This window comes from Ptychodera flava, chromosome 4 (assembly GCF_041260155.1).
Source record: "Ptychodera flava strain L36383 chromosome 4, AS_Pfla_20210202, whole genome shotgun sequence".
NCBI lineage: Eukaryota > Metazoa > Hemichordata > Enteropneusta > Ptychoderidae > Ptychodera > Ptychodera flava.
Window position 1 is genome coordinate 49,452,183 of NC_091931.1, and position 59,743 is coordinate 49,511,925.

The window sequence follows — 59,743 nt, forward strand, 5'->3', positions numbered from 1 at the left end:
TGTTACTCTCTGGCCTGATCTTGTGTGCAAGTATTTTTCACTGTCATGAGCGATCTCTGTAAATATACCTAAAAAATGTTAGCTGTTGTGTATATTTCGCCAGATAATACAGGAAATAATAGTTTTGAATGCACTTTTGAGATTTTAGAGCACGATTTGGCTAGATTTGCCAGTGAATTTCCTAATTCTCAGTTATATGTTGTAGGCTATTTTAATGCCCGTACAGCCAACGAACCCGACACTCCAAATGATTGTGTAATAAAATATGTGTGTCCTGAAAAAGCAATTTTGATTGATGGTGATGTAAATATTCCTGTTCGTATTAAAAGAGATAATACTTGTAATTCTGCTGGAAAGAGATTTCTCGAGTTCTGTAAAACCACAGACTTACGTATTGTTAATGGTAGGTTGTTTAAAGAACTGGGTAGTGGTGATATCACATTTATAACTGATAGAGGTCAAGTGTCATTGATTATCTCCTTGCACAGCCATGTCATTTTTGTAATATTGTTAAATTTTATGTAGATACCAGAATAGAATCAGACCATCAACCTCTTGTTTCGATTTTGATGTGAATATGCCTCAGCAAAATCAGTCAGGTTTGAGCAATGTAACTTTGAACACCATTGATGACTCCACAAATACAGATGTTACCACGCCCATTGTGAAGTATGTATGGCAAAATGACAAACATGCAAATTACCTTGAGTATTGGAATTCTATTCAAATTAGAAGACAGATGTGTGATTTTCATGCTCTTGTTGATGAATTGAATATAGAACAAGCTGCTGATAGTCTTTTGAAAATGTTTCAGACAGCGGCGGTTGGAATGAAACGTACAAATGAGTGTAGTTTTAGATAAAGTGGAAATCGTGTTTTGAAAACTCTTGGTTTGATACCGAATGTAGAAAATCTAAACGTATTTTAAGTACACGGGTAAACAGATTTAGAAATAATAGATCCTTGTGTAATTTAGAAGAACTTATAAAGTGTAAACGTGAGTACAGAAAGTTGGTCGCCCACAAAAAGAAAGATTATAATAGTTCTAATTTAGATAAATTAGTTTGTGCAGCCAGACAAGTAAATTCCAAGTATTTTTGGTCATTGGTAAAGGGGAGGTCTACCCCGCCATCTTGTAATATAAATACTGATGACTGGTATCAGTACTTTGCAACATAATTGAATACACCAAGTGTACCTAATGATAATTATCATCAATTGTATGATGAAATTACAGATTTTGTTGACAACTTTGAGCTAGAGCTAAGAAATGAATCTGCTGATCTTGAGTCTTTAAATGCTGTAATTTCTTTAGATGAAGTTGACACATGTATTAACAAGCTCAAGGCTGGCAAAGCTCCTGGCATTGATGGCATTTTCTTCAGAATTTTATAAGAATTGTCCACATATAGCACGAGTAATGATGTGTAAACTTTTTAATTCTGTCTTTGATTCTGGAGTTTTCCCCTCATGTTGGTCACAAGGTGTTATTGCTCCCATTTTTAAAAAAGGAGACCGAGATCTTGCAAGTATTTATAGAGGAATTACTCTGCTGCCAATAATGGGTAAGATTTTCTGTAATATTTTAGACAATAGATTGCACCATTGGATAGATAATAACTATCCTATAGTGGACGAGCGAGCAGGTTTTCGCAAAGCTTACTGTACTTCAGATAACCTGTATATTCTTCATACAATCATTTCTAAATACTTGGCACACAAAAAAGGTCGACTGTATGTAGCATTCATTGATTTTGAAAAAACATTCGATCAGATTGATCACTACTGTATGTTTTTTAAATTACTCAAATCAGGTGTACATGGTAAGATGTATAAGGTACTTTTCTCAATGTATCAACATGTCAAATCCTGTGTGAGAAAACCAAATGCAATTACAGACTTTTTCAATTGCAGCCTTGGTGTTCAACAAGGCTCAGTATTGTCACCTTTATTGTTCAATATTTTTGTCAATGATATTGGAGAAACATTACAGAACACAGAGTATTTTCTGGGGTTGACATCGGCCTCTCAAAATCATCTATTTATTATTTGCTGATGATTTAACCCTTGTTAGTAGCTCTAAAATTGGTTTACAGCGTTCACTAAATCAGCTGTATGAATATTGTAATACATGGACATTATCTGTCAATACTGACAAAACTGTAATCATTGTTTTTAGAAGGGGTGGAAGTCTCAAAAAGTATGAAAAATGGTTTTATAATGGGCAACTAGTGACAGTAACCTCCTTTCAAAGTTACCTGAATATTGTTCTTTCATGGACTGGACAGTGATTTCTAGCCCCGAAAAGTCTAAGTGAACTGGCCAATAAGGCTCTTGTTAGTTTGAAAAGCTGTCTATATAAATTTGGTAATATTCCAGCATCAATGGCTTTAAAACATTTTGACTGTAAAATCATGCCAATCCTCCTGTATGGTTGTGAAATTTAGGGATTTCATCCTGCACCAGATGTTGAAAAAACCCATAACAGTATGCTGCGTTATATCCTCAGGTTATATCACAATACAGCAATTATTGCCATGAGAGGAGAATTGGGCAGAGTGTCTTTAAGAGTACCACGTTATCTTAGAATTGTTAAATATTGGCTCAGAATTGTAAAATGGATAAAAACAGACTTACCCACAAAATTAATGTTATGAATTTCAGTTAAGCAATATTGATGTTAACAGGTACGATTTTTGGGCAAAGAGTGTAAGACACTTATTACAGAGTTATGGTTTTGGGGAAGTCTGGAACCAACAAGGGGTAAGCAATGAATCTGCTTTTTTAAATATCTTCAAACAGAGATGTATTGATATTGACATGCAATCATGGCTAGAGGATATGAGTAAAGCAAAGAAACTGAGTACTTATTCAACCTTTAAAAACAACTTATTTTTGGGCAATATTTGAACTGTATTGATAAACCTGTATTTAAAATAGCATTATCAAAATTTAGAATTTCCGGACACACTTTAAAATTTGAGACTGGCAGATGGAATGATATTCCTAGAATTGATCGAATATGTGAAGTGTGTAATTTGAATCTTGTCGAGGATGAGTTCCATTTTCTACTTGTCTGCCCAAAGTATAGAGATCTAAGATGTAAATATATTTCCACATATTATTACAAGTCACTGCTTGTATATAAATTTGCGATACTTCTTTCCACTTGTAATACTGCTACTTTGAGAAATTTAAGCAGATATATTTTTTATGCCACACAATTCAGGGAAAATATCTTGCTTTATAACCAGGGAAACAATCTGTAACGTTTCCAATGTTTGTACTGTTGTATATAATGTTATTTACTAGCGATCCTTAAAAATAATGCTAATGTTTTTACTTCATGGCCGGAGGCCAATGGTACTGAAATAAAGAACTATCACTCTAATCCATACTGCAGTGAGGGATTAACAGTTAGAAAAATATCGTGCATGAAATGCGTCTTTGTAAACAGTAAAAGAGGGATGCTCATCCCACGAGTACTGAATTCTAAATAAGTACAAGTTGTGATCTGTAAACATTGCAGAAAAAGACCAATTAAATTTTGATATCTTTCATGCGAATTAAACATCTACAGAATGACTGAAATTTAAGCATCCATTGTTACTAAAGCTGACCCTGCCTAGCAGTATATTGGGGTGCAATATGTATGTTTTAACATTGATGTTCATTACACTTAAATTAATCATGACATCTCTAGTACAATATCACAGCAATAGGTAGTGTTACTTTAAGTCATCAGATTTCGTGCGACTCTCATGCCATTTTTTGCTCATGTGTTCACACAAGTGAGCATATGTCGCAGCGATGTCTTTCTGTCTGTCTGTCTGTGTGTCTGTTGGTCTGATATCTCAAAAACGGCTTATCAGATCAGAATCAATCCTGGTACGTAGATTCAATTTGCAAATGGCACGAACTGATTAATTTTTGGTGGGTGTGGCTTGCATACGTTTTGTTCATTTGCATAATTAATGATTTTAGAAAAAAACGGATATACATTAAAAACGACTGCACACAATTTTATGAGATTTGCTATAAATGTTGATCACACCAAGATATATCAGCAGTGGGAACCATTGAGGGGTGACGTGAAAAATAGTCGCTAATTTGCATATTTAATGAATTTTCCTAATTAGGGATATATACCTGATTTGACTAGATCAAATTGACCAAACTTTGTATGTATATTTGAGATACTATGATTTAACATTATTGAAAGTCATTATGCATTTTACCTTCACCCAATTCCTAATTTCCATATTTAATGAACTTTGCTAATTAGGGATATATATCTGAATTGACTGGACCAAAGTTGATCAAACTTGCTACATGTATTAAAGCTACTATGATACAATATTCTTGAAAGTCATTACGCATTTTCACTTCAGCCAATCCCGAATTTGCATATTTAATGAACTTTTCAAATTAGGGATATATATCTGAATTAAATTGATTGTAGTTGTTGTAACTTGCTTTATACATTAAAGATACTATGATACAACTTTATTGAAAGTTATTAAGCATTTCTTCTCCAACCAATTCCTAATTTGCATTTTCAATGATCATTTTTAATTACCAATATATACTGGTATTGACTTGATCAAAGTTGGCAAAACATGCTATGTACATTGATGATTATACCAGGTTAAAACAATATCGAAAGTCATTTCACATTTTCATGTCAGCTAATTTATAATTTGCACATCTAATGAGCTTTCACAGTTCAGCATATATGGCTTGAAGAACTTGGCCAAGGGTAATTACAATTGCCATATAAAGTGGTGATACAATGACAGCACTCAAAGAAGTTTATTATCTTTATTTCAGCTAATTGCATATTTGTAAACTTCATGACCTTTTAGAATTAATCGCTGGTGAATATTGTTCATTATGTTGATCATAGTACTTTCAATCAAGTTGTAAACATGTGGCAAAGGTTCAAATTTACACACAACTACAATATATAATGAAACGCGTGAGCATTTTCAGTTCATATCTGGTTAGCTCATGTGTGCAGACACGTGAGCTTATGTCTCAGAGACGTCTGTCTGTCTGTTGGTCTAATATCTCAAAAACGACTGATCAGATAAGAATCAAATGTGGTGCAAATGACAAGAACTGATTAGTTTTTGGTGGGTGTGGCTTGCATACACTTTGCTCATTTACATAATTAATGATTTTAGAAAAAACATGTATACATTGAGAACGACTGCACACAATTTCAGGAGATTGGCTACAAATGTTGATCACATAAACATTTATCAGCTTTGAAAGGTATTAAAGTATGACATTAAATATAATTCCTAATTTGTATATTTTATGAACTTTCCCTAATTAGGGATATTTATCTGAATTGACTCTACCAAAATTGCCGAAACTTGCTATGTACATTGAAGATACTATGATATAACAACACTGGAAGTTATTAAAAATTTATATTTCATGTAATTCCTAATTTGCATATTTCATGAACTTTTCTAATTAGGGATACATATCTCGATTGACTCAACCAAAGTTCACGAAACTTGCTACGTAAATTGAAGATACTATGATACAACAATATTCAAAGTCATTAAGCATTTTTTACATCGGCCTATTCCGAATTTGCATATGTAATGAATTTCTCTAATTAGGGATATTTATCTGAATTTACTGGACCAAAGTTGATGAAACTTACGAAAAGTATGTACATTGAAGATAATATGATATAACATGATAGAAAGACGCTAAACACTTTTACGTCAGCAAATTTGTTTGCATATTTAATGAAATTTCCTAATTAAGGAAATATACCTTGATTGACTCGATTAAAGTTGACGAAACTTGCTATGTACATTGAAGACACTATGATTACATTATTCAAAGTCATTTAGCAATTTTTTCAGCCAATTCCTAATTTTGCATATTTATTGAACTTTCCTGATTAGGGGTATATACCGGGATTTACTTGATCAAGTTGGTGAAACATGCTATGTAAATTGGTGATACCAGGTACAACAATATTGAAAGTCATTTTGCATTTCCATGTCAGGTACTTTATAAATTTGGATATCTGATGATGATATGGTGAACATTGTTCATGGTGTTGATCATGAACACTTTCAATGAAGTTGCAAACATGTGGCATCAGTTTAAATGTACACAAAACTGCAATATATAATGAAACACGTGAGCATTTTCAGTTCATATGTGGTTAAAACATAAAATTTGAAAACATGGTAAAACATCGATTTTTTTTCTTCAAAATTTACAGACAACAGAGTTGTGAAATTTTCAAATAAGTGCTTCGTTCACTCACATTTTACAAGAATTTAATGATGTATCTATGATAGCTATAGAATCCTCCGTAGGTCATAAGCACTATACATATCTACGTAAAATACGAAATTCTTAACAGGCGATAAGTAAAAATAAACAAACTTCAACATGATAAAAATTTAAGAAGTGAATGTTTATTTGAGAGAAAAGGTTGAAGAGTGACTACACATATTTCATACAAATTCTAAATAAGTTATCGATTAGCATTATTGACTCACTTAAATCGTGCCAAGGGACTGATAATTGGTAGCCATGTGTCAACTCAGTCATTTCTCTGTTATGGTAAAATTGTTTCCATTGCAATAACTAAATTCATTTGGTTTTTCACGTGTTTGAAACCGTCAGCATTATGACATTTTAACGTTATTCTCGGGCTCGGGTTGTCACTGCCCTAAGATTGTCACTATACAATAAAAACATTTCTTGACTTTGAGAATAGTCGCTTAGCATTTGTGTTTATCACAATATACTAGTATGTTTCGGTTAATTACTTTTTCCGGCTTTAGGAAAGTTCAAAGCCATCGCGAACATTATATCAAATATATGCACCTATCGATTGCTAGACCGTTGCATTCATCATTATATGGCAGTACTGTAGTACAATCCGATTCCGAACTTGATGCTAAACGTTAGTCGATGTCATTTCCACTAGAAAAACTATTTCACTTGAGAATTAGTTTTTGCGCAAGTCTTCTCCTATATGGGTACAGCAACACCAAGACTGCGACAAAAATATTCTATAAAATATTGAACGTATCTAAGGTAAGGTCAACCACTCGGGCGTTGGCCCAGAAAGTCACCATTCTCACTATTTCACACATAAGTTAGGCAGTTCAAACATGATCCTATAAACACCTTTTTTGTCTATACAACTTTACATCGATGATAATATGCAAAGAGACTTGACAGATGTTAACAAATGTGGTTTTAAATTAAACACATGCTCATGAATTAGCTACAAACTTGTAACTCTGTGGTGAGGCGGTCGGTGATTTTTTGCTCACGTGTTCACGCACGTGAGCATATGTCGCAGCGATGCCCGTCTGTCTGTGTGTCTGTCTGTCTGTGTGTCTGTCTGTCCGTCCGTCTGTCTGTCTGCTCGATATCTCAAAAACGGCTCATCAGATCAGAATCGAATCTGGTACATAGATTCAGTTGCAAATGTTAAGAACTGATAAGTTTTTAGCTCCCATTTGAAATACACATATGGCAATTGGGAGGTTATATGGTTGAAAAAAGTCTGTATGTGAGATGTCTGTCTGTCTGTCTGTCTGTCTGTCTGTCTGTCTGTCTGTCTGTCTGTCTGTCCATCGCAAAAACTCCCGTACCGCTGCATTTTGATGCTGATTTTAATTTTGGTGTAGTGATGCCTTAGATGGTCTAGATATGCCTTGTTAAAATGAATTTTTTAGTCTCATGGATATGCAAATGAGGTAGAAAAAAGGCGAAAATGGTCAAAATCAATAACTCAGGAACTACTCATCTGATCGTAGTCATATTTGGTCTTTAGGTACCTTAAGCCCCACTCATTTAAACATATATATTTGATGTCAATATTGATGCTTTCTATTTTTAATGAATTTTTTTTGGCCATTTCAGTAAAAATTCTCTTTCTCTTGAACCAATGGTCCGATCGTTTTAAAATTTGGTGTGCAGGTGCCTTGTGATAACCCAAAATAGAATTCATCAAAATTATGGCAAAATTTGTATATTTGTATTTTTGGGCAATTTTTGCAATTTTTGGTTTAAAAATCTTCTTTGAAACTGTGTATGCCATTAATTTCTAATTGGGTGTGCAGGTTTTGCAGTGACCTGAAGGTGACTCGGTGAACTGAAGGCGAAATTTGCAAAGTTTTGGTACTTTTTGCCATGCTTTCAAATTTGGTACACAGGTGAAATGTAGTAGGTCATTCTAAGTCAAGTACTGCCTGTGTGAATAAGCAGATTATGATTGTACTGTTCCAGGCTTAGGTAGTATTTATTGATAAGAATGATGCAATGTTAGACGGTAATTGATGTTTTAACTGAATTTGACTTACATCGTATGTAACTCATGTACTGTAAAAACCCTATCAATTTGACCAGAAAAAATAATTAATATGATTTTAAATAATCGAATTAAATTAGGAAACCAACAAAACTAAAATAATTTTAGTGTAGAATTATTAGAAAGTTCAACCTTTTTGACAGTTCATAGTGAATTGCTTACCATCATGGATGATTAAAACATATAGAGGCAACTTTCCTGAATCCCAACTTTGACATATTCAATATCATCATGTATTGTTCTTTGTATTTTATCTAAAACAAAATTGCTCAAAAAGTTTTACATGATACGTTGGTCAATTGCATAAGGATAGAGAAAGTTCCAATTTCCATTTGTGGTCAACTTGATAAGGATAAAACAACATTACATTTTGAGTACAAGAACAGGGTAGTCAATTAAAGAGTGGTCAAAGTGATAGGGTTTTTATGGTAAAGCTGGGCTATAAGATTCCTTTTGTGCTATTTATAGCAATTATGCAATCCGTGTAAACTGTGCAATAAAATTGTTAAATGATTCTTTATAATGGTTTTGATGACCTTGAACTTCTTAAGTTGCAAACATTTGTCTCTTCAGTGTACTTTATCCGAGTACCTACAGTCTCAACTTATTCAACAGGACTTACTTTGTAGTTTTTGAAAAATAGCAATGGTGATTTGAGAGTGCTTGGTTACTAGGGTGAAAATACTGATAAAGATAACCAGCTGAAGATTCTTTATAACCTGACAGACATGTTGTTTTACTTATGATGTAATCTTGATAAGCAAGGCATATTTACTTTAATTAGAATGTAATTAACTCTCGTTTATATTATTATAAGCAGTAGTATCAAGTTGAACAAGCTTATATTTATAGGTTGGTCCGCTGTTGCAGGTGAAAAGCTGTAAAAATAAATGTATGTTTGTATGCATATATGCTTGTATGTATGTATGTATGCATATCTGTCTGTCTGTCAGTCTGTATGTATAGATACAAGTATATATGTATATACCATTATGTATGCATGTATGTAGTATGTATGCATGTATGCATGTATGCATGTATGCATGTATGTATGCATGCATGTATGTATGTATGCATGTATGCATGTATGTATGTATGTATGTATGTCCATCCACAGCAAAATCTTGAAAACAGCTGCATGGGTCGAGCTGATTTTTGGTCTAGTCGTGCTGTATATAATGTAGATATTAAATGAACATGTCAGCATCGTTAAAATTTGAATGAGGGACAAAAAATGTGAAAATCGTCAAAAATCAAGAACTCAGGAACTGCCCATCTGACCATTGTCATACTTGGTTACTAAGTACCTTAGGCCACACAGGTTTAATCGAATTGATGTGATGCAGATATTGGCTATTTCCTATTTTTAAACAGGAACTTTCCCTACAAAACGGTAAAACCCGGATTATCATAAAGTGAGCAAATGTAAAAAAGCCATGCTACTGATAGGGTGTGCCTTGTTTGGTCCTAGAATCCCATAATTTTGCCATGTTTAAGGCATTCATTGTCGTTGAATCGTGCATATGATGTCTGTGAATATACAGAGACTAAACTTGAGTCTAAAATAAACTGAAAAAATGTTCCGTTTTGTTTTTTTGTCCGAGAACACAGATGTTTCAAAATGTGTTCCCTGTATGACCATCTGACCCCTCTTTGCATATGTCACAAAAATGCCCATCATGATTATTTAAATTTATCATACAGTCAAAGCAATGCTGTGGGAATTCAAAAACTCCCGCCCAGTGTATGCAAATGGCTGCATCATCAGTAATCCCCCTATTGTGTGCCCATGGTCCTTTAACTTCCTGTTTAATGATATTTTTCTCTATTTTTCCATTATTTCTAAAACTAATAGTCCTACTGCTTTAAAATGTATTTAACTGTTCGTATGGATGACCAAAATAGGATCCATGGAAATCATGGTGAAATCACGTACTTGTAGTTAGGGGAATTTTTTTGTAATTTTTGGTCAAAAACTCTTCTTTGAAAGTGTCAATCCCATCACTTTCAAAGTAGGTCCAAAAGTCATTTTGAGTTGGAGCATTTCATATTGCTAGGGTATAAGATCAATTTGCACTTGCAATGGAACTTCTGAGTAATCATCCTGTATGCTGCAATGTCATGTGTAGTAGTTGTTAGTATTTCTGTAAAATGGGAGCACAGTGTGGTTTTGTTGGGTGTGGCTTGCTCACTTTTTGCCCATTTGCATAATTATGATGTTAGAAAAAACATATATATTGACAACGACAGCACACAATTTGATGAGATTTGCTAAAAATGTTGATCACACCAAGATATACAGCTGTGAAAGATATTAGAGAACATAAAAGGTACTGAATAATTTGCATATTTAATGAACTTTCCTAATTAGGGATATGTATCTGATTTGACTCGATCAAATTGACAAAACTTGGTATGTATATTGAAGATACTGTGGTTTAACATTATTGAGAGTCATTAAAGCATGTTTACTTCATCAAACTCTTAATTTGCATATTTTTGAACTTTTGAGGTTAGGGAAATTTATTTGAATTGACTTGACCAAAAATGATGAAACTTGCTATTTACATCAAAGAAACTATGATATAACATTGTTGAAAGTCATTAAACATTTTTACTTCAGCCAATTCCTTATTTGCATATTTAATAAACTTTCCTAATTAGATATATATATCTGAATTCACTTGACCAAAGTTGATGAAACTCACTATGTAAATTGAAGATACTATGATATAACATTATTGAAAATCATTAAGCAGTTTTACTTCAGCCAATTCCTTATTTACATATTTAATGAACTTCACTAATTAGGGATATATATCTGAATTGACGCGACCGAAGTTGATGAATATTGCTACATATATTGAAGATACTATAAAACAACATTATTGAAAGTCATTAAACTTTTTTACTTCAGCCAATTCCTAATTTGCATATTTAATGAACTTTCCTAATTAGGGATATTTATCTTTATTGACTAGACCAAATTTGATGAAATTTGCTATGTACATTAAAGATACTATGTACAACATTGAAAGTCACTAAGCATTTTTACTTTAGCCAATTCCTTATTTACAATTTTAATGAATTTTCCTATAATTAAGGGTATTTATGTCTTGACTAGACCAAAGCTGATGAATTGCTTTGTACATTAAAGATACTATGATACGATATTATCAAAAGTCATTAACATTTTTACTTCAGCAAATTCATAATTTGCATATTTAATGAGAACATTTCAGACAATTGCTTATTTGCATATTTTAATGAACTTTCCTGATTGGGATATATACTTGGATTTAGAATTAATCTGTTGTGAATATTATTCATTATGTTGATCATAACACTTTCAATGAAGTTGCAAACATGTGGCAAAGGTTCAAATTTACACATAACTGCAATATATAATGAAACACGTGAGCATTTTCAGTTCATATCTGGAGTGTTTCTGCGACCTCGCTCCCCAGTAGCGCTACAATGCCGTGCGTACGTTCGGCAAAGGTCTCAAAATAAAAAATCGCCGACCGCCTCACCGTAGAGCAACAAGTGTGAAGCTAGTTCGTTAATATGGATATTTTTCTACAGTTTCTGTAGGTTTAAGATCAGTATAATGAAGCCTTATAGGTAGTTTGGCGTCAATGTTTCGGTAATGAAGATCTTCCTCAAGGTGTAGCCCTTTTTTACCTTTGATATCGTTGAATTCAACCGATTTAAGCGCCATATGCGACAACCCACGATTACTCGACACTAGCATATAGGTTCAGTCAATGGCCCGCATATAATAATTGCACAAATTTCCTACCGATAGGACTTTTTAGTTCATGGTAGCACACTCACCGGAACGGAACTTCTTTGAATGTCCACCACGATTCTTAGTAACAGTAGGCAGACCGTAACGGCCCCCAAATTATGTTCCAAGTGCCCATATACGTAGAACAGGTATACTGAACTTGCATCTATATTCCACATCAGATAGTTAAATGACCTCGATTCACGCTGATCTCAGCAATGACAGAAGAACACGGCGACGTGGCAGCAAGCGAGCTTTTAAACTGTTAGAAATGAATAATTAATTAGCACACCTGGTTCATGTAATACTGAAGGTGCAAAGCTTGTTCACCTGTATACTGAAAGATCCGTCGCTCAAGGAGCGTAGAAAGCGCCCTTGAGCGACATATCTTTCAGTCTTCACCTGGTCATGATATAAATCTACGTAACGTAACACAAGTTAATTTAATCTGTTGATAAAGCGATGGACGAGAATCTTAAACACGCCATCATTGGAGTTTGAATGACTTTGTGAAACTTTTTGACAGTGTTGTACATTATACTTACTGAAGTCACAGCCCAGTTTCTCAATATGTCAAGGTTTTATATGTATTTAGTTTGACATCATTGTAGACCCTGCGCAATTTTATTCGCTGAAACTACGCCCGACTTAAGCAGACCCCTCTCGCCGCGACAGTTTGCCAACTTTAAACTGTGACACGTTCAATTTTCAGGAAAAAGTCCGTCTAACGTGTTTTCTGGGTGTGATCTTTAACCTCTGCGTAAATTATTAAGACGGGTAAATTGTGTCGCAAAACTGTCGTCTCTTGTCTCATGGCTCAAGTTTTTCTTCTCAGTAATGTACTTGCGTACATCATTTCCGTATTCTAGTGACGTCGAATCGACCTGAAATATTATATCTGGGCGGAGGCAGCTCTTTTCAAAATACACTGCGGGTTCAAACTATTGAATCGATAACAGGAGCGCCACCGGTTTCGTAATGGCACAGAAGAACGGAACCTCAGGTAAACGTAGCAATATCGTGGATACATTACATACTCAGAGAGCACGGACCCGAGATGGTTGGCCGTAAATTGCGTAACTTCACACAGTTCAAATAATTAGTTTGCCGACTTCAAATTTGTTGTGTTCAACATATAAAACTGCCATCAACGATCCGCATTATCCACCAAAAACTGCATTACCGTTATATTTGTAAATGAATTGACGGTATACTCAGATCGTGCAGTTTGACCTTTCATGGCCGTAGACAGTGTTACGTAATAGAGTTCCATAAGATTAACCGTTGCTTTGAGGACCCAAAATTTAGTGCTCGCCCACTAGACAGTCTAGGCACAGGCGCTCCTTAGCTGGGTAGTCTGCAAAGGAGATCGATTTTCGGATCGATCTATTGATCCCGTAGTCGATATGCCCGCCACTGCAACCTAAATACTCACAGTGGCGGGCATATCGACTACGGGACTAATAGATCGATCCGAAAATCGATCTCCTTAGCAGACTACCCAGCTAAGAAGCGCCTGTGAGTCTATGGCAAGGTGCGAATATCCAGCCGCTGTAACAACGCGCGTGTGGATTGAGAAATTCAGCTGTGACTGTCTGTCGTCCATGAAAATATAATCGTTATAGTTAAATGCGAGTAAATAAGGAAATGGAAAAAATGGCAACCAACAGTGTCAAACTTCCTTGCTAATTTTATCGGTTGTGAGCGCTCCAAGTTTAGCGTTATAGTCTAGCTTAAACTAAGCAAACAGGGTGCATCGGTTATATGTCTAATAAAACTGGAATACATGAACCTGATGAACTACATTTCTTTTTCACGAAATTCGTCAATTTCGGGTAATTTACCCAAGAAAGGTTACTATTTATGATTTGAGTGCAAATAAAGCTGATACGTTAATTTTTCGAATGTTGAGTACACAAGGCCTTGCGTCGGCGGGAAGGGGATGGAAATGGGGACCACAATGGGTAGCACGCATTAAAGGCAGGGGGAGCCTATAAATACCCCTATCTCCCTGGGGTTCATAATCCAACATGAGTGGCACATGGTAACAACGTCAACGAATGCTCCCGAAAATCTGGATCTTTCAACAACCATGGTGTAAATTAAAGCACTGTTCCAACATATTACGTTTTGTGAATACTTGTGGCATCACCCTGTTGGCGAAATTCTCTCATTTTTTCCATTTTAAGTTGATTTTTATGCCCAAACTGCTTCGATGCTGTGTTCGAAGCGTCCAACAAACAATAGATGAAAGCATTCAAACAGCTGCCAATCACGAGGGGACGCGCAAAGGTGCAAACGATCAAACATTTGTTGTGTACATCGGATCGATTACGATGTCAACAATGAATAAACGATTCTTACTACTGAACGAAAAAACTTGACCAACGGTTACTGAACACGCGCCTCAATGAATTCAGACACAAACGGACTACTTCATGGTTTCAAGCAGATTGCCTCTCCCTTTTTGTTCGTTGATCTGTGTACCTGTAGGCCTATGAATGGGTGATGTGTATGTTGACCTGCAGTACGATGTTTTACGATAGATCGCTCTTGGAAGTATGTTGTGGCCTAGCCCTGCGTACGATGACGTGTGTTCCCGGCGTTATACGGCCTCCCACCACAGCTCTGCTGATTGCCATGGACAAAACCGGCAACATGCGGATCCAATTTGGACGGAGCACGAAAAACTACTTTCTAACTGTTTTCGGCCGAAATCAACTCGATTCCGATCTACATGTATGCAGCCTACCCAAACCACTCAACCGCTCACAGACTGCGAAAAAAAATGCTCTCGTGACGTCCAAAACCGTTGTTTGCTCGCGATGCACGGTCAATGGCTCATGCAGTGGACGGGCATTGGATACGTTCATGCCACGATTACATGTATACAGGTGCCCATGAGCTTCATTATTTCCTGTCGGGTCGGGGCGATGAAACTAAATCGTGATTGATTCATCTCTGTCGGATTTGACCAAAAAGAGACACTTGACATAGATTATAGCATCAAATGTTAACCGTTCAGACTGAAACATGATAAAAGGTCTGAAGATCGCCGTGATCGGTGATGTCGTTCTTCTCTATACGTTTTCTGAGCTAATTTTTTACTAAATTGTTCGAGTATTAGCTGACGTTTTTTGAAAACTTAATCAACTTTTCTTTCCAACCAGGGCACAACATTACCTTTTTTACTTTCATGGTAACCTAGGATGAATTAAATCGACTCTGATGTTCTTCCTCGATTGTCTGTGACTGATTTTGCTATCCCGATATCAATATTGCGTTCGCACTCGGGTGTCTTGAAACTTACGTCATTCACTGAAATAGTTTTCGGACAAACTCAAGAAATTCGACAACTACTAACGAATAGTCGGCAAAATTTACAGAGACAAGCAATAATAATTATGGTCATTTTACCGTCTTTTTTACCATTTTTGCCGTCTTTAGATAAGCGGACTCGTTTGACGGAAACAGTATATAACGATCTGAGTTCCCATAATTTTACCCTACCGTGTGAGTGTAGTATTAGAATGAGTGAGATCATAATGCGCCAGTCAATGTAACCCCCCCCCCCCCCACCTCGGGCGATACGGGAAAAATGTGGGGGATTAGACCGTGTGTGCCATGAAACTGTGCCCGAGGGGGTGGGGCAATTGCCTCGTTTTGATCCCCCTATTCCTTTGACGGACAGGCCCAGATGTTCGTAAATAACTACGCATGCGCACGTATGCAGGGCCTGAAAATTACCCGAAGTCCCGGACCAGTGATTTTTTATCCCGAACCAGTACTAATTACCCCTAAAAAGTCCGCAGACCAATACAAAAAAGGAGCCAATTTATTTTGCAAGGGAATGTCCAGTGCTTTTCCCAGATTGTGTTCTAGTGTCTTTTGACGAAAAATTAGAAACTACGTCCCCCCAAAATACCGAAGTTACTGAAACCAAGGAGGTAGCAGAGACGCACTAAAGCCAGTTACACTAAAACCATCCAAAACCAAGAGGTCCATTCCATGAGAGACTACGTCTTTTAGCTACAAAATTACAATAATTATCGCGTCTTTAAGTCAATCAAACATTTAAAATTTAGTCTATTTCTTTCATCACACATAAACTCTAAAGGAAAATCAGTTACTCTATTACAGTTTGCGATTCATGATATGAGCCAGGCGATGAGCGTCCACTAGCCTCTGCACTGCAAAAATCAAATGACGGGCCACGTACTCATTTTACATGTAAAATTTAATGTGGTAAAAACCAGACCATAGCCTCAGCTAAAAATATCAGCAACCCCAAAATTGTGTGAAAATATTATATCTCTGTCTATCAAAGTAGTATTTTGCAATAAAATTGTCTGGAAGGAGTCTCATTACAACTTTCCGATCGTCCGTGGCAAGCAAGCTTCTGAATTTAGAAGGTCACCATGCTGAATTCCTTATATAGTCAAGACCCCCTAACTCGATTGTAGTTGACCTTAACAAGAACCGCCTAGCTTGTCAAAACAGCGTTATGGCAATTTAATATTGCTATCAAAGGAAAAAGAAGTCCGTCTCAGATATTTGGTGTTTTAAACCTATTTTTTACAATTTAAATGGGAAAGAATCAACCGCTGGGCAATTATAAAAATGAAGTGAACTTTACAGCAATAGTAAAAAAACATGTTAAGTATGTGGTGCAAGAACTTGAGAAAATTACCAAGTAAATGTTTATGCAGTGTGTCTATATTAAAAAGATTGGCAGTTTATGCTGTATGTAAATCCCAAGCAAATCTGATAGAAATGCATATATAACATGAGTATGAGAAATGAATCATTCTTGTATTGTTATGCAAATTTTTGAGGACAGTGGATTTTACCTTTGGACCAGTGAAAAAAAACAGGTCACTGGTCCTGGGCCAGTGGGAAAAAACAGAAATTTTCAGGCCCTGGTAATGGTATGTTGTTGTAGTCGGCTGAAAATATGGTTTGACCCTAAAAAAATTGCTACAAAAGGTTTCTCAACGGTTTTTGATAGAGTCAAATATGCTTAATAACATAGTAAAAGTCTACCAAAATCTGACCACCGGAAACGCGTCATTTTCAAGATGGCGTCCAAGATGGCCGCCATATACTTAAAATGGCCATAACTACTTAAATATTAAACCTAGACTAGTGATGTCTGTGTCTACCACCATGTTTTAGTGGTTTAGGAATCCAACTATCATATCTAGATTATAGGCAAGTGGTCATAAGTCCCATAATTTGCATATTTGTACATGTATTAAAAATAATCACTGTCACATTCTTCGTCCAGAACATGTTGCTCATGTGGATTTTCACAATTTCCGAGGTTAGGTAGTAAAGGGAAAGCAACTCCATACATCGTTCATATTTTGGGTGTTTGCGTTTTGTATTATATAAGTGTATGTCATGCTTGGCTGTTTGAAGTAAAGTGTTGCTTAGCCATGGTGAGACGTACCCGTAATCTACGTGTCTTGATGTTACTCCACACTGGAGCGGAGAGACTAGTGTGACACTGCGATCCTTTGGCACTGTGTTTCGAAAACCGAGTTTTTTTAATCAGTCGCTTAAAATTCATTCTTGATTGGTGAGCCGTGTTGAATGGTTGATTGTTTTTATTTGGTAGTATGTTGTTCCACTTACGTTTATTGTTCAAGTAGGGAAGCTAGAATGTCTACTGGTTGGTCTTGATGTGTTTGTGTAGGTTCGTGTGAACCTGAGTTCGAGCTGTTGTCGCTTTTTGAAGTCTGGCACTTATAAGTGTATTGCCTATATTTCTGTTCCTTCTATATGCGATTATTGGTTGATTTTGGAACAGTTTTTTAGTGTTTCATCTTTTACTAGTTCACTCCAGTTTTCTGTCAGGGATTGCTTGATTTTTGTCATTTCGATGTACGGGTTATTTGTTGTTATGAAGACTACTGTATTGTTGGTGGCGTTCTTTCTTTCTTTTTGTTGTTCAAGCTGTCTTTTTCTGCTTTTATGATCTGTTTCGCTGATAATGCGTTCTATTTCATCTTTTCATATTGTCGGTCTTGTAATTTTTCACTAAATTGAATGTGTGACTTTCTCTGTAAAATCGGTTTCGTTGTTGCATGTTCTGATGTATCATAATGTTTCACCTTTGATCAGATCTTTGAATGTTGCTGCCGGATGGCATGAGTTTCTTTGTAAGAACTGGAATGTATCTGTTGGTTTTATGTGTGTCTTGGTGTTGAGAATGTTCTTTTTGTTGTATCGACGACCTTTGTAGATAGTCAGGTCTAAATATGTGATTTCTTGAGAGGAGCTTTCAAATGAAAATTTGAAAGTAGGATGCATTTTGTTGATGTTTGATATGAATTCATTGAGTTCGTGTTGTGTTCCAATGAAAATCAGAAATCATCATCCCTGAACCTCAGGTCGGCATTTGTTGTTTGTGTTTCTGTATTATTCTCATTTCTGTCTCGTGAAATGTAATATCTGCTATTTTCGGAGACGAGAGAGACCCCATAGAGCACCCCCATATTTGCCGGTAGAATTCATCGTTTAATTCAAATGTGTTGTTTTTTAAGATTATTTTTAGCAGAGCTATCATGTATTTCGTTGGTGGCTGCTTGATTATGTAATTGTTTGATGATCTTTTCTGATTTCATGCTCTGCCGACTGATTCAACTGCCTCATTATGTGGTGTATTTGTGTAAATTGAAATTACATCTAGTGTTACTAGTGTTGCATTGGCCGGAACTTTGATTGTCTAAATTTTCCGTATAAAGTCTGTTGTATCTTTGATGTATGTTGGTTGTTTCTTTGACGATTTGTTTGAGAAAGTGGTCAATGAATTCTGGTATGTCAAATGTTTGACTGGAGCATCCACTTATAATCGCCGTCCTACAAGCTTAGTTCCTGGTGGCGGCATTTTATGTATTTTCGGTAGAAGGTACCAAAGTGGTGTTCTTATTTCTCTATTGACTGATTCAAATATTCAAATATGGGATAGTCAATGTGTTTTTCATTGTACATTTCTGTTGTGAGATTGTGTATGTCTTCTATTGTAGTGTTTGTGTCATCTGTTGCCAATTTTGTGTATATCGTTGATCGCTAAGTTGACGTTGGCATTCTTTTATGTAATCATCAGTGTTTAAAACTGCTGTCCCCCGTCCTTTATAAAACGGTTTTATGGTTATCTTCTTGCTCTTCGATAGCGTTTTCAACGCTATTTGTTCTACATGTGCCATGTTGTTTTTTGTATTTCGAATAGGTGTGTTAACAACAGCCAATTTTGTCGCTTCCAAATAATTTTCTAGTTTTTAGTTCTCAGTTGTATGTGGGATCCATTTTGAGTTCATTTTGAATGGGTGTTGTACGGTTATCAAAGATCATCAAACAATACATAATCAAGCAGCCACCAACAAAATACATGATAGCTCTGCTAAAATAATCTTAAAAAACAACACATTTGAATTAAACGATGAATTCTACCGGCAAATATGGGATGCTCTATGGGGTCTCCCTCGTCGCTGGAAATAGCAGATATTACATTTCACGAGACAGAAATGAGAATAATACAGAAACACAAACAACAAATGCCGACCTGGCTGAGGTTCAGGGACGATGTTTTCCTGATTTTGATCGGAACACAACACGAACTCAATGAATTCATATCAAACATCAACAAAATGCATCCTACTTTCAAATTTTTGTTTGAAAGCTCCTCTCAAGAAATCACATATTTAGACCTGACTATCTACAAAGGTCGTCGATACAACAAAAGAACATTCTCAACACCAAGACACACATAAAACCAACAGATACATTCCAGTTCTTACAAAGAAACTCATGCCATCCGGCAGTAACATTCAAAGGTCTGATCAAAGGTGAAACATTACGATACATCAGAACATGCAACAACGAAACCGATTTTACAGAGAAAGTCACACAATTTAGTGAAAAATTACAAGACCGACAATATAAAAATACCGCAATTATACGGTGTCCGTCACATTTGATCTGAATTGGTACATACCAGTATGGGTACCAAAGATCAACAATAAATGTTGTTTCTATCTGTTCAGTGCAGGAAAATTCTACGTTGATGTTATGACAATGATTTCTGCACAGTACAACCAGAAAAACAACAAGAAATATTTAAACCAGAAAAACAAGAATGACAAAAGTAAATAAGGTCTGAAACTTTAGGTACTGGAGGTCATCTTTAGCAACATGCATAGCAGAAACAGCTAGTCCCTCTTAGTTTGAGCAGGTCTGTTAATATGTAACAGTTCATAAACAATGACAGGAAATGACTCAAGGTCAGTGGAGTAGCCTGTTTCAGTCACTGACATGCAACCACTCGTACATATTTGCAGGATTTCCCTTTTCTTACCTCATTTGTACATTTTTGATGTCCATTTGAAGAACGTCACATCTCAACCCCTGCATCTACCTGTACACCAAATACTGAGATGGTAGCTCTGGCGGTAAGGGAGCTGTTGCGTGTGACGGACATACATCCGCACTAACATATCCACATACATACATAGAGACACACAGACGCTACCTACTCACCATAAAAGCTGTTTTGGTATTTATATACATACCAAATATGAGCTAAAAGTGAAATAGAACGCATTATCAGAGAAACAGATCATAAAAGCAGAAAGACAGCTTGAACAACAAAAAGAAAGAAAGAGCGCCACCAACAATACAGTAGTCTTCATAACAACATATAGCCCGTACATCGAAATGACAAATATCAAGCAAGCCCTGACAGAAAACTGAAGTGAACTTGAAAAAGACGAAACACTAAAAAAAAGTGTTCCAAAATCAACCAATAATCGCATATAGAAGGTACAGAAATATAGGCGATAGACTTATAAGTGCCAGACTTCACAAAAGCAACGACAGCTCGAATTCAGGTTCACACGAACCTACACAAACACAACAAGACTAACCAGTAGACATTCTAGCTTCCCTACTTGAACAATAAACGTAAGTGGAACAATATACTACCAAATAAAAACAATCAACCATTCAACACGTCTCACCAATCAAGAATGAATTTAAGCGACTGATGAAGATAACTCTGCTTTCGAAACGCAGCGCCAACGGATCGCAGTGTCACACTTGTCTCTCCGCTCCAGTGTGGAGTAACATCAAGACACGTAGATTACGAGTACGTCTCGCCATGGCTAAGCAACACTTTTCTTAAAACAGCCAAACATGACATACACTTATATTATACACAATTTCATACACAAAACGCAAATACCCAAAATATGAACGATGTGTGGAGTTGCTTTCCCTTTACTACCTAACCTCGGAAATTGTGAAAATCCACATGAGCAACATGTTCCGGATGAAGAATGTGACAGTGATTATTTTTAATACATGTACAAATATGCAAATTATGGGACTTATGACCACTTGCCTATAATCTAGATATGGTAGTTGGATTCCTAAACCACTAAAACATGGTGGTAGACACAGACATCACTAGTCTAGGTTTAATATTTAAGTAGTTATGGCCATTTTAAGTATATGGCGGCCATCTTGGACGCCATCTTGAAAATGACGCGTTTCCGGTGGTCAGATTTTGGTAGACTTTACTATGTTATTAAGCACATTTGACTCTATCAAAAACCGTTGAGAAACCTTTTGTAGCAATTTTTTTGGGTAAGGTCTTTTTTTTCATAAATGCAGCCGACTATTGTTCAGAGCGGTAGCATGGCGAAAGGTGGATGTCAAGGCCATGTGGGCCGGTAAGCAGCTTTTCAACTGGCTATTGATGAACGCGATGCAGCAATATTCAGAGGTGTGCATGAAAGTATATTTGTGATTGATGGCTTAAATATCGATAACTAAATAAATGATTTTCATCCGCCGTGTATTCTTATTTTTTGGAAAACTGAACATACCATACGCAAAATTTCCCACATTTTCCCACGTGAGCGTGACATTTCGGATGTTCACGATGCCTCATCGACATGGTCCAGCACTAAAAAGACCTCCGGGTCAACTCTATTTTTGATAAAGCTTAAAGGGACAAAGTCAGCCATTTTTCATGAATTTGTTTGATGCGATATACTACTTATTTTGTTTGACATGTTGAAAGATACTGAATGAATGAATGACCATACATATATTCGACCCCAGTTTTATACAAATTAAGTAAAACCATCGCGGAAAACGAATTAATGGTCATGACCATTAATTCATCATTTTCGTGATGGTTTGCATGTATCGTGTCTAAAACCGGGGTCGAATATAGCAGGGTCACCCATTCATTCATTATCTTTCGACATGTCAAACAATATAAGTAGTATCTCACATCAAACAAAATTCATGAAAAATGGCCCTTTAAATTGCTTGTGTATTTGGAAAACATGTTCGGTCACGACGGGATTCCTTTTTATGTCCGCTAAATGTATTATCAAATTTATTCATGATGACCCATATAGCTAGGGAAACAGTTCTGTTTCATCAGTGTGATCATTCTGATCATCTGTTCTGTTGAGTTTTACACAGTATCTTTGTGGTGTGTTTTGTGATGAATAAACACGGACCATTGTGAATTTTTATTCCTCTGCTTGTTTTAAATCAGTGCATGACTGATGTAGAATGTGTCATTGTGCTTGTAGCATGAGAGCGAGAAGACAAAAAAGCTGCACTTGTGAGATTGGACATCATGTATCTTGTTTAATTATCAGCTTTAATTAGTTTATTGAGGCGACAGGTCTTGTATGATACATCTGGTGTTTTGATCTAATTGTTCTAGCCTGAAATATGTTTATGCCTGACAACATACAAGCAAACTAGACTGAAAAATATTGTAAATTTTTGCTCCAAAATAGGTGACGTGACAGTGACACCTCAACACTTAAAGTCACAGTATAAGTGGCTGAAAAACAAATGCGAAAAGTATGTCATTATCCTGGATCTATTTGTGTTGATTGTGATAGACATTTGTGAACAGCATAAATGTCACAAAACCCTGTTTTAAATGATTAAAATTGTTCTGAAGTTGAACATGAACTTTTTATATTGATGCAGGTTGTTTACGACATGAAAATTCCAAAGAGTGGTTGTGTGTAGGAATTTACAAATTCCCCACCCCCGTATGTGGGGGATTTACTTGGTTTAGGTGGGGATTTCCCAGGTTGTCTTGCCCCAGGGGGTGGGGCATTTGGCAGATTTCACAGGACTAATTTTCAAATCCCCCACTAAACCCTGAGGTGGAGGGGTGGGGGTTTACATTGACTGGCGCATAATCTTACGCTGTTCTGAGTGGTCTGGAGATTTTTTATAATACACAATAAATTGACCTTATCAAAATTACTCTGTTTTACATTGCTTGGATAATGATATTTTTTCCGTACGTTTTGACTGTTGATTTGAAGTCTTTTGATTCTCCATTGGCAGCAGCACATGTACGGTTACAACCGCCATGTGATGACCAGAGTGTGATTGTAAAGTTGTCGGGAAGTTGTTCAGAAGAAAAATCATTTTGTATTTAGAGGCTTCAGTTCGGGATTTTTCAAGATAAACAAATCATATACATTTCCTACGTCTTTGAAACGGGGATTACGGTAATGGGATGAATGTGATGAAAATTTTGTGAACGTCTTTGCAATGTGTTCCCACGATGAGTGTTAACTGATTCTAAATCGTCAGAAATGGTCCAGTGACCGTGATAAAATAAACACAGATGCAAAACCATTGCGAGGAAGATAGTAAGAAATTCACATTGCAATATTTGCTGTCGTATTTCTCAGCAGGAATAATAAGTTTTTACACGTTGTGTATAAGAACAGCAAGCAGGTGTTCGGCGGTCAATTGCTTCTATCATAATGATCTTGATCGCAGCTATTTGGCGAGAAGACTTATAATCTCGCAAAATTATTGATATCATGTCTTTGTGTTGAAAATTTTCGATCGGAGGCAGCTCAAATCAACAGCCGTGATATATTCGGAATCGTGTTCTCACTGGACACCGAACTACCTGCTATCAACAGTACGTTATGTACCATCGGCGGTAACACATTGGTCGTAATCTTGTCTAATTCTGCCCCGCCGTTTGTACAGTCCAGAAATTTCAAAGCTAGATTTGTTCACCCTGACATATAATACAGCGACCTTGCACTAATGATCATTCCACTGTTTCTGTTGGGGTTTGTTGGTTTTTTAATTTGCTCCGTGGCCCCGGTAAGATTTTTTCAATACGATACACAGTTTGAAATTTTTTCAAGGTAAATTTAGTATATTTCCAGTTTGTGGGGTAAAGTTTTCTGGAGTGAAAGTTTGAGTTGACGCTGATAGAGTAGACGTCGAGCCCGGCACAGTTGACTGGGACCCGGTCGGTGGGGTCGTTTAGTCCAGAAACCTGCAGCAGAGTTCTGTATGATCACCGTTCGGCATTTGGGTGATTTTTTGGTCAAAGTAATGCAGTAACAATGTACGCCAGATTCTTTGTGTTGTTTTTGTCACAACCGTCATACGCGTATACGGACGGTTTTCGATTAAAAATGGTAGTAAGCTTAATATCCAGTGCTCGTAAATGCGTGCAAAATTTATTCAGTGACTGTTTACGCAGCAGTCGTAAATACGACTAGGATTTACCACCACGTAACAACTGTAAACACCGCATCAACAGTCCATACGAAAATTTTGTGCTGAATCTAGGGATATAATAATTGCGGTAGAAAAGGTCAGTCCATCATCCGTCAAAGTTGTTGATCGGAAAAATCTTCACTGAGCGCCAACTACATGAGTGGCTGTTATAGCTGTACACGTAGTTCTGTGGGCTTTCACTGTCCCTTGTTACGAGCTATGTTCAAAGTGCGTCAAGCTACGAATATTTTCATGTACTGAGTTACAGACATCGGTGAAGTACCGGGTACATTGATTTTGTTCAAAACCACTGCCTGTTTGTTCCTCGTGTTGTTTTTTGTGTCCCTAACGTCGACTGGCTCTATGTGCGTACAAACATAGCAGTCGGGATTAAGATTTCCTGGATAAATAGATTTATTCCGCCTCTGACGCAAAGATACACACTGTTTTACATGTGCCACTCCTAGGCCCTTGGATCGATTTCCATACCTTTAAGGTAGTATGCAACTCGAAAGTGAAAGACTTAAACTTTTGCTCTAACTTCCTCAAGGAATCTTTCAATCATTCTCTTTCAAAATCAAGAATAAGTATAGGGGGTCACCGTGCAAATTTTGGTACTAGAGAAACAAATTACCCAAGATTTACCGATATTAGAAATTCAAAATGGCCACCATCCCTGTGTTAACTCTATGGAGACAAAATAAAAATTTTCGAATTTCGAAAAACTAAGCCTGTGAAAAGTTTTCTTTCACCAAGAGCTTTAAAATGAACCCCCAAATGTGGTATATCAGAAGAGAATTGTAAAAGTTTGAGAGTCCGAATGTCTGTCCCCGAGGTGCGTTCTACCTTAATGTATATCCGTTTTTTCTAAAATCATTAATTATGCAAATGAGCAAAAAGTAAGAAAGCCACACCCACCAAAACCTAATCAGTTCTTGCCATTCGCAAACTTAATCCATGTACTAGTTTTGATTCTGATCTGACAAGCCATTTTTAAGATATCGAGCACACAGACAAACAGATAGACACACAGACAGAGACATCGGTGCGACATTAGCTCATGTGTGTGAACACGTGAGCTAACCAGACATGAACTGAAAATGCTCACGTGTTTCATAGATATTGCAGTTGTCTGTAAATTTAAACTTGTGCCAACAGTATAAAGTTTTTTGAAGTTGTGATGATCAAGATCATGGTCATAATCACGACGGACCAAAGACAAAGGCCTTTATATTAACAAATATGAATTCGGTGGAAAAAATGCTGAATGTCTTTGGTTTTGGCATTGTATCAGCATTTACATAGCAAGTGCAATGATTGGTACAGTGCTTCACACTGTATAGGCCAAAGTGATATCACCATAAAGTAAATAATTGAACGCCATACACACATTCTTCCAGAAAACCATTTTATTTTTTAAGAACTCGAGCAGTCCTCAGGCAGCTACGGGCAGTCACGGGCAGTAATTAGTATGACCGCACTTTTGATTTTATTCTATTTTACAATGCAATCCATATTGGTTTGTGATCACTATAGTATGACTCAAGTACACCACTTTGCATGCAATGGATGTTTGTGTAAATGTGATCAAGGCATGATCCATAGTCTGTTGTTGACTGCTCAATAACTTGCGTGTAGTTGAAGTGCTTTGTCATAAGTTCAGTTAGTTGTTTTGTAGATTGTGTTTGTTTTGTAAATCAACATTAAAATCACCAATGATCACGGTTGGTAGATTGTACTCAAGTGTATGCATGAGCTGAATGAGAGCGTGTTGTAAGTTTGATGTAGGTGATGATGGTGGATTGTAAACCCCAACAACTTGAACTAAACCAAATGTTGTTTTGTGTATTGCAATTAAGAAATCTGTATTAAAACAATGCAGTGTCTGTGGGGTAGCTTCAAGAGTGTTTTCTTTGCTGTACATAACCATACCATGATATGGTCTGGTGTTGTGTTGAGGGGTTTCATCATCCTGTCTGAAAATGTTGAAGTCTGCTATTTTGAAGTCATCATTGTGATCGCCGGTTTGTAGTCTTGATTCACTGCAAATTAGTACATCAGCTGAAGTAAAGCTGAAATCACTAGCATCATCTTGAAAATGGCAATGAAAAAATCTCATTTTTGATAAGTAACAATGAATCTGTTCGATATAATATATGGTAATGTGAAACAGAGTTGTAACATGAAATGGTTCTCATGTGTTGCATCTCTTGTGTAACATCAGTGCTAACTGATATTTGATTTTCTTGTAATGTGGTTATGTTGAGACCACTAAGTCTAGTCACTCTGCTTAAAGCAACATAGTGTACATGACACTGATTTCTCTTGTTTGCTGTACTGAAGTCCACAACCACATTGTTAAGTGTATCACCTTGACAACGATGTATTGTTTTGGCACTAGCTGGTCTGAGTGGAAATTGTTTTCTCACAACTTCTGCATTTTTGTGTCTTCCCACTCTAAATTGCCGTGATATCTGTAAAACTGGCGTCCATCTGTGAGATACTCTGGCATGTGTTAAGTGTCGTTTTTCTCGTCGCAGGTTTTTCCCAACACAATCGTCATCAAATAAAATCCATAGAATAGTGACATGATCCAAATCAGGTCCATCGATATATTTGATTACTCCTGGAGTACCATTTATCAATCCATCATTTACAGACAGATTAATGCAAAGCTCAATACGCTGATTTGTTCCAATTGATAATTTAGAAACTAACCCCATTGTTTTTTGAGCAGGAAGCATGACAACAATACCTAATGTTTTGTGTTTTATGATTTCAGAGACATCGCCAATGACAGTATCAGTAGCAGGTATACATGTTTTTGTTCCTGTAAGTCTGTCATATGCTATTGCATTGTGGTTATCAACAAGTCTGTTCTCGCAATAAAGATGTACTGTTGACTGATCAATAGATGAGGTTTCTTTATCAACACTGACTATTCGAGTTTGCAGAACTTTTATGTCATCAGATGTATGCTTTCCCTCACGTATACGGTTGAGTAATTTAGCAAAATTCTGGTCATCTTTTGCCTCATAATATCTGTTAATTCAAACATTTTGAACAGGTCTTTCCAGATATTGACAGCCAATGGCCCATAATCATGTTGAAGGTCGTTAAATATCCAACCATCAAAGACAGGTTTTAGTTGATATAAGTCGCCAAAGCCAACGACGCTGACACCACCAAAGATTTTATTGTTGGCCATTATCTGTTGTAGTCTGAGATTGATATAATTTAACATACCATTACCAACCATGGAGATTTCATCTATGAATATGACTTTTAAGTTCCTGTATTTTGCTTGTAGAGTATTAAGTCTTTCAGATGTCAGTGGTCTATAATGAAAACCTTGAGATGCAGGAATTTGAAAAGCTGAATGAATTGTAGTACCCTTAATGTTGTAAGCGGCTTTTCCAGTAGGTGCAACTAGTAAAAAGTGTATGTTGTCAGGATTTTCACCAGGAAGACTTGAAAGATATTTTAAAAGTACTTGATACAATGATTTGAGAACAACAGATTTCCCTACACCAGCGCCACCTGTTACAAAAATATGCAATGGCTCTGTCCTTGTTTTCATCCAATGTACTATGTGATAGAATATTTCTTTTTGTTTCTTGTTGAGTTTCTGTAAAAGTGGATATAATTCATTATCAGCCATTCGTGGTTGTTGAAGATCTTCAATAATGGGATTATTAGTACTGATGCCAATGTCCTGTCCAATGTCATATTGAGAATGACTGTCATCACGTGGTGCAAACATACTCAATGTTTCACTTGGCCTTGATCCTTCTAAAATGTCTTGTTGTTCTTGATGTTGTGTGTTTGGAGCAACATTATCAAACATATCAATGGCTGTGTTCTGTACTGCTTCAATAGCTTGATCTAATTCCTGAGCATTTTTATTGTACTCCTTTTCTTTAGAATCTACTTCACATTTTACTTGCATATAGCGATCATAGTATGTTTTACATCCTGCAAGGAGTTCATTTTCATTTCGCCACGGATAAAACAACATTATTAACTCTCTGTAATGATTTTCTTTGTCTTTTTCCTATGAAACGAACATATCTGATAACTTTACTTTTGGTGCGTTTTTTATACAGAAGGCCACGTATCTGATATGTTGTTTTGTTTTCATCATCATCATCCTCTTCATCGGTTTTGTACAAGTCATCATTATCTTGATAATGATCTTGCGGGTTATCTTTTAACTTTTGAAAACTGTACCATGCTGCCACGTCTGCCAAGCACAATTTCTCAAGGGCTTTTGGCGCCTCTCATATTTTTTAAGATGCTATCACTCTCTATGTCAGTAGCATGTGGACGCATGTTTTGTATGTCATCAAGAGGTTTCAATAGGATAACTCTATCATCAGGGGGTGATGTGTTAATAAATGTGAAGCCGCGTGAAGCTCTTCTTAGTCTCATTTGCATAACAAGGTAAACAGCTTCTTGAGCACTAACTTCAACATGATTAAGAATTTGTTTCCTATATGCCTGACACTTTCTCTGATATCATGACATCCTTCCCTTGCTTCTTCCACAGCTCTACTGAGCAAATTACTCATTCCACGTTGAGCTTTACTAATGTAAGATGCGATGTACATGGCACATGCATATGGATCAAGAATGAATTGAATGTCCATGTTTGCTCTCCAAGCTTTGAGTAGGGTTTCATTGTAGCTGTTAATTCTTATTTCATTTGGTGACCTCTTGAGGAATATTTTGTCTGATGTTAGAGATGACTGTATTGCATTAATATAGGTTTGTTCATCAAGTTGTAGTTTATTTAAGAATTCAGAAAAAGAAAGAGTTTCTCCAAATTGTAAATCAGTAACAACAGTCTTGATATTTTCATAGTGCTTTTGAAGGATCTGTTCTGTGCTTTCATCAGTATCCATTGGCAATGGCTGCAATATCATTGTTCTTGGCATAGGTGGCACAGGAAATCCAAATCTGCAAACACATTGGCCTTTTTTCTTACAGGTTTTTGCATGTCTGTGCATTTGATAATTTATCAATTCAGCGAAGGATTCATTACTGGTATCATTTGAACATGTAATATACTGATCTATGAATTGTGTGATGTCATCATCACTATTTTCACCATATTGTGGTGCATCTTTAATCCATACAAGCATGTGTATATGTGGTGATCCTCTTTGTTGGAATTCCACTCTGTAAAAGTAATCGTGTATTTCACCAATTGGATGATATGAGCTCATTAGGAAATCATGCATAAATCGTTGAAATGAATAGTCAAAGTGTCGAGCACACGTAACAGGGTCAGATTTTATCAAATCAGATTTTGTATTCCAAGACATGTTCAATACATCGTCATCTGTGTATTCCTTGTTGTGAACTGTCCTTCCAAGAATTTTCAATAGATGTATCCATTTAGACTCTGCTGATGAAAATGACATGAAAAATGTTGGAATACCAAGTTGACGTATCATGGCAAATATATCTTTCTTTGCACTCTCCCAGTATGGTGGTGAACCTCTAAGTGTCTTCAACACTCTGAATCCCTCATCAAGTCGAACAATTTTATCAACATTTTGTGGTGATTGAAGTTCACCAGCTGTTAATTTGCGGCCCTTCAGATTACATTTTCGCAAACATAATGTTGCCTTGTCTTTAATCTGCTTGATTTGTAATTTTTTTAGTTTAAAGAAAATGTTAGGCATCGACTTTGCAACTCTCCTATCTTTGTGTCGAAGTTCCCATTTACACAATGTACTATATAATACAGGGACTATGCGTTTCTTTTGTCTGGGTTGACCACAATATATTGTTGGAAATGAGAGCTCCTCAGAATATTTGTCTTGAAATATTCCCAGTGGTTTATTGTTCTCGCCTGGTGCATAACAAACAGCGCCATCAGAGTCTGTGTGCTGATCATATAAAGGTGATAGCATTGTATCCAATGTGCCAGCAGGATGATCTTCCAATTTTATTTCTTCAGTCCAATTATCATCATCATCATCATGATTATTACTGTCATCATGTTTACATGTTTGTTTGTCAGACATGTGAGAATAATCGTGATCATCATTTTCCTCACAAAATTCCTGCCAATTGTGGTTTTCATCCTTTCTGCAAACAACCCAATCTGTAGATATTGTAATCAGTTCTGCTTTATATAAGGGGCTATTTTTAACCAACCAATTAGCTGCTTGTAAGACTTTCACTGGTCTGACATTCTCTACCTGATAGGCATGACTATAGCTAATCTTTCTTTTAAATTTGACAGGTATTGTCTGCGATTCATTTAAAGTTCTAGGTAATGTAGAGACAGTAGTTGATACATCAGCTATAACATTGACTATGTTACCTCTGAGACTAACTTGTCTACCTCTTGGCAATTCTCTTATTTGCATGAATGGAATGCGTAAGGCAACAAGTCTTTCTTCTAGTGGATGTAACTGTAACTCGGGGGGAATTAATGGAAATGACATGTTATTGGCCACAGAACAAGGAGGCAACTTTGACTCTTTTAAATATGAATAGCAAGTTTTACATAATGGTGCCATATCATTATCTGTAGCCTGAGATGATGCAAAGGTGTTTAACTTTTCTTTAACATTATTGTAGTTCAAAACACTTTCTCTGTACCACAGCTGTTGGCAGCACACACATACAAAATTCGGGCCATTCTGAACTGCACCATGAAAAATTTGTATAAGCTCTTCAATAGATTTGGCAGCACTACATCTTCTGTTGTTTAGTTTGTTTAATCTATCTCTCATTTGCTCTCTCTCTCTATATGATTTATCAGTTCTTTTAATACTTTAATATTGGCATCTCTGATCTTTCGCTTTCCCTGAAGAGCTGGTCAGTTCTCTTTGTCTTTTTAGCATTTGCATTTCTTTCCCTTTCATTTTGTCTGTACTCATCATCACACCGTCTTAATTTCTTTGATGCCCTGTTTCTCTTCCGTTCAGTTTGTCGAAATAGTTCATCAGATCGTTTCGTTTTCTTATCATTCAAATCCCTTAGCCTTTCATTTTGTCTGTACTCATCATCACACCGTCTTAATTTCTTCGATTCCCTATTTCTGTTGTTTTCAGTTTGTTTATATATATCATCACTTCTCTTTGTTTTCTTAGCAATAACATTCCTTTGTCTTTCAGTTTGTCTGTACTCATCATCACACCGTCTTAATTTCTTCGATTTCTATTTCTGTTGTTTCAGTTTGTTTATATACATCATCACTTCTCTTTGTTTTCTTAGCATTGACATCTCTTTGCCTTTCAGTTTGTCTGTACTCATCATCACACCGTCTTAATTTCTTCGATTCTCTATTTCTGTTGTTTTCAGTTTGTTTATATACATCATCACTTCTCTTTGTTTTCTTAGCAATTACATTCCTTTGTCTTTCAGTTTGTCTGTACTCATCATCACACCGTCTCAATTTCATTGATGTCCTGTTTCTCTTGTTTTCTGTTTGTTTATACACATCATCAGCTCTCATAGTTTTCTTAGCATTCATATCTCTTTGACTTTCAGTTTGCCTGTATGCTGGATCAGCTCGTTTATTTTGCTTGGCTGTTAAATCTCTTTGCTTTTCGCTTTGCCTAAACTCTATTTGTTCTCTCTTTTCTCTCTTGGCAATCATGTCTCTCTGTTTCTCTATTTCTCTATAATTTACACAATGTTCATTTTGCGCCATAGAAGATTTCTCTGTTTGTGCTGGTCCAAAACTGTTTACATTTATTGCTTGTGACAAATTTTGCTCTGTGCTTTGCAGAAAGTCATAGTGACCACTATCAATTTCTCCTTCAACACGGATTGCATGATACAAAAGATGTATAGTTACAGAAGAATTGCCAACAGTCTCTAATGGTTCACTTAAAGTGTCAAGATGAACTGCAATATTAATGTTATATGCAAGCGCTGCAGCATTTATTTCAATGTCCCCTCCATAAGTTGCATTACCTGGTTCAGATCTGGACATATACTGCCTATAGTCATCTTGAGAGACAATATGCCATCTTTCATATTCACCTTTAATTGGATCCTCATATCTGTCCCAATGTTCAATTACATAGTCAACAGTACGTACTCTTATCGCATGATGATGATCTTGTGTCCCATAGAGTCCTAGACTTATAGCACGGAACAAGCAATTACCATCACCTTCGACATTAACCATTGTGTAACATCTGTGAGGAGTCTGCAACTGTCTTTTTGTTGCATGTACAATTTATTTCTTCATTTTTTGCTTTTATGCTCAGTTTTTTTACTCTCATTGTAGTTTTATAGTAACGTTGTGTTATGGGTGTGCTTAATATTATAATAAGTTCTTACAATCAATTCAAGCACTTGTATAGGAAGAAAAATTAATAATTTGACTGATGTTGCTTATTGCTTCCTTGATTTCTTCTGATGTTATGAAAAGTGAAACCTTAAAAGTTGAAGTATTGATGAAAGAATGATTGTGTTTGTTGAGATTGTAGACTATGAATGTGTTATTGCTTGTCAATATTGTGCAGTTTAAACGTTGAACCCTTTCACTACCAAATTTAGGTCCAACTGTATTGGGGAAGCTGGACCTAGACAGAAAAAAGCAGTTTAAAGGGTTGTCAGTTATAAGTAGACAATGATAGAATGTGGTATGACTGTTCTTGTTTATTATGAAGTAAATGAATGCCAATTTTCAGAAATTGTAGAGAAATGTCAGTCTTCCTTATATATTCAGTACGCTGAAGTAATTCTATTTGATTGCAAATAATCTGCCTGTAAACAATACTCTTGTTTCCTATCAGGAAGTAAATGATAGAGCACTAACTTGTGTGCTGTTAAATATTCACGGTATAATTCCACAATGTACACTGAGGAAGACAAAGACAAAACTTTACTGCCTTTTTTTTTCCTTCTGCAAGCTAATACTGAATATTATCAATACCAAATCAGTTGTGATCTAAATGCTAAATTAACCACAACAGTGTTTGCTCAAAGTACTATCAGCAATGTTGTAACCAATGCTTGTTGACTATCAATTTGTGATCTTGAACGCGCCTCTACAGGCAGTCTGTACCGTCTATGGGCAACTGTGCCTCAACTGGGCAGTCTGTGCCTCTTATAGGCAAGTGATTGTGTTGTACGCCTTTGGGCAAGCTATTGTTTGCGCCTCCTATGGGCAAGTGATTATTGCGCCTCCTATGGGCAAGTTATTATTGCGCCTCCTATGGGCAAGTTATTATTGCGCCTCCTATGGGCAAGTTATTATTGCGCCTCCTATGGGCAAGTTATTATTGCGCCTCCTGTGGGCAAGTTATAGCTGTGCCTCCTATGGGCAAGTTATTATTGTGCCTCCTATGGGCAAGTTATAGCTGTGCCTCCTATGGGTGACTGAATTTCACCACGTATATGGTCTCCTGGTATAATCTGTTAAAGAAACAAAAAATCAAAGTAAGACATCCATTGCATCCTGTTAAATATACATATTTGTACCGGTGAAAAAAATTGGCAAAAAAGATGAATTTGATGTTTTACAACATGTAAAGAACTTATTCCATTTTTTTCATGGAAATTATTGACCAACAAGTTCATCATTGATGACACGACACCATTCCCACAAAGGCAAGTTTGCATGACATTGGTCCAGGTATGTCAGATATATCTTTGTGAATGGCCACAAATTATAACATAATGGCTGCCTGATGGCATTGATAGGATCGAAGAACAAATTGAAATCGGTTGGGGCATGTCTGAAATATCTACCTGGATGCCTGAATACACACACAATGAAAAGCTGCATGGACTAACTAATTAAGAATGGCAAAAGTGAATGAACTCACACAAAAAATATGTGGATTTAATTGGACTGTCCTAATAAATGCCCTGTGGTGATGTAATCATCAATAGACCATTTCTGCAAATGAAAAAAAACATAACACCAAGGATTAAATGACCACTGTCATAAATTTTGTTGACTCCATGAAGTGCCATATAATTTACTAGAACAGTGATACAACATTATCGAAAGCTCTGTTAACATTTGTCACACAACTTTCATGTCCAACAATCTCTTCAAATAGCTATCTTAATGTTTTTGATGTGTGCATGACATGTCATTTTGTTTTAATGAAATATAAGGGCAACACACGGATGTAAATCTCATCAAATTAAGTTTATCTTTTAGGACCCATTTCAAACTCATTAGTTCACTCATAGAGGATACTTTTCATTAATAATAAGTGAATTCATGGTTTATCCATCACTTTGTCCTGTGACATTTCATCACATTACCATTTTGTCCTCATAATGATTCATTCAACACTCAAAGCTGGATTAGAAAGGGCACTAAAATTAATCTGCATATTACTAAACTTGTGTAATTTTTTACAAGCTGTACTTTAGAAAATTGTCAAAATTTACAGGATGGAAAGTCAGGAAATCTCCACACTACACACACAGACACTAATTGATCAGTTCCTACCAGCCGACAGGCTTTATTGATCTATCAACAATTACAGTGGTGGCCTACTCACAGGATCTTGCAAGCAATATTTGTCTGGAAGTTATGAATATGATGAATAAATGTCATTTTTTCATTATACAAGCCTTCCCACCTATGGACTGTTTTCTTCTAAATACTATAACACACGAGATAGCTAGGGTTAAGTAATGGGCACATACTAGCCACAGGTATGGCTTGCATAATGAAAAAAAGGTTACCTTACATTTATTGGTCTTATTCATAACTTCAAGACGAATATTGCTTGCAATACCCTGTGGCGTATTGTGAAACAACACTATCATCTGTCTGCTGTTTGCCGCAACTACAATTACCGATCCTGTAACAAATTAACTTTAAAAACCAATTACATAAGTGTGATAACATTTACATGAATTTCCATGTACATTCTTATTCGCTTTTCATGGTAACGCATTTTCCAAGCAAAGTCTTTGCCACTGAGTACCAACCATCGAACTCAGCTTGTCCCACATTATAGGAAACTAAAAAAGTATGTAAATGGGGACATATTATTATGACGATATCATGAAATATTACCTGAAACCCTTTCGAAGCACGACAACAGACCCTATACACAAACAATAATAGTAACTATTCATCATTGCTAACAGTGTACCCAGAATATCCATGTCCCCGCGATATCTAGGAGAACGAGAACTATAGCCCTATCTAAAATCCCTAACCCTAATCTATGGCTTTGCCACGACAAAATTAGGTGCCACGACAAAATTAGCCTATCCAGCCTATGACTCCCCTTACCGAAAATTATTTCTACTGCAAATTTGCCGTAAGTTTGCTGCAAATATGCAGCAAGCATATAGCTCGCAGGAAGGAGTTGCAGAAGTTTGCAGCTAGATGTGACCCTCCTGCAAACCCTTAAATCATTTTGCAGCAAATTTGCGGTAAACGACTAAGTTGCTGCAAATTTGCGGCAAACCAGATTATTGCTGCAAATATGCAGCAACACATGATTGACATATTTCCCACTATTTCATTACCAGGGAGTACACACTACACACTGGTACAGTTGCACTCCGTGTCCAGTCATATGTAAGCAACACAAAATTGATCTTTCATTTATATTTTATGTTCATTTATTTCATAACAGACAATCCACTTTTTAAATTATAATAACTGGTAATGCTAGATGATGGACAGCTTCAGTTATGCTGGTGAAAGCATTGCATGGATATAGAGTGCATCAATAGTATAAACTGTAGTGACATAATGTAATAAAAGTAACCTTTGACAATCCGGTTGGGTAAATTATGGTTGGATCGAAAACTGAATTTTTAGGGAAACAAATTTTAACTTGAAACAGGGACTTGCCTGTCTTGCAAGTTACACCCTGTATTTTCTGCGAATGATACCAAAATGCAATCAGTTTGGAACGAAATGTGCGTCTGATGATGGTCTGTAAGGACACGTCGTAGACTTTTGTTACTGCAAATCTGTACCTAATGACCCGCTACTACCTCCGAGCAGAGTAGTGGCTGTTCTCCAAGCTATATCCCATCAATATAGTATACGGTACGTCCTGCAGCTTACAGTCTGTGTCCCATCGATGCCGCTAACAAAATCTCGCCTTCTGATAACATAGGTAAAAGGCTTGTGTCCATGTTTTCAGCGTTAGAGTTATATTGTCGAGCACAAATTTGAGGTTTAGGATTACACCCCATCCCGAGTCGCTGTACGAAAATTCAATGCGCTACTTCGCCAATGTCCAACACGTCCTGTGTATCAGCGGCGAGCAGCCGACATGTTTACACTCTCCGGTCACGGTTCATCAAGGTCAGTTCGCGCATTGATATTGATTTTTCGTGCTGAAAGAATTTTTACTCTCTTTTTAGTCTTTCTATGATAAAAATAACCATTTTCATTAAACTGATAAATTAAATGCTATATTAAGTATGAAATATAACGGATTGGTGCAGATGTAGAGTCAATTCCAGCGTTTAAAAACGGGACTACATTATCAATCGCGTAATGATTTATAGATCGCACTTCCGTTTGTCGTCATGAGGCTTGATCGGCGCGAAGTTAGATTTTAGTACGTTCGGCACGATGCTGAAGTTAGACTCGGTTTCGGATTCGGTTTCGGATTCAGTTTCGGATTCGGTTTCGGATTCGAGTGACTGAAAGAAATTTTATATTTTCAGCCGATTTCGTTAAAATGTGGAATACTTTATTTTTCACTTGGAATTTATTTTCGTTACTTTCGCTGGACCTTTTTTCAGCTAAAATAAAATAAAATCAGACTAGACAAAATGAAAATAAGATAACAGTGAAACAATGAAAATATTTCAGCTGAAATAAATTTCAGTGAAAATAAAATGGACCATAGTACTTCCGTATGCAAAGATAAATACTTGTCATCAAGAACAAGTTTTTAATGGATAACCGGTCGGCATATGTAATATATATTTCACAGCATAAATTGTAGCATGTATTTCATGACATAAATATTTCACACATAACCATAACTTCTAAGCTTACAGTTCAAAATTACTAAACACTTTCGGCACTAGAGCAAGAAACTATGGTGCATGTGCATGACTACACAAGTCAAAAGTGTCCACCTCAATTATTAGCATTATGCAGTTAGGACTATTTAAAGACATACAGTCACCTGTAATCTAAATATGCCCACATATGGTCAAAGGGGCGTTCCTTGGTATTCAAAATGCCCATGTGAGGGCGCTGTTTTTAAAAAGCGGCCACCCGCTTAAAATCTGTGATTGGTTAGATTTTCTCTTTCCATTGTAACTGTGGCAAAATTGGAACAGGTGACAGTATACCTTTACGCTAATAGTACTACGCACAATTCAAAGAAATGCATTCAATGCAATCTTTATTACACAACATATTAACTGATAGTTTAGTCGGGAGTTTAGTATAGTACATGTTGATCAACATCAACCAAAACATCAAAGTAATACAACACATTAGCATTACACCATGTGACACACATTGTGACAAATAAACAAATTAAAGTATAAATGTTTTTGTAAGTGTTGTTTTCCTCCACTTACTTTCAATTTCGAATTAAAGTGCTTTGAAGTTTTCTGTAATTTCTATTTTTTTAACCATTTTATTTATTTTGTAAACAGATGCACACGATTTATGCCGACAGGCAACCCATTAAAAACTTGTTCTTGACGACAAGTATTTATCTTTGCAACATACAACGAAGTACTATGGACCATTTTATTTTCACTGTAAAATAATCGCAATCATACAATCCATAATCCAATAACACTAGTCAGAATTCGTAAGACAATAGTTGTAAACATAGACACAAAACAGCACAGAACAGACAGAATTTTATTTCAGCTAAGAATAGATTTTCATTGTTTCACTGTGATATATTTTCACTTTGTCTAGTCTGATTTGATTTGATTTTAGCTGAAAAAAGGTCCAGGGAAAGTAAAGAAAATAAATTCCAAGTGAAAATAAAGTAATCCACATTTTAACAAATCGGCTGAAAATATAAAATTTCTTTCAGTCACTCGAATCCGAAACCGAATCCGAAACTGAATCCGAAACCGAATCCGAAACCGAGTCTAACTTCAGCACCGTCAATCGGCCAGTGCCGGCTGCGTACTTGTGATCAGGGAGTTATATAGTGGACAATTCGTGATCTTTCTATGGAATCGCCAGCCAAATGATATCACATAGTTGCAAAAACGTGTATACAGTATTAGGGACAGGCGGAGTTCTAAATTTGTGAACGCGAGCGGCAGTAAAGATGTCGACTATATTTTCTGAGTACGGTATTTACACACAGACGGAGAGACCTGCAACCGGGAATCGTCCAGCGTCTGCGAGCCGTTCACAAATGTAAGTCAATGGGTTTCTGGACAACTCGACCCCAAACCGACTCGACCCCAGTCAACTCGACCCCGAGTCAACTCGACCCCGGTCAACTCGACCCCGAACCTTGAGCAACACTAACTCCGTATCATGTGCGATTATTTTCCACCTATTTTGAGAGTTATTCCGTCTCTCTGTATGTACGAATCTTCATTAACGTACGTACTCTATCCCACGCTTGTACGACAACTATTTGACTACTAAATTGCCGAAACAGCCAGAATTGACGGGTTACCGACAGGCCATAGAGGTAGAAGTACGTCCATTCACAGACGCAACGACGTTTATATGCATGAAAACAATAGAACACAAATATATTTGCATAAGTGTGTACAACGAACGCTTTGGTTTTTGATTCGCGTTCACATCACGTTCCGGCATCACGTCCAAAACGTCAACTTCAAGTGAAACTGACCAGTGCCAGGTAAATACTTAAACTGATAGGGCAAGTTATATATCAAGTCCAATTGTCTTGGGGTCGGGGTCGAGTTGACAGGGGTCGAGTTGACGCAGGGTCGAGTTACCTGTTACCAGTCAATGTACCGATCGTCTGTACATCGCTATTATGTTTCTGTAATCGTTGTATTGCAATGTTAACCTAAAGATAAATTTTCATTGAGTACTGATTCATACTGATTCACTTTCGTTTCACAACAGTTACTTACAGTAAGTGCTGAGATTTTTGCAGATTGTCGCCGTCGTGTATGTAAACAACATAGCATACGGCGAGTTGTCCGCTGTCGGACATTTTAATTTCGATCATGAATATTTATGCATTTTCTGCTTCAATTTTTCAACTTGATTATATCTCATTTTCAAATAATTATCGATTTCTTTCATGAAATTTACAATGTTTGGTCAAACGGTAAAGACTTACACTCTTCCCTGAACGATTTATATTTTTCAGAATCCATTGCTGGTACACGTACACTAAAGGGGACAAGAAATTCAGAGAACAGAAAGCCAAATCGCAGCCTTTGACAGTAATGTAAATGTTACATGAAACTTCTCAAGTCAAAAGAAAATCTTGACATGATCATGACACTTATTTGGCATGAAATGAACATGGCATATAAAATAAATTGTACCACAATTGAATTTAACCTTTTTCTCTGTCGTCTTTTTATTTATAATAACTTTATTTGCGCTGACCATTGTTTCTCGTGAAACTGGTATTTCAGAGCTTAGTTGGATCACCGTCCGGGTGGGTGGAGGGATGGTGGTTGGATAAAACACATCTTGTGCTGTCCACAGTCTGCCATAAGATTTGTCAGACTTTCATTCTCAACCATGTCACTGACATTGGCCATGTCCACACAAGTGATTCTACAACTTCTGAACTGAACTTATATTTTTGGAGAAGATAAAATTTTGAAACTTGTGGTACAATACAAGAAATTTTGCTGTCACTTAATTGTGTTACTTCTGTGGTTTTCAGTATCTCTTGTCTATTATAATGTATTTAGTTTTCTTACTATAACTGAAATTGGTAAAAGTTTATTCCAGAGCTGACTGTTGTGGAATTATACCAACTTTTGAAGGAAATTTTGTATTGTGTAATTTGCAGCAAATGTGCAGTAACATGCAAAATAATTTGCTGTATTATTTTCAGTAATATTCAAATTAATTTGCCGCAAGTTTGCTGCAAGGATTGTGCTGCAAATTTGCTGCAAAGAGTTTGCAGCAACATTGCGGCAGGGAGTTTGCTGCATATTTGCAGCAAGTTCACAAGAAACCTAATTTGCATCTGAAAAATGAACCACCCGCATATTTGCGGCAAATAGTTTGCTGCAAATTTACTGCAAAGCTTGCGGCAAATTTGCAGTAACAGTTTGCGGGAGGCCTAAAATTTCGGTAAGGGTCTCGTCGATTGTCACAAACCAATCTTTACCGTGGACTATTTTTATGAAATAGTAATAACATTGACACCTGTCAAGTTGTTAATCTTCGTGCAGGACCTCTCGTGTACGCTAAGGGATACGCTGTCGGGCCGGACCCACGTGGGTTTTGGAGACAGTGCAGCGTACACAGAAATCGACCCGACCTAGCTAGCTCTGCGTACCGTGCTGTGTGTTTCGGGTGTTACGGGCCCCCACCACATCTAATGGATCTAATGGATGAATTCTACTGAGGAGCCAGCGCAGCTGACATTGGCGCACGCCAAGAAAACATTTAATCACAGAACAGTGAAGCGTTTTTCAATCATGCTACAGACTTTTTAAGGTTTGTGACAGAGGGCCTTGTCTGCCTTCTCACAATGAAGCAACTACAGCTGTCATCTCTGAACAGTCGACCCCAAGACTAACTTTATAATGAGCCAACAAACGTGCGCCAGAAAATCTCAAAAGCCGTTGTTGAAAAAATATGGGTCTAAATGAATACAAAGGATTTGGAAGACCTCATTAGACTAGATGAAAGATGTGATGATGTAGATGATAGTGGCGGAGGCCGTGTAACGCCCGAAACACACAGCAGGGTACGCAGGGCAAGAGCCGACCGTACAAATCTATGCCATGAAAAAGTCAAGTTCGGAACTACAGCTCCCAGTCACGATCGAGTCACAGTCGCGCTCCTTCTCAATTCTTTTGATGCATGTACCGTATTATTCACTTTCTCAATCGTAAACTCAAAGCGTCCAAGTCAAATCGTGGTATCGAACAAAGGTGCATACATCAAATCACGACATAGAATCAACACATCACACACAAATTACTTTGAATTACTTACCGACACCACACCGACAGTCCACCAAAATCACGCTTCAGAATTTGTACAGCAAAAAGCCGGATAAGCGTACTCACAGCACAGAAAGGCTGTGGAGACAAGCGAAGAACTATGTGCTCGTTATGATACGACGGTATAGCTTGATTTACGCGACGATGGCAGGGAGACGAAACGTACAACTTACAAGTACAGTAAGTGCAGTAAGACTGGCTTTATGCCGCTAGGGTTTGTGGGTAAAATGTATCAGACATGCCGCTGTCAATACATACTTTTTTGAAAAGATAAATTCATTACAACAAAGTGAAAAAACAAAACAAAACACATCTACATAACTGTGAATGTGTCAAGCGTTTGAACAAATTTAATCATTAATTCTGTCAATACATACCGATTGAAGATGCCGTTGTAAAGCGCCCTCAACAGAAGGTTTGGTAATGCCTTTTTTTTAATTCACTGACAACAAAACCCCATCAAATTAATTTCAGTTATGCCCATTTACCTAATTATGTATCCATATCGTACATTGATTGAACAGATAATGTCATTGCACTGTTGCAACAGCCTACAAACGTTCACTTCACTCAGACCATTCATTTGTAAGTTATAACAAGTTTTAATAAAATACATATTTATGCAAATGAGGCTTAATTATGCAAGCCACACCCACCAAAAACTAATCAGTTCTTGCCATTTGCTAACTGAATCTATGTACCTGATTTGATTCTGATCTGATCAGCCGCTTTTGAGATATCGGACCCACAGACAGACAGACACACAGACAGACAGACAGACAGACAGACAGACAGACAGACAGACATCGCTGCGACATATGCTCACGTGTGTGAACACGTGAGCAAAAAAATGGAATAAACTTTTACATATTTCAAAGAAGTCTGTCTCATAATCAATATTGATGAAACTTGTCTTTGACCTCACCGACCTTGGAATTAGACTGTTCAAAAACAAATGGTTAGGGGGAGCAGGAGGAATTCAGAGGGTGTATTTGAAAATTCTGGGGTTGTTAATTGTGGGGGGGACTTGAAAGTTTTGCTCTAGCCTCAAGGGAGACCTGAAATAGGCTCCCAACATTTGAAGTCATCCAATGATTCTAATGTTAGTAATAATTAGACAAAATCTGTAACTCTTTTGTTGCATTTTCTGACTTTAATTTCAAAAAAATTCTAACAATGTATGAATGTACTAAATTTTTGTAAAAAACAACAAGTTGGACCTGCCATGGGGAGGAGCTGCAAGTGTTGATAATTGTTTTAATAGTATGCAATGTATCAAATACAGTTTCTCTATGTCCCTCTACAGCATGCTGAAAAACACAATAATATATTCAGTTTGTCAACATATATATTTGTATATAATTTTTACAGTAGGCAAGATACCGAGTGTCACTATCACATTAACTGAATACGATGGTTTCAATCTGAACAATTTTCAAGATATTAAATGCAACAGGTTTTTTATCCTTTTTTGTGAATCATATAAAATCATGACAATGATGAATTACTATCAATTATTAATAATAATTCTGAAATGCATAGTAGATCCTAGTATTTGAAAATTGTACTTCTATTGTTTTTGAATTGTGTGTGTGTTTAGAGAGAGAGAGAGAGGGGGGGGGGGGCAATAATGAGTTTCTGGCCAAGCGTAATAGGGCCGTTCACAGTTTACGTCACTGTTCTCTCATTAATATGCAAAAATAAATATTTGTCCGCATTTTCAGATAACGCTTTTGAAAATTACGCATGCAAGAACGACGAAAATACATCTCAGTGGGTGACTGCTAGTGTAACAATGAATACTAAAAAACATATTCACGACTCTGAGTACTAGCTGCAAAAACGGCCACGTATGCAACATTGATAAAATTTGTCCGCATTTCAAGCTGCGTGTGCGATGTCGCGCGCATACAGCTATATTTAGTAACAAACCTGTAACCGATTGTATTGTTGCTCTTAGTCGATCGCCGTCTGATTTTGAGATATTTGGTACGTTCAGACTGACGACTTTGCGTCGGCCCAGGTCCCGACCAGGGCCGGGGCCGACGTAAAAAACCAATGTGGACACGCTGAGTCGGCCCTGGGCCGACTCAGTTTGGACCAGGTTAGAAGGGGGGGGGTTCAGGGCTGACTCAGGGCCGACACAAAATTTGGTCCGACGCAAATCGCCAGTGTGGACACGTTACGTCGGCCCTGGTCCAGTTGACCAGGCCTCCGCTATGGATCGAAGTTGAACTAGTCACACTATTCGCACAAAACAAACGACGTTTGAAACTAAAGTTTACACCTATCGAAAGTTTTCAATCCAGTCTTTACATTTTAATATCATCCCATGTACGCTGAACTTCCCACCAACCTTTGTTCCGCAAACGAGACCATGTCATTCGATTCCACAGTGCACGTAATAGACTAGAGAGGCATGTCAAAAATGCCGCGCACTGGTTATTTCTCCACCGCAGTCTTATATATACCATATGCTCATCCAATAAATGGTGAAGATCTCTCCGATGATTAAAAGGGTGAGTGGTGGTCATATTTGCCCTTCTTGTGCGTAAAAACACAGGAAAATCATGAACAGTAAAACAGGTGGCCATATTCAAATGCGCCATTTTGAACTTTGACAGGTCAGAGGTCACAAAGGAAGGTAAGTTACGTCGGCCCTAATTCTGGTACCGGTAAGTGTGGACACGGACCAAATTTAATCCCAAAAGGACAATTATTTTTGCGTCGGCCCAAATTTCAGTTGGGTTGCCCAATGTGAACAAGATAATTGTGGGTGCCAAATGGATACAAAGTTGCACTGAACAAAACAAAAGTGATACATTGTTGGATTTGGAACGTTGACCTGGCTTGGTGACCCCTTCGATTATACAGACGACCCGCGTCTCGCGTGCCTGGCCTGCTGTTTTCTAAATCTACAATTCCCTGTCTGGCATCGCAAAAAATGAAAAAATATTACCAATAATGTACCTTTTTCCATTTTATGTATGCTTGATTGTTGGTATTAATTATTTGATTAGACTACGGTGGTTACAGATGGATTATGTGCAAGAAATTGGAGTTTGAATTTCACAGAAAATGTTGATCATTATACATGGTAGCTGTGATATCGCAGCGGTGCAGTAGTGCCAGTGCACTGTCGAAAGCGCTCGGGTCAAGGGTCAACGCCTTGGCGGTGACGCCGTGGACAGAAACTAACTCACTACTGCGCAGATTCAAAAGGTGAGGCATGTTACAACCGATAACGTAGTAACTAACCGATAACGTATCAAACCCGATAACGCAGTAAAAATTTACCGATAACGTAGTAAATCAACCGATAACGTAGTAACGAACCGATAACGTAGTAATTTTTCCTAACCGATAACGTATCAATAAATTTACCGATAACGTATCAAATTGAAGTATACTGTTTTCGTGATATTACTCAGACATCACGAATCGAATTTCATCAATTTTGGAAATGTAAACCATTTATAAGTATTCCTGCAGAATGAATTAAAGATACAATACATATGAGAGTGTCTTTATCGACACACTTTCTAAGTTGGGAGGACTTGGAAAAAGTTTTCAATATGACCGATTATAAAATTTCGTTACTTACAACGTCAATATATCAAAATGACAATAAGCCTTTACAAAATAATCGTAATCATACCCATCCGTAATCTGATAACACTAGGTAAAAATTCGTAACACACTAGTCATAAACATAGACACAAAACAGAACAGACAGTAAAGCACCGGTACACACTCATGTAACTCTAATTCTGGGACTGAATTACAGGTAAATCTGGACTCATTGCTCAATTGAATTCCTTATAATCACAATTCGTTAATTTTGTTCATTACTCCCGTAAGCAAGCAGAGTCAGCAGATTTTGTAAACAACGCATTGCTTTTTCTTTCCTTTTTATCCTTTCTGTTGTGATTCACGTCGATTCACATCTTATTACGAAGACATGATCTCAAAATTATTGAGTAGTCATACATAGTATAATGCTGATAGAAAAAAAACCCGCTTAGGCCAAAAAAAAATAAAAAGTTTGTTTCTCATCCTCGCGCGTCTCAATTGAGACCCGCCACGTCAACCTTTTTTTCTGCTCATGAGGAATATGTATAAAACAAAACTGTAAACAAAATAACTGACACTAACATTCCATTCAGAACAGTACACATATGTCACTGTTATATTAAGCTGACAAAACTGCATTTTTGCACTAAAAGTCAAACCGCAGAACTGTTGCTATACAAAAATACTAAACAACACTACTGTGCATTTATCTCTGCGTGCATTCCTATGTTGTTTTCATGTTTTTCGCGCATTCTTGTCGATTGAAGAGTAAAAGAAATGAGAAGAAAAAAAACCGCGTCACCGCATCAGTTTTGCAATATGTCTAGGATGAGAAAACAAATATATTTATAACAATTTACGCTAAACGGAAAAAAAATTAATAGAAGAAAAATAAATTTAGTAAGAGATAATGTGATGACAAATCGGTCTATGATCTATCTATTCACCTATCTATTGACCATTTAATCGAATTGATCGATCGATCTATCGATTTATTGATATATCTTTCTTCTAATTGGTAGATCCTTCGTTCTATCGATCGATCTGCCTATCAATTTATCTATCGATCGATTGATTGATCGATCGGTCGATCGATCGACCATCTATCAAACATCGATAGATTGATCGGTCGATCTATCGATTGAGTAATTGATTTATTTATCGATACATTGATCGACCTATTTATCTATCTATCTATATCTATCTATCCATCTATCTATCTATCTATCAATCGATCGATCGATCTATTGCTCCCCATGATTCGCTTAATCAGATATTATCAACTAATTGATACGTTATTGGTCGTTTTGATGTGGTATTGGTTGACTACTCTATATTGTCAGTTGGTTTAAGCCGTTATTGTTCATTGATACGTTATCGGTAAATTTGTTGATACGTTATCGGTTAGTTGAAATTACTACGTTATCGGTAAATTTTTACTACGTTATCGGTTAGAAAAAGTTACTACGTTATCGGTTCGTTACTACGTTATCGGTTGATTTACTACGTTATCGGTAAATTTTTACTACGTTATCGGGTTTGATACGTTACCGGTTAGTTACTACGTTATCGGTTGTAACAAGGCATTCAGTCACTGGGAAAACCTGGCCTGGGCTGCCAAATTCCGAAAAGGTTGGTACGCGGTGAGACACAAGAGAAATTGTTATAAATGATTTTATTTTTTAAAAGTCACCGACTTGAACCAAGTCTATCATATGGAATCAATGCAATTGTTGACTCTTTCATAATAGATTCTGGCTTCTCTTTGAGGGAACTTAATAGCAACCATCAAATAAAAAGAAAGGAATACAACAAATTAGAGCAACCGATATAGAGAAAAGTGCTGAAGTGTCGTAATCTTTACAGATGACCAAGGCAAATCAATGTCAAATCACTAGACTTTGCACGATGTTTACATATCGGACATTTACTTTCTAGTATAGAAATTTGACGTGGTTCCCAACTATTTCTGTGAATTAGAAATAAAGTACACAACACAACAATCACGAATGGCTTAATCATGTCATGGTCATGGATACAAATGTTGGTGACAAATTTCACAAAACACGTGTTCTCGGTCGATACTTTGCTTAGTAAGCAAACTTCAGCTCCGTAACGAAATCGACTCACCAACAATATTTTTTCCACACTTTGTTTTCTCTGCATGTTCACTGAAGGGGACAATTTATGCTCCATTCATCAAAATTAGGGGTCAGACTTAATTGACATTTTAGGGGCAGAAACAACAGCAAATTCACTGGTCATTACACTATGCGCTTGGCCTTGGGTCACCATCATATGGGCGCATTTGCCTTGCTGTGTTTTGTGCGCGATTTTTGCGCTGTCAGTAACTTTTGAAGGGCAGAAAATGGCTCGAATGCGCAATTTGCGCAATTGCGCAGTCGAGATAAAACCCTGCTTTAACTGCTGTAAACGTGTTTTGTTGAGATCCCGATGTTATAATGTGACGTCGTAGGTCATGGCGGCGGATTTTCCACGGCAGCCGGTAGATAAAAAATGAAAGAGTGACTAATCGGAGAGGAAAATAGACATCTACTTAGCCTTACTTAGGCATCCTTCACCCCGATTCTGGATTATGATGGCTTTTTTTCCTGGAGAATTGCAAGAAAAACGCACTTTCTCCCCGCATGATTTTCAGCGCGCACGACTGTGCACTATTCCAATTGACTAAACCGCCGAGTGCGCCCCCCACATCACCCACGCTTCTACTGAACTACATCAGGCCATTAATAAATTAAAAAATAAAAAGTCCCCAGGCACAGATAGAATAACAAATGAAATGATCAAATGCAGTCGTCACATACTTGAACCACAATTAGTACAGTATTTTAATTTTTATTTTATCTAGTGGTCACTTCCTAAACCAATGGAATATAGGTGTCATTTGTCCAATCCATAAATCAGGAGATAAAACTGACCCCAATAACTACAGACGAATAAACCTTTTAAGTTGTCTTAGCAAACTGTTCACCTTAATTTTGCAGCAAAGACTGCTAAAATACTTGAAAGAAAAAAACATCATAAACAGGGAACAAATAGGTTTTATGCCTAAATGTTCTACTCAAAATGTATTTGTGTTGAAACAAATGTTATCTAAATACTTTACTAAAAAGAAATATATTTACTGCTGTTTTGTTGACTTCCGTAAAGCATTGGATACTGTGTGGCATGATGGTTTGTTTTATAAAATGAATAACATTGGGTTGGGGGGAAAGTTTTATTCACTTGTCAAATCAATGTATTTAAATTCTAAAGCTTGTGTACGTGTGCAAAATAAGTTGACATATTCATTTCCAGTTGAGAGAGGAATTAGACAGGGTGATGGTCTAAGCCCAATTTTATTTAATATTTTCATTAATGATATTAAAAGTTGTTTTAGTGAAAGAGAGAGCACCCCTTCAAAAGTAACAATTTGATCGAGTATAATTCATTGTACTCAATCTGCATTTGTCAAGGGGAGGGATATCTCAGATTGTATTCGCTTATTGAGGAAATCATGACTTATACTGAGGAGCATGACTTGACAGGGATTCTTTTGGCAGTGGACTTTCAGAAAGCATTTGATTCCTTGGAGTGGCCATTTCTTTAAAGTGTCTTGAAGCCTTTAACTTTGGTCCGTCATTTATTAGTTGGATCAAGACATACTATCAGGATATTGAGAGTACAGTTATTAATTATGGTTACACCACTGGTTATTTTAGCATCGAACGTGGAGTTCGTCAGGGAGACCCACTTTCACCTGCTTTATTTATTTTAGCCCTTGAAACGCTTTTAATTGCGATTCGAAAGAATCCTGGTATCCATGGTTTCCATACGGGGGGAGATGAAGTAAAGGAAATTGCTTTCGCAGATGATTTAACCTGTACTTTAGCAGATGAAGAGTCAGTAACTCTTCTTTTTGTAATTTTGGAACTTTTCTCTAATGTATCTGGTCTTCACATAAATTTAGAAAAAACAGAGGCTATCTGGCTTGGGAAATGGAAGAAAAGGAAACATAAATTATTCGGAATCAAATGGCCTAATGAGCCAATCAAAATTGTTGGAGTTTTTATTTCTTACGATAAAGAATGGGCTACTCAACTTAATTATGCTAAACCTCTAGAAAACTTAGAATTGACTCTTAACTTCTGGCGTCAACGAGATCTTACCATTTTAGGTAAAATCCAGGTGGTTAAGAGTCTAGCGGTATCTAAGATTGTCTACCTTATGCGTATGACAAGTGTTCCGAAGAAGATTTTGAATGAGGTTAATAGTAAAATTTTTTCGTTTATCTGGAAAGGGAAAGATAGAATTGCAAGGAAAGTAATGATGTCAGATATTAAGTATGGTGGCCTGCGTGCCCCAGATGTGTTTGTTTCTCTTAAGTCATTTCGTGTATCATGGATTAAACGTTTTCTGGACCCTTCTGTTAAACACCCATGGAAGCAATTTTTTATTAAACGGTTGCAACCAGTGGGTGGTAAATTTGTATTTAACTGCAATTATAATATTAACTTGCTCCCTGTTCACCTTGGTGAGTTCTACTGTGAAGCACTCGACTCCTGGATAGACTTTAAGAGTATCAATACTCAGAATACTGCTATGAATTGTATCATTTGGAATAACAAAAATATTGTTATTAATGGGAAATCTGTGTATTGTCAAGATATCTTTGAGAAAGGGATTTGCTATGTAACTGATTTATTGGAGAGGGGAAGATTTAGAGGAGCTAATGACCTGAGAGAAATGTTTAATCTTTCTGCCACCCAAGCTTTTAAGCTAATCTGTATTTGGGATGCACTCCCACCTGACCTAAGGATAACGCCACCATCTTATATCATTGACTACTCCAAATGAGTTATGTTATGATTTCTCTGTATACATAATAGACAAATTTATTAATATTCTTGAAGCCAGTAAAACTGTAATTAACAACAGCTTAAGGGGTCGGAATACTGCCCTTCCAACCAGTTCTGCTTATATTTTAAGAGATTTTAATATTTCTGTTGATGAACTTTCAAAGTTATATTTACTTCCATTTAAGTGTACAATTGACACTAGAGCCAGAAGCTTTCAATTTAAGTTATTACATCGTATTCTCTACACAAATAACGATCTCTTTAAAATGAAAGCTCTGAATGTCACTGACCCATTTTGTAGTTTTGTCACAGGGAAGTTGAAACGAGAAATCATCTGTTTTATTCTTGCATTTACGCAAGAGAACTGTGGGATACTTTTCACAAATCGTATAAAGAATTTGTAAGTAGTTCAGAGTTTCCAACTCTACAACATGTAATTCTTGGTTCCGTGGATGTTCCGAGCATCTGAAACCATCTTTTGATAATTGGGAAACAATATCTGTACAAGTGCAAAATGCAGAAGTGTTTACCGATATTTCCAGGATTTAGAGCAATGATAAAACAAACACGGAATGTTGAGGAATGTATTGCAAAGCATAATGGCAAAATAGAAATCCATAACAGAAAATGGTCATTACTGAAAGACATGTAATTTTTTTTTTCCCTCCAAAGCCCTTATTTTTTCTGTATGCCACTATTGTGTGTCTTTCTGTTTTTGTCTCTTGTCTGTGTCTTTGTATTGTGTCAGCAATAATGCAAAAGCTTATAAAAAACTTAAAAAAAACAAAAAACAAAACATTTGATCGAAGCCCTTGGTTCACTTTTACATGCTGATGATTTGTGGTTTTATCGGAAACTGCCATAGGTTTACAACACAGTATCAACAATCTCAAAAATTATTGTGAAAAATGGGGATTAGCCATAAACTATAACAAAACAAAAATAATATTTAACAAATCTTGTCATAAAATACATAAATACAAATTTTTCTATGATGATAAAGAATTGGAAATTGTTCAAAAATATAAATACTTAGGATTAACATTAACAAATAATGGTAAATTTAACTTAGCAATAAATGACCTCAGTTACAGAGCTCTTAAAGCAAAATTTAAGATCAGACAACTATTAAGATCAGAAAATATTCTTCCAGTACAGACATTTTTAAAACTCTTTGAAGCAGTTGTTCAGCCAATTCTACTTTATCGTGCAGAAATATGGGGTCCAAAGGTGATAAACTTAGAAGCCTTAAACTTAAACTCTAGTGTTGAAAAGACACAAGCAAAATTTTTGAAGTCAGTCTTGCAGGTCCACTGCAAAACAACTAACATTGCTGTCTTGTTGGAAGTGGGTTGTTTACCATTGCAAGCTAAAATCGCACCTTCTATGTTAAAATATTGGGGGAAAATTATTTCAATTCCTGAAACTAGTTTAATAAAAGAAACATACCAAAATGAAAGGGAGTCAGAAACTTCTCAGAACTGGGTGTCTACAGTACATAAATTATTGTCAAGCTTTGGCTTTGAAAAAAATTGGAAAAATCAACATGTAGACAAAACAGATTTAAAAAACATAGGTTTCAAAATAGAAGAACATTTTAGACACAAAATACATAATGTATTATTTAATGATAATAAACAGGGCAATATGAAAAATAAATTAAGGACATACCGCTTATTCAAAACACACCAACATTGTGAAACTTACTTAGATACTGTGAAAAATCCACGCACAAGGGCTTCTCTAACACAATTTAGACTAAGTGCACATCAACTTAACATAGAAACAGGTAGACATCGTAAAATGGGAGCAGAAAAAACGTCTCTGCCCATGTTGCATGAGTAACAAAATAGAAGATGAAATACACTTTTTACTCTTATGCCCATTATATAACAAAGAAAGAATACAAATCCTCCGTTTAAAAGACAAGAAACAAAGTTTAACTGAACATTTATTGAAATAATGACAAACAATAACACAGCTGTTTCTTTGGCAAATTTATTTATTGTTGTTTTGAAAAGAGAAAATTTATATTATTTCTAAGTGAAATTTGGAAGTTTTTCTCTTTCATTCTGACTTGTTCCACTTGAAGTTGAAAATCTTTATTGTATGTGCTAATATGCCAGAGTGGCATACAGTTCAATAAAGATCAATTCTATTCTATTCATACAACCAGACAGGGAGTGGCAGGGCTACGGAACCGCAGCAACCCTACAAGCAGTTTTACGTCTCAACTACGCACTGTGGATCCGGAAAAGAGGGAACTTGGGGATATGGCCTGGATTAATGTCGATTGCCAAGCTTTAGTACATCAAGGCTAGACCACAGGCGTGATGTTTTCTGGGTAGTGTTTATAAGTGTAGTTTATGCTACGTTCTGATGTTCTCTTCCGTAGTCTAAGAGAACATCAGAACGTAGCATAAACTACACTTATAAACACTACCCAGAAAACATCACGCCTGTGGCTAGACACTCGCTGCGGTGCGATTAAGAAATTTAGATTCCTTATCGTTATCCGCACCGCTGCGGTGCGAATAACATCTTCATTTCAAAAAAAACATCGGTGAAATGTTTTCTTCTCGCCGAGGAAGCAAGTTGGGACCTTCATCTAATGTTTTCTTGTGGCTGGGTATCCCCAAACATAGGTGTGATATCGCAGCGGTACTTGTGACGTATATCGAACGTGCTCGGGTCATTGGCGATGACCTCAATGACCCGATTGCGTTTGATACACGCCAAAAGTACCGCTGCGATATCTACCCCAAACAGAGATTTTGACCCCGAAATCTATATTGAAAAGAAAGGTCATGATTTCATAACAAAGGGCGGGAAATCAGTCGATTGACGCATAGATCCAGTGGCGTGATTGGCTTAAGTACGTTCTGAATACTAATTTATGTAGATATTTTTGCAAATACAACTATGGACTATACCATTCGCTTTCGGTAGGGTGTATGTCGCTTTGAATACAGGCTAATGTTTATGCATTTAGTGCATGTATTGTTTATTTTTACGCCATAAAATAAAAGTTTTTATGAAAAAATTACGTGTTTGTTTTTCATCGATTGGCGAGTAAGTAACTTTAGCTGAACTGAAACATAAGCTGATAAGCATGTGATAAGGGGGCATTGAGAAGTGATAGCTACCGTCAATCAGCCATTCACAGTTGCAGAGACAAGCTGATGGTTTTCGAAATAACAACATCATTGATTGGAAGAAACCGCGGACTCCCGCGAAAATCAAAATGGCGAGTAGCTTGTCGTATGAGGGTGTCTCATCGGGACGGCAAACTCGACGAAGTTCATCTTGTACTCAACCGTGTGAACATGCACCTATCGAACACAGGAACGAAGAAGGTAAGCATTGATGTACACTACGTGAAAATAACAGCGTAGTTTGTTGTGTTCTCACACGAGCACTAATAATGTCAACTCACTGTGTAGGTTTTGAAATGACCAGATAAACATTGGGTTTGACGCCTCAAAATCACGGCTTATAAAATCTCATAAGGTAACAGGAACGTTGTCGAAGTGGCCATGGAGGTAACCTACCTCCATGAAGTGCCTACCAAAAAGCACTCGTTACCATTGAGAACCGCATAATGCATAACAGAAATCAGCGCTGCCCGCCAGAACTGCTAGGATACAAACTGCACTCGGTTGGCCCAGTACTTGTCTCACGTTACGACACATATGAAATATATGTGCGCGTATATCGATTGACCTGTGTCAATGAAGTCAACTAAGTGGTCATGTAGATTCCCCTTTGCGACGAACATTACTTTAACCGTGGGGGTCTCTTTTGGTACATGGTAGCTCCATGCTTGTACCTAAATCATGGTCACAGGACTGTAATCTTGGACCGATTTTCCTGGTCTCCTCAAACTTTGTGTGGTTCCTAGTCATCATGTCTAAATTGAATATGGCATTCCAATAATATAGAAACAGAGAATTAAAAAGATTTGATTCAATATTGGCAAGATGGTAATTACCTCCAACTTCGAGTCCAAGATTATATCATGGCCGTAAAAAATTTTTTTTAGGTCCATGATTATATTGACCATAGAGCCCCATTAGCTGCTGCAGAGTAGCTTGAGGTTTTGTTCGGAGTCCGTGGAGTTGTAGGTTTGTAAAGGGACCATTGGTGGATGGCAAAACCAGACAAACCCATAAGGGGAGAACCATTTGATTTCTGGGGGGGGGGTATGGAGGAAGAGGGTATGGGAGCAAATTTGTTTTTCCTGTTGACAGAGTGACAGCAATTTTTTTTTTTCTACTGTCAGACCTGCATCAATTTTTTTTTTCCAAATGGAGTAGCAGTGCAAATTTTTTTTTTATTGGTCATCAAGTTTGTAATGTGTTGTATATAAGGGAGCCGTCATTATTGACGGCCTGAAACTCCGAAATTTCGAGTGACTCTCCCCCTTCACCAACCATGATGAATTTAAGTAACCTCCCTCTCTAACTCTGAAATTTTGACCATTCCCCACTTAGAAAAGTTAAATACCAATACATGTAATTACAGCAACAGTAAAGACCTTTCAAATCTTGATGTACCCTGCTAGACTATCATCAGTTATCTCATGATGGTTCAAAAAAGGTGAACACATCAAAATGAAATTCAAAGTCACAATAAAATAAAAATATAAAAGATCACGCAGTATCTAACCATATAGTATATTGTTTAATTTGGATGGATATTATGACAGGGTTTTCACTAGGATATCTGACGGGGCAGAATTTGAAAGTACAGGGGGAGAACATGAGAGAGGCTTAGGGGGAAGTGTCACAGGGGCTTTCCCCTATCTTACATGGAATTTTTTAAGATATTGATGTGTGCAATGGTGCAGTCTGGTGCAATCTGAGAGTTTTTTTAATTTGTTTACTAAGTGAAACTATTAGAATACCCCAAGGGGGGAGAGCACGAGAGGGGGGTTCCCCTCTCGTATTGGAAATTTTGAGAAATTGATGTGTTTAATGGTGCAATCTGAGAGGAGTTTCAGTTTATTTTGCAATCGGTAAAACTGTTTGAAAATGACATTGAACACTGATATTTTTTACATTTTTTGCATGATCAGTTTTTGAGTCACAATATTCAACAACCAAACAATGACAATACAATTTGTGAAAAACAGTTCTGTTTGCCAGAGACTGAAGACAAATGAATATACAGGAACGGAAAATCTGTGACCTTCTTGTGTCATTTCTCCAGCTGCCAGCTTCTAATGAAAAGCCTGAATATGGTATGTTTGCGATCCGGTGTTTGTGGTCAGAAAAACAAGGCTCACACATTGTATTTCATCATATTTGTTGTTCCTCAATTTTTCATTGTCAAGGTACATCTTTCTAACAAATTCATATTGAGAAAATAGTATTGGTTTTAACACTAGTTTATTGACTCCTGTCTTGTGTTTTAAATTTTCACAATTTACAGAAGTCAAATAGTCCCCTTTAGATAGTGCCTATGCTATTGAGATATGGCAACAGAAATCCTGAAATATGATTTCTTGGGTCAGAAAATGGAAGGAAAACAATGAGTGTACTGAGGTGTAAAGTAGACCCATGTAGTGCATGCTTATATCATAAGTGCTGGGAAAAGAAACATAAGAATTGCTTGTGGTAAAACATTTGCGCCGCCTATGGCGGCGCGCCGGCAAAGAATACATGAGAATAAGGTTTCCAAATTTTGCTTATTTCTGGTGCATTGTGACAATTTTTTTTTCTCTTCTGTCTGTTATGACAATTTTATTTTCTCAGGCCATGACAGGATCAATTTTTTTTTTCTTCTCTCTCACCTGGTGACAAATTTTTTTTTCTCAAAATCCTCCATACCCCCCCCCAGAAATCAAATGGTTCTCCCCTAACCCCAGCAAAACCTTGAGCTACTGTACTGCAGCTAAGAACCTCATAAGCTATTTTTGTGGTGATGAAATGTTTTTGCTGTGAAGAGTATCTGTAACCTAAAACAGTGGAACCCTCTCAATGCCTAAATGGACTGATGTAGCCATATTTGGGTGTGGCACCCGTTTATTATTTGTCTTACTGAAATCTCCCCTTGCAGTCCCACTCAGTGGATAATTATACTTGAGTAAACATCTCTGAGTAAGAACATTTCTATATGCTTATTTTAGTCTAAATAAAAAATCATGAAAATAATGCCAAAAGTTGCAGCTCATGTGCCTTTTAAAGCCCCAGTGCTGCTAACTTTTGATGATAATTTCACCATTTTTATTTTGAATGTGAACCATAATTGCTTGTTCTTCTCCCCAAAGAATGTTGATATACACAGTACCCAGCTTGTCAACTCAGCCCCTATGGTTGTAAAGTGCATTGTTATTTTTGAAAACTGACTTCTGGACCGGACTAGAATTCAAATGTAAACAATATTCATGCAGTTTACACATATAGATGCTAAGTTGACAAGCTAAATAGTGGGTGTTTCAACATTCTTTTGGGAGTAGAATAAGAAGTTGCAATTTATTTATAAAATAAAAATAATGAAAAAACATCGAAAGTTAGCAGCACTGGGGCTTTAAACTGTACCCAAGTTATTGAGAATTTCATCCACGTATTTCACAGACTAAGTAGCGTAACTCATTTTACACTGTAGGACAGTGTGCCCTCTTACCAAAGAGATTTCAGGAAACTTTTGAGTCAATTGAAAAATTTGTGAAATTTTCTCGAGTCACAATGTATAATTTCCTTGTGTCACAGAGAATATTTAGGATTCATGGCGGGTGGGCCAAATATAGGGCACACTGCTGCAGGAAATGTTGTCATGAGATACATGTATGGTCAGGTCACCTTTGAATGTACCACATAAAATACAAGTGTTTGGTTCCAAGACAAATGACTTTCTTCTTTTCATCCATGTGTGCAGTGTCCACTCAACTTCATGCATTCCACTGTTTGATTACAAAAAATTCAATGCATGTGAAACTGCAGGACAAAATTAGACTTTGTTTTATTTTAGATGGATTCATTGATATGACTTCATGTACATTCTAATCAATACTAAATTTGCTCTTTTAAGGCAAAAAAAATGTTTCTGGTAATTGCTTTCAAAAGGTGATATACAGTTCTTATTTCTTATTTTTTTTGTTCAAGTAGTTAGTCTGAGTCAAACATATTAGTAAACATTTCATTTTCATGTGTTGCATTGAATTCTGGTTTTTTTGAATGCTCATGGAAGACTTATTTGTATAAAGCACACAATCTTGTCACTTTATTATACTTAATTTTTTTCGTCATCATCAATCAATCACTGCTCCATGGACACATTTCTATGATGTCAAAGCTTTTTAGTGATGCAAGTGCTGACCAGAAATTATTCTCTGTGGCCCATATAGTTGACTTTTTATGTATTTATAGATATTATGAAAGCAAGATTAGAACATTATGTAGCTGAGAAGAAGAAGAAGCAACAGAAGAAACAGGAAGTGACGGCATACAGGTATTTCTCTTTATGTATCAGTGTTTTTAACTTTACATGAGTCCGCAAGAAGATTTTCAGATTTGTTGTCATACCTACTGGTATGAAGTTATCAAATATGACACATTTACAATCATGTTTTTCCATATTTGATTTTCCTGTATGTATAGATTGATTGGACCTTTGAGTCTATTAAAGAAATGAGAAAATGGAGGGTCAAGTCTATAAAAAACAATTCAAGGAAATCAGGGCTCGAAATAATACCTGTCTGCCTGTCCCAGACAAGTGAAATTTTGCCTGGGACAAGTAGTTTTGAAAAGTACTTGTCCAAGTTGACAGGCAGGGTTTTCTCTCGACTGCGCGATTGCGCAAATGGCGCATTTCAAGCCTTTTTCTGCCCTTTAAAAGTTACTGACTGCGCGAAAATCGCGCACAAAACACAGCACGCAAATACGTCCGTAGGATGGTTACCCAAGCGCACAGTGTAGTGACCTGTAACTTTGCCGTTATTTCTATTCAGAATATCCCCCCGGAAAAGACAAAATATCGCCTGTCATTCAATTTTGGTGACGTGCACAACGTGGAGTGTACGCATCGAAAAGAAAACCGAAACACAGTAAAGGACATAGTTGTGCTTCAGTCTTCATGGATACTAGTGCCATTTTATGTTCATGTTTTGATAGGATATGTTGTTTACTGTCATTAGTAAGCATTAAAAAATACTGCCCCCTCAAATGTAAAGTTTGCCCCCTAATTTTGAGGAATGGGGCAGAAATTGCCCGCTTCAGTGAACATGCAGAGAAAACACTGGACAGGTAGATTTTTTCAGCCTGCAACCAGTATTTCAACCTATTGACTACAGCAAATATTCATAAGTTTAAATTTATGTACCTTTTGAAATTTTGAAAATCATTGTTTGGATATTTACCTGTCAGAAAAAAGTAAAAGAAAGTTCGATAATATCTAATCACTGTTTACAGGAATCAGCCATGTTGATTTATCTAAGGTCACGTCTCAAATCTCTTAGATTGGGAGATTCTCAGAGCCATCTCGACACGGATGGCGTTGTGCCATTTTGCATACAACACAGACGTGAGTTTGTTGAACTTTCCCAGATTCACTCGTCGGTTCTGTCAAAAACTTCCTATCAAACTAATTTAAAATGACATTCAATTCTCTGGACATTGTCTCAGGTGAGTTGAAATTAGTATAGTTTCTTAGAATAAATTATACCATTTTGGACAAGTACTTTTCTCACTGGGACAAGCACTTTTTATTTTGACTTGTCCAGTGGACAGGGGGTTGAAAAAAGTATTTCGAGCTCTGGAAATGTATGTATATTGGAAGAAAATTGGTTAGTGAAGGCATACCATAACTTTGCAATTGTTGGAAGTGTGAATCCTGTGTAGGAATACCATGTTTTATTACTTTGTACCCATGAAAGGACCAACGACTTATGACTTCACAGTCCCATCACTAAAATGCAAAAAAATTGATTAATAGTTGTCTGCAAATGGCAGCATTTTTATACTTTTTTAACCATTGATGTTGTGATTGAAAGCATACAAAATTACATATCAAGCATCAGAAGCAAAGGTTGTTAAAGTAAACATGGATGCCAAGAGACCAAACTTATCTGAAATACGTTGACAAGAGCCAAAGCTGAACAGCACTACTATATTTTAAGAGAAAGACCTACAATTCCAATCAGCTTTGTTTTATGATGTGATTGTACCATGATTGCTATTTCAGAACATCAAACAGAGAAGGAAAAAAGAAACCATCAGACCTCTCCACATTGTCCGCCAGGAAAACACCAAATCATCAACATGTGTTGCAGACTGTACAAAACAAAGCATTGCCTGCAAGATCTAGCAAACAAATGCAGAAGAACAAACAAGAATCAGACAGTGAATACATGAGGTAAATTACACATACACTGCCTTTTGTATCGGGCACTCCATAGAATTTAGAGGAAAACTCGTTGATGACGTAGTAGGCTGCATAGTCATCATTTGACTGAAAGTGAACAGGAACAATTTTCAA

At 36.7% G+C, this 59,743-nt stretch overlaps 1 protein-coding gene and 2 long non-coding RNA genes across 3 annotated transcripts; 1 reads left to right on the forward strand and 2 right to left on the reverse strand.

Moving 5' to 3' along the window:
- Positions 1-31,893: 31,893 nt before the first annotated feature.
- Positions 31,894-32,898, reverse strand: LOC139132315 (OTU domain-containing protein 3-like). The gene has a single exon (XM_070698705.1). It carries the CDS (start codon positions 32,896-32,898, stop codon positions 31,894-31,896), a length of 1,005 nt encoding a protein of 334 aa, XP_070554806.1.
- A 456-nt stretch (positions 32,899-33,354) lies between these two features.
- On the reverse strand, positions 33,355-42,028 carry LOC139132069 (uncharacterized). The gene is made up of 3 exons (XR_011552249.1): positions 41,827-42,028; positions 34,547-34,620; positions 33,355-34,133 (listed from the first exon to the last, which is right to left on the reverse strand). It is a non-coding gene; the product is annotated as an uncharacterized lncRNA (long non-coding RNA).
- LOC139132070 (uncharacterized) lies at positions 38,800-40,202 on the forward strand. Its single transcript, XR_011552250.1, has 2 exons — positions 38,800-39,066; positions 40,007-40,202. It is a non-coding gene; the product is annotated as an uncharacterized lncRNA (long non-coding RNA).
- Positions 42,029-59,743: the final 17,715 nt, after the last annotated feature.

Bases quoted from the DNA above. Each gene is read 5' to 3' on its own strand.
- LOC139132315 (XM_070698705.1), bottom strand. From the start codon at position 32,898: ATGGTTAATGTCGAAGGTGATGGTAATTGCTTGTTCCGTGCTATAAGT.